General features: G+C 40.6%; 2 protein-coding genes across 3 annotated transcripts in view; both read right to left on the bottom strand.

The window, feature by feature from the left end:
- LOC118841388 (serpin A11-like) overlaps nt 1-10,349 on the bottom strand; it is a 21,463-nt gene extending 11,114 nt beyond the window's left edge. The window contains exons 1-2 of the mRNA XM_036748778.1: nt 10,245-10,349; nt 1-126 (exon numbers count right to left, since the gene is read on the bottom strand). The exon at nt 1-126 is cut by the window's left edge and continues 534 nt beyond it. Of these exons, the coding sequence (XP_036604673.1) occupies nt 1-109 (109 nt within the window). The 5' untranslated portion in view covers nt 110-126; nt 10,245-10,349. The remainder of the gene's footprint in view (nt 127-10,244) is intronic.
- A 9,747-nt stretch (nt 10,350-20,096) lies between these two features.
- Nucleotides 20,097-38,006, bottom strand: LOC118841389 (alpha-1-antiproteinase 2-like). 2 transcript variants are annotated; one of them, XM_036748779.1, is made up of 5 exons: nt 37,907-38,006; nt 30,203-30,841; nt 26,496-26,766; nt 22,270-22,417; nt 20,097-20,361 (listed from the first exon to the last, which is right to left on the bottom strand). In XM_036748779.1, exons 2-5 carry the CDS (start codon nt 30,837-30,839, stop codon nt 20,161-20,163), a joined length of 1,257 nt encoding a protein of 418 aa, XP_036604674.1. In that variant the 5' UTR covers nt 30,840-30,841; nt 37,907-38,006; the 3' UTR covers nt 20,097-20,160. The 2 variants fall into 2 exon arrangements, with proteins under 2 accessions (XP_036604674.1, XP_036604675.1); XM_036748780.1 differs by lacking the exon at nt 37,907-38,006 and adding an exon at nt 34,361-34,456.
- Between the last annotated feature and the right edge of the window lie 16,313 nt (nt 38,007-54,319).

Here is a 54,319-nt window from a genome sequence, read left to right on the forward strand (position 1 = left end):
CCTGTAAGTAGATCTCTGTCTTATTACTTCCCTCATAGCCAGGAAGAGGCTGACAGCGAACAACGGCCAGAATCCCAGCCACTAGTACCCACGTATGAGGAGTCTCCATATCCAAGGGTCCTAGTTCTGAAAATAATGGAGACCAATCGAGTCAATCATCCCTTCTTCTAAAACTTTCAGTGCCTCCCCCTTGCCTACACAATGAAACCCAAACTTCTAACCTGTAAGGCTCTCCACAGTCAGGCCTCAACCCACTTTCCACCCTCACTTTCTGCATTTTTATAATATGATCTTAGTTTGACGTTGCCAATATGGTCATATATTCACTCCTCTCAACATACCTTGCGTGTTTGCCATTCTTAAGGCTTTGCTCACACTGTTTTTCCTAACTGAAATGCTCTCCTGCCTCCCCTCCTTCTATCTATCCTTCAAGGCCCAGCTCTAGTCCTACTTGCCTCACAAAGCGCTCTGCGATCACCCTATCCAGAAACGCTCTCCCACTAGAGCCAAAGCTAACGGAACGCCTATAGCCTCTGTTCATGCCACTCAAATGGTACTGACCTGGCATATGTTGTTTTCTACTGCAGTCATTTATACACGTGTTATTTCTCCTATTAGGAGAGAGCGTGAAGACACGGCGCCTTTCAGGGTCCATGTAACCTTTGGCAAATCATAGCACCTCTCTGTTCAGCTTCAGTTTCCTCATCTGCAAAGTGCATGTTCTTTCTCCCTCCAGCCCATGCTAGTGTTCTTCAGCTTCCCTTCGTGTGCTGCTTTCTCCTCTTAGAACACAGAGACTGTCTTATTGTCGTTCGGTCATTTAGGTGGTGTCCAACTCTTTGTGACCCCGTTTGGAGTTTTCTTGGCCAAGATACTGAAGTGGTTTGTCATTTCCATCTCCAGGTAATTTTACAGATGAGCAAGCTGAGGCAAATAGGGTTAAGTGTCTTGCCCAGGGTCACACAGCTACTAAGTGTCTGAGGCCAGATTTGAACTTGGGAATATGAATCTTCCTGACTCTAGGCCTGGAGCTCTATCCCATGTACCATCTAGCTGCCGAGAGACTATCTTTCTTCCTTCCTTCCTTCCTCTCTCTCTCTCTCTCTCTCTCTCTCTCTCTCTCTCTCTCTCTCTCTCTCTCTCCCCTCTCCTCCCCCTGCTCCCCTCCTCCTCCTGCTCCTCCTCCTCCTCCTTCTTTTTCCTCTTCCTCTTCTTCTTCCTCTTCCTCTCTTCCTCCTCCTCTCCTCATAGGATTGTTGTGAAGAAAGTGCTATAGAAGTGGTTACAGATATGATCTTATGATGGTTCCTGTGTACCCTCCATGCCCCATTGAGTGCCTGAATTGCTAATTAATTTATGCACTTACGAAATGGGGCAGGCGTGCCTAGTTCTTTGCATACTCACTGGGAAAGACCATGATGGCAGTGGGGAAATGCAAGGAAGTGAGCCTGCAATCACAGTTTAATAGGGCACACGAAATAGGGGTAAGTGGCACAGAAAGTACAGAGATAAATAGTGCAAAAGGGAGTGGGGATACAGAGGCCAATAATATGGGGGATGGGATGGGATGGTGGAGGAAGGCAGGCAGCATGGGCTAGAGAATGGGGAGGGGGAAAGTCACAGAGAGTAGCTCATGTAACCATGGATTAAAGTTGGGAGTGCTCAGCAGCATGGACCCAGATGGAGATGGTAGAGTGCTGGGGTGGGGCAGGAGTTTGGAGCCTCATTTTGATAGGGTTTTGGTAGGAGACAGATCAACTCTTGCTTGTGCCACCTTGGGGTTAATTCATTAATATATCTAAATCACCTCAAAGCTGTCAGTAAAACTTTGAAATCCAAATCATCTCAAAATTATCAGCATCATTGGGTGTTCTGCTGGTCTTACTACAGATGGAACTTATCTGAGATTTACATATGACAGGACCAAAAGCCCTGAGAGCAAGACCTTGATGGCTTTCTTTGGTTTAACGTATAGTCTCAGGATGTAATTTTTGGTTACGTAGTTTGCAAATTGTGTGACTTTGTTCTTTCAGATGTTCTGTATGTGACTTCTAGGTTCCCCTTTGCAATTTTACTTCCTGCCACTATTACTTTATGCCGATTATTTATAAATGCACTATACTGATTAGAAGAGGGTCCTTAGGGCAGCCAGAACAAGACACAATTTTGACACAGTCTACCCCTTAGTCCCCTGACCACCACAACCATATACTACCATGTTTATGGAATAACCTAAACCAAATCACAGCAACCATGATAATCGCTATAACCTCAAAGGAGTCCTGCCTATTTGCCTAGACAATCCAAGAGAAAAGATCAGTGAAAACCATCACAGGCCCTGGTGAGAGTTCCTGATTTCTGTGATGATGATAACAGCAGTTCTTACTCTGTTTAGCATATGGTCTGTGATGAGGGCTATTTCTCCTGAGGGTTCAATCCACAAGAAACAGGAGTTTACAAAAACACAGACTCCTCCCTGGCTGGCTAAAAGGTAGTCAAAGGCCATCTGATAGTCCATCACTATAGCTCCCAAAGCATGTTGTCCTTCAACCAATTTGTCAAGTTCTCTGGGAGTGTCTTTAATTTGGTCCTTCAGTTGTTTTGCAATAGCCACCTGTTCATCCTTCAGCTTCCTATGAACCTTTTCTCCTACATTTGCCCAGGTTACAAGTCCAATGAGGACCCACAGGCCAATCAGGATATGTCCCATTGCTATCTGGTCATGGTGTAAAATTCCCAGGGGTTTGATGGGTGTTGTTGGGGTAACCTTGTAGAAGGTGAGGTCCATCCACATGGTGGGTAGGGTGCATGTCAAATTAAGCAAGAAAGGTATTGGAGTGTAGGTGTGGATAAGGTCCTGGGGAGCTGGTGATTCAAATGCCTACCATGTTCCTTCTGGAGCTGCCACTTGGATTGGGTTTATCCAGGTAATTGCTGTGGTGTTGAAGTCTTCTGACTCAGTCCGTATTTGACCTTTGGGGGCACATATATTCATGTGGAGCCATGCTATGGGGGCAGTACCTGAGCATTTTGAGGTACCCTCTGGTGTCATCAGGAATGTCACACAGAGTCTTGTGCTGTTGTGCTGAGATAGCCCATGGACAATGGCTGGCTGAAAACTGAAAGGTATTTTTCCTTCATCTGGTTGTGAAACTTTAGTGAGGTTAGGTGTGCAGGAGTCAGCTGTGGGGGTGAATCACCCTCCCCCAAATTCTGGAGGTTGTGGCATACCAGCACCCGATGAAGTTCTGTGCAGAAACAGTGGCGTTGGCCATTGCCTTATGGAGTTTGCTTTTTGATAAGTAGCCCCTATATCAGACCAGCCAGACCAGCAGTCCAGCCTTCTCAGGACATTATTGTAAGGCAAGTTCAGCAAAGTTTAAGGGATTGACACAGTTTGGGGTTTCACATAATCTGGCTAGCACTGTGGGATATTTGCTAAATTCTTCTAGGCATGCGAAGTGGCCAGGTAGGAGGAGGTACATGGGGCTGGGTGGTGCCCACATTGCACCTGGACAGAGTAAAGTGCTAACTGATTAAGTCAGCTCAGTTCAGGTAGAATAGGCTCAATGGGCCTCACGGAGTGTTCCCATTTTCCCAAGTCTAATATGACTAGAGAAATGGATGCGGCTATGGTTGCTCTTTTTAACCAGTGATTTGTATTCTGATTAGACAGAACTTCTTGCCAGCCGCCTTGGAGGATGGACCTATAGGTTTTGGTGGATCCTGGGGCCTGACCTTAGGTTCTAGTTGGTCCTTTGGCCCTATACCTGGAGGACTTCCAGATTGGTCGGGGCTTCCCAGATTGCTGGGTGGGGAAATGGAAATTTAGTGGACAAAAAGTTAATATGGATCAAAAGGATGATATACCAACCAAAAGAACTAATACAATTTTTGACTGTTTTAAGAGAGATGTAGCAACTAGAACTGAGGGCAGGGACTGTCTTTTGATTCTTTTTGTATCCCTAGTGCTTAGCACAGTGCCTGGAACGTGGTAGATGCTTAATACATGTTTATTGATTCATTGATTTACTGACTAGGTGACATTTCTCTCCCCTGATCGGACCATTTGTAGACTATTGTTTTCAGTACTAGGTGCTACATTTCACCCGTGAGTTGGTTTTTCTTCCCCCACATAAGTTGACAATCATGCTGGCAGTGTTACTACGAAGCCTTATATATGATGTAACAACACACCTATAAATACACATCTAACCAGCATGTATTGTTGCTCTCTACGAGGTCAAATGAGATAATAATTGCAAAGTTCTTAGCACAGTGCACATAGTAAGTGTTAACTACTACTATTACTACTACCACCACCACCACCAGCACCACCATTACCACCACTGCAAGGTTTGGCAGTTTAGAGTAGGAAGAGAAAATGAAAGGAAGAGATCCTCGTTCTTCTTACTCTTCTTATCCCAGTCCTACTCTACTCCCTTGCCAAGAATATGGGTTAGTTAAATTCTTTGCAGACCACAACTTTCTCCTCTCACTGAGGGTCTCAATAAGTGTGACTTTTTCTTGGTCTATTCCTCTATTCTGTCCTTCTCTGTATAGAACAGAAGCCTCCCTGAGATACTTAGTCTGAGCCATCTCAATCTGGCCAACCAATTGCACCATTAGCTTAGAGGTGCATGGTCCCAAGTCATGTGGTTTGTCTATTTTTGCTATATATTATAATAACAAAACTAAAACATTCTCATCTCAATCCACTCAGCTCCTAGCTCAGGAAGAAAATCCTAGCATTTTGGTCAGAAGAGCAAACCTCTGACCTATTCAGTCCTGAGTATACCAAGCTATTTACCAGTGTCTTCCATTTTTCTCACTCTACATATAAATAACAAATAGAGATGAGCCCTGAATCATGTCTGTCAGATATGGATCATATCTATCTAATTATGAGTATAGGAGACAGAAATCAGGAACTACAAACAGCTTAAAGAAGTAGAGAAATAAAATTGTGTGGAAAGCTCTTATGACAGACAGACATGGGGGAAGGAGTTAAGCCTTTACTATCCATTTATTGACCCCAAAGGACAATCCATACCAGCAGTGTCAGCCCTTTCTAGTCACACAGCTGTTCTTTCCTCCTTCCTTCCACCAAGTTCCCTATTTTATAGAGTGGAGGCTTGCCTGCTAGAGTTATACCTGAACTGCCCAGATTCTAGTCGCAGAGCTCACATCATGAAATGCCTATTGGAGGCTTAAAGGCTTCTCTCTCTCTTTCCTACAACCACTGTGATGTAGTCATCATCCTGGCAGCTATCACAAAACCAGCCCATGGATGCTTCCACTGCTGTACTCATCCTTGTCACCCCAGTGGTTGCTTCTGCAGCCATCTTTGAAACTTCATTCACTTCTAGCTGCTCTGGCTAATCAACCTCTCCTCCACTTTTCTTCTTAGATTATAATACAAGAGGTTTCGTTCAGACATATGGAACTTCTATCCTGTCATTCATTTATATCTGCCCCCTAAGTATCAGGTTAGAATCTATAAATATATGTATCATGTCTAATATCCATTAACTTTTAATATCCATGAAATAACTAATGAGCAGATGCTTTTTGTGATAATCCTTCTGTTTTCACCATAATGATTTATTTAACTATTTTTACAAGTTTTTTTTTTTTACTGGAAAACTTTTTATTCTGGGTGGAGTGGGATAGCTAGACACAGCTTAGACAATTCCAATTTTGTTGGCAACATCTAAAGCATCACAGTTTGGAGCAAGTTGGACATAGGCCTTCTCTCCATCAGGCCAGATCAGTGTGTTGACCTTGGCCACATCAATGTCATACAGCTTCTTTACCACCTGCTTGATGTGACGCTTGTTGGCCTTGGCATCCACAGTGAAGACTAAGGTGATGTTGTCCTCAATCTTCTTCATAGCAGACTCAGTGGTCAAGGGAAACTTAATGATGGCATAGTGATCAAACTTGTTTCTCCAAGGGGCACTTTTCTGAGGGTATTTGGGCTACCTTCGACATCTTAGTGTCTTGGGTCATTGAAAGGTGGGGGTTGTTCAGATCTTCTTTTTGTGGCTATGAACACCCTTCAACAGTGCCTTATTGGCCTTCAAGGCCGTGGACTTGGCTTCTGTCTTGGGGGAAATGATGGCTTCCTTCTTCACCTTCAGCGCCATCTTGAGGGAAAGGCACAAGTATGTTTTAAGTCACCAAAAATATGTCCAAAATGACCATCAGTCTTGAGAATAAAGGCACAAACAAAGGCAAAATTTATTGATTTCCCAGCCTATTTGATGTATCTATTGAAAAGGGCCAATAGTCAATAAATTAAGTGAAGAATAGAAGTGTCCATCCAGGCACCATTGGTCAGGGATGTCCTTTTCAAAAACCTTTAGCAGCTCCCTACTGAGTAAAGTTTACCTTGGTATTCAAAGTCCTCCATAATCTAGTGCCACTTCCCTTTTGTACATTCAGTTGCATCATTGACCTTTAAGTTGGTTCAGAAAACTCCAGTGCTATACTACTTATATGTGGCAGTCATTTGCTACCTCCCTTGAATTTTCTTTTCTGCTTGAGTTTCTAATGAATGAGCTTCTCTTTTTTGCTGGCTTTCTCACTAGAGGTAGAAAGGCAGGTGTCATTTTTGTGGACCTAATGTCTGGCCCTTTCAGCAGATGTATGCGTAAAACCGGCTAGAAAGAATTTCATCTTCAAATTGTGACAAAACTCTAGGCCCAGAATTACAGTTTCCATTAAGATCACTCTGAAGGACCTAGCTTTATTAAGTAACAAACGACTTCCTCTCCACACTGCTCCTTCTCAGTCTCCTTTGATGGGTATTCATCCACGCCGTGCCCACTCACTTTGAGTGTCTTCTGTGTCCTGGGCCTTTTTCTCCATCTATACTGTCTCTTGTTGATTTCATCCATCCTCATGGATTCAATCTCTACGCAGAAGATTCTCAGATCTATTTATCTAGCCTTAACTTTTCTCTTGATCTTCAGTCTCACATTTCCAACTAATTATTGGACATCTTAAACTGGATTTTCTATAGATACCTCAAACTCCTCATATAGACATACGTCAGAGATTTTGTGGTTTGGTTCCGACCATCACCATATAGCAAATATCACAATACAGTGAGCGACCTTAAGTTTTTGGTTTCCCATAATATATGTTTATGTTTATGTTTACACCATACTGCAGTCAATTAAGTGGATAATAGTATTATGTCTAAGAAAAACAATGTATGTACCTTAATTTAAAAATAATTTATTGACAAAATAAATGCTAATCATCATCAAGGAGTCATAATCTTTTTTGCTGGTGAAGGATTTTGCTTCTATGTTGATGCCTGCTGACCAATTAAGGTGATGCTTGCTGAAGGTGGGGTGACTATGGCACTTTCTAAATGTAAGATCACAATAAAGTTAGCCACATTGATTGAATTTTCCTTTCATTTGAACACTTAGGCACAATTTTAAGGTTATTAATTGGTCTAATTTCAATATTATTGTGTCTCAGGAAATAGGGAGGCCCAAGGAAAGGAAGAGCGATGGGAATGGGCATGAAGCAGTCAGACACACACAACATGTATTAAGTTTGCCATCGTATACGGGCGCAGTTTGTGGTATCCCGAACAATTACAATAGTAATACCAAAGATCATTAATCACAGATTACCATAACAGACATAATAATAATGGAAGAGTTTGAAATATTGTTAGAATTACCAAAATGTGACACAGAGACATGATGTGAGCACTCGCTGTTGCAAAATGGCGCAGAGAGATTTGCTCGATGCGAGGTGGCCACAGATCTTCATTTTGAAAAAAAAACCCTGAAATATCTGCAAAGCTCAACAAAGTGGAGCCCAATAAAACAAGATATGTCTGAACACAAAAATAAACTCAATGTTTTTCCCCCCAAACTCTCCTCTCTTCCGAACTCCCCTATTTCCTGTCAAAGTTACTACCATCCTTTCAGTCACATAGGCTCCTGACTCTTACCCCCCATATCCAATCTATCGCCAAGTATTGGTGATTGAACCATTACAGCATTTCTCACATATGTCCTCTTTTCTCCTCTGAGGTTACCACCTCCCTAGTGAAGGCCTTCATTACCTCCCATCTATACTATTGCAATAGTCTTCTGGTTGGCTTCCCTTTCTCAAGTCTCTCCCCACTCTGTTCTGTCCTTCACTCAGCTGATCTTCCTAAAGTTCAAGTCTAACCATGTCACTCCCCCCCCCCCCCGCCTAATTTAATGAACTCCAGTGGCTCCTTATTTCCTCTAAGACTAAATATAAAATTCTACATTTGGCTTTTAAATGCCCTTCATAAGCTGCCTGCTTCCTACTTTTCCAATCCCTTTGCTTCCCTCTCACACGCTCTACATTCCAGTGACCCTGCCCTCTTTGCTGTTCCTCATACACAACATGCCATCTCTCAAGCCCAAGCATTTTCACTGCTCTCCCTCATGCCTTGAAATCTCTCTTTCCTCATCTCTTGTCTCCTGGCTTCCCTGGCCTTCTCCAAGCCTCAGATAAAGTTTCACCTTCTCCAAGAAGCCTTTCCCAGTCCTACTCAATCACAATGCCTTCTCTTTGAAATTATCTTCAGTTTACTTATACGTATCTTGTTTGTACATAATTGTTTGCAGATAGTTGTTTGCATATTTTACTAAAACATACCAAATAAGTAAAAGCCATATATGAGTGAAAGGAAAATATTACCACGAAAGTGTACATAGACTCTATATGTTTGACTACTAGCCAGTATGAATTAAAATGACAATTTAAACATAAGTGAACTCTAATTTTTGGTACTCATTAACGAGGAATGATAAAAGCAATAACTGTCTTCAAGTTTATTTCAAATATTTCAGAGTTGACAGGAGATTAGACTTGTTTCCCTTGGCCCCAGAGGGTGGAAATAGGAATTACAGGGAGGAGTTGCAGAGAGGGCAGATTTACCCTCAATGTTAGGAAAACCTTCCTAAGAAATAGAACTACTATGAATTGGAAGGCACTGGCTTGGGAGGAAGTTGGTTGTCCCTCCTGGGGGATCTTCAAGTGAAGACTAGATTATCAGTTGTTGGGAAGGTTAGAAAGAGGCTTCTTGGTTGGACTGGATGGGATCTTAGGTCCCTATAAAATCTGAGTCTGCGATTCTTTGTTTCTGGCTCAGCTACGTGTCTACCGGTATGATTTTTAGATAGGTCGATTCATTTGTCTGCTCCTCAGTTTCCTTATTTCTAAAATGAAGGAGTTGGACTCATGCTTGAAGGTTCTTAAAGCCACCAAATTTGTGATGTCAAAGCTCCACGATCACATGGTTTATAGATCATAACAAGGAGCAGGGAGATCGCAATGTAGTGGATAAAAGCTGGCCTTGGATTCAGAATGGCTTGAGATTATGTCCTGCCTCTGACATAGACTGGCCTCGTGACCCTGAATGAGTTACTCAACCTTTCAATATCTAAGACAGTAAGCTGTAGAATTTTGCACAGATCCGCATTTATAAAAGAGTGCCCTTGCTGAGAAGCCGTCAACATTGACAAAATTACCAGTCCAGGGAAAAAGGAAAAATAGTCCAAAAAAATCTGGAAAAGGATTCAAAATGTCTTCAGAAAATAGTGGTTTTTCTAACTAGTCAATGGTAAACATAAGGTTCATCTTTCTTTGGCTGAAGTTTTATTTCATCTGACTCAATGCTCATTGATAAGGAATTTCTTAGGAAAAAAACCTAAAGAAAATGGAAAACTCCATTCATTAAAGAATACTTTGGCATGCCCAAGTATTTAAAACAAATTCTTTGAGAAGAATGGGATAAGAACTGGAGATGTGATTTCACTGACATAGGCAACTCCAAATGGGGAAAGTCTCTTTATTAATTCTAATTGGCACCTTCTCGCGATTTACAGTCTTACAGAGTTGTCTAGATTTCTGAGAGGTTAAGTGACTTGGCCAAGGTCACACAACCATTACGTGACTAGGGCAGCACTTGACACCAGATCTTTGTGGCTCTGAGGCTAGCTTTCTATTCATTATGCAACACTGCTTTTCAGAACAACACACTTTCCCCCCATTTCTAGCCCTAGTCCTAAATTGCAAGGAGTGGGTTAATTTTGCTTCCCACCCTCTCAGAGACTATTTTAAAAGCTATGGACCATGGTGAGAGATTTTCCCATTTCAGAATGTGAGAAAGAGAAATCAAGATAACACCACCCAGACATATTCATGCTAGGTTTCCAAGGTAAAGTTGTACTTACAGGACTATTCCAAAGAGTCTGCCCGGGCTTCAGCTCTGCATTTTCTTCTACTTGCTGAGAAAACAGCATTTGGAAATCAGAGTGAGCCCAGTCAATATTTGCCAGGTCATTTCCTGGAACCTGTTTTCAGTCAATGCTAACAACAAACAGAGAAATCTTTTCTAAAAAACAACACCCCTCCCCCCAAGCAAACACACATTCAAATGATGAACCAAAACCAGGAACAACTCTTCTCTTTTTTTCCCTATTCTTTATGTAGTAACATATGGGCAGCAACATTCTGGGGCAATGAAAGATAGGCTCTGTTCAGATTTGGCTCACAGAATGTTGTTATTCCATGTTTGTTCTAGTTCAGTGCTTTTAGAAAACTCAAAAGACCAGCTATAGTTTGAATTAGTTCACTGGAATGTTTTCAAAACCTTTCAGATGTTTTTCCTACCACGATTCTAGTCATTGCATAAATTGTTCTCCTGGTTCTGCTCACTCTGTATCAGTTTGTTTAAGAGAGTTATGGTTATGTGATCTTGGCCAAGTCACTTAACCTCTCAGAGATCTAGACAACTCTCTAAACTCCAGGGTTCTCTGATTCTGTTCCTTTCATCATTTTTATGCCACAATATTATTCCTTTATATTTATATGCCATAACTTGCTCATACAGTCCATTTGATGGGCCCTCATTTTGTAGTTTTTTGCTACAACAAAAAGTGCTGTTGTTAAAAATTTTGTTCATTTGGGCCCTTTCCTTTTGTCTTTGACTTTGAGTTTATACCTGTTGGGGCTGCTAGGTGGATAAAGCGCCAAGCCTGGAGTCGGAAACACCTGATTTCAAATGCAGTCTAAGACATGTGTTAGCTGTGTGACCATGGACAAAATCACTTAACCCCGTTTGCCTCAGTTCCTCATCTGTAAAATGAGCTGGAGAAGGAAATGGCAAACCACTCCAGTATCTTTGTCAAGAAAACTCCATTGGGGTTCAGGTATAGCTGAAAATAACTGAACAAAAGAAATTGACTCACTACCCTATTCACCACAGTGACTTTCCCAGAACTTTTCATTCTTCTTCAAACCTTGAATGACTTCCCCTCTCTCCACCCTCTCAGTTGAGAATCTTGCCTTATATTTCTCTGAAAAATTGAAATCATTCACATAAGAGCCCTCTCTTCTCCCTTACTCCACATCCTATATTACTCAGATACCTTCCTCCACTGTCTCCTCCTTCATCCCGTCTTTCATGAAAAGGTGGTCCTTCTTGCCAAGGCAAGTGCCTCTACATCAGTAATTGATCCCTTTCCATGCTGTCTTCTCTAGCATATTGCCTTCCTATTATCCCTAATCTCTCACTTGTCTTCAATCTCTCCCTGTTTCCTGGTTGCTTCCCTACTCACAAACATGCCTGTATTTCTCCCATCCTTAAAAAATTGCTATCACAGGATCCATTCTGTCCCACTAGCTATTTTCCTTTATCTCTCCTACTTTTGTGGCTAAACTCCTTGAGAAGGCTGTCTCTAGTCAATGTCTATACTTCCTTTCCTATCACTCTCTTCATAACTTTCTTAGATTCTCAGATTTACTTATCTAGCTCCAACTTCTTTCCTAATCTCCAAACTTGCATCTCCAACTGCCTATTGGACATCTTGAACTGGAAGTTCCATAGACATTTGTTATCTTTCCCCTGAAGTCCACCCCTGTTCCAGACTCCCCTATTTCTATTGAGACCGTCATTCTCCTAGTTAGCCAGGCTTGCAACCAAGGTGTAATTCTTGACTCCTCATTCTTTCTCATCCCTCCCCCCAACCCATATCCAATCCCTACCTCCATCTGGTACAGGCCTTCGTCATCTCATCCCTAGACTACTGTAGGGACCTTCTGACTGGTCTTCCTGTTCCATTTCTCTTCTCATTCCAGTCCGTCTTCACTCAGCTGTCAAAGTGAGCTTTCCCTATTTAATAAATAGGTTTCCCTATTTCAATAAATTCTAGTGGTCTCTACAATCTCCAGTACCAAATGTAAAATCTTCCATTTGGCATTCAAAACCCTTCACAATCTGACTTCTTTATACTTTTCAGGTCTTTTAACACCTTACTCACCTCTTATAGCTCTCCCTCACTTAAATACAGTTCACTTGCATGGCATGGCATCACCTCCCTGATGTCATGGTCCTCTTCAAGAATGAGGAACAAACACCAATAACACCTCTATGAACTCTGTGATCAAGTGACATTGGCCTCCTGGCTGTTCCTCAAATAAGATACTCTGTCTCCCAACTCTGGCCATTTTCTTTGGCCATTTCCAATACCTGGAATGCTCTTTTTGCTTGTTTCTGCCTCCTGATACGATGGCTTCTGTAAAGTCCCAGCTAAAATCCCTCCTTCTACAAGGAGCCTGTTCCAGTGCCCCTTAATGCCAGTGCCCTGTCTCTCTTGATTTTCACTAATTTATGTTGTCTGTATCTTGTTTGTACATAGTAGTTTACATGTTGTCTTTCCCATTGGACTGGGAGTTTTTTGGGAGCAAGGTCTGTCTTCTGCCTTCTTAGCACAGTGCCTAGGACACAGTAAGTACTTAAATGCTTGTTGACTAAGTGTCTGAGAGTAACCTTTTCTGTATCTAGTGTTATAATCATGTGATTTTAAATATGACCTGTCATATTTATAGTTCCTATAGTTTTATTGATTCTCTTCTTTCTTTTCATTTTTTTTCCTTTTTTTTGGTATCAGTAGCACTACCATCAACGTTCCCCTCCATAACATCTCTTCTCTTTCAAAAAGACGCTCTTTCATATAACGACAATATTCAAGCAAAACAAATTCACTTATTAGTCATGGCTGGAAAATGTAGGTATCCTTCTGTACCTCTAGTCTATGACTTCTAGGCCAGGAAGGGGCAAAAATACTTTAGCATTAGTCTTTTGAAGTCATAATCGGTCATTACTTTTATCAGAGCTTTTAAGTCTTTCAGAATTGTTTTCCTTTACATTATTATAGTCATATAAATTATTCCCCTTTTTCTACTAACTTCACTCTGCATAAATTCATACATGTATCCTTCTATAATTTAATATTGCTCAATAATACTTTATTGTGTTCAAATATCTTGATTTGTTTAGTTTTTCCCTAATTAATATTTAATAATGACATTTTTTGCTGTGACAAAAAGTGTATTTTTAAATATCTTGGTTCACATGGGCTTATTTCCCTCTGTCTTTAATCTCTTCGGTTTAATGTAGTTTCAAAATTCTTTCCAGAATAGTAGGAAAAATTCCAGTGCATTAGTGTGACAATTCTTCCACAGCCCCGCCAACAATTGCCATTTTTTTTCACATTTCTCAATCTGATGGGTGTTAGGTAGAACTAGAGAGAAATTTGTGTTTCTCTTTCTATTAGTGATTTGTATAATTTAAACAATCTGGTTTCTGATGGCTTGTATATTTTGTTTTGAGGAATACCTGTCGATGTCTTTTAAGTATTTAGCTACTAAGGAATGGTTCTTGCTCTTACATATTTGAATCAGTTCCTATCAGTAGATTTTAGATAACAGATTTTTATTAGATAAATTAGATACAAGCATTTTTTCACTATTAACTATTTTCTTTCTAATTCTTATTGTGTGGATTTTATTTGTGAAAAAACTTTTCAGCTTTATGCAATTAAAATTATTCATTTTATCTTTTATGATTATACTATTTCTAATTTGGTAAAGAACTCAAATTCTGAAATGTACCCTCCCTTCTCTACCAGTTTGTTTATTGTATGCCCTTTCTGCATCTACTAAGGTGATCATATGGTTTCGGATATTTTGATTTTTAATATCATTATCTTGATTGTTTTCCTAATATTGAACCATCTTTGCATCCCTGGTATATATTCCAATTGGTCATAATGAATGTCTTGCATAAATCACTGCAGTTTGATAGGATTTTATTTAAAATTTGAGAGTCAATATTAATTAATGATATTGGTCTATAGTTTTCCTCTTGTATTTTATCTTTCCTTGATTTAGATATTAGGACTATATCTGTGTGATAAAAGAATTCTAGGAGGGTGCCCTCTTTTTTAATTTTTGAGAATAACTTGTGAAGTATCCATACTATTTTTAGAATTTTACAGAATTTTCTTGTGACTCCATTAGGATCAGATATTTTTTCCTATGGTAGTTTCCTTGTAGCTAGGTCAATTTCCTTTTTTTTGGATTGGGTTATTTCAGATAATCTATCTGGTTTTCTGATAGATTGGGTATTTTATATTTTTGAAGGTATTCTATTTCATTTGTGTTCTCAGTTTTGTTAGCATATAACTACATATAATGTGTTTTAATTATTTCTTTCATTTCTTCTGGGTTTGTTATGAATTCACCTTGTTTGCTTTCTATATTTGATTTGATTTTCTGTCATTTTTAATCAGATTAGCTAAAGGTTTACCAATTTCATTAGTCTTTCCAAAGAACTAGCTTTTAGTTTTATCATTTCTGTGATTTTATTGTTTTCAATTTTTCTTCTTTTTTAAAAAAATTCTCTTTTATGCTTTCCTTTTTGGTTTATTTGTCAGCCTTCTAATTTTTAAAATGTGTACTCAGTTCATTAATCCTTTATTTCTCTATTTTGTTAACATATGTTTAGAGGGATATGATCCCTGCCCCCTCCAAGGACTGCTTTATCTGAATCCCAGAAATTTTTGTAGGTTTTTTCTAATTCTTATTTTTCTTTCATATAATAATTAGTTGTCACTATGATTTGTCCTTTAACATACTCACTATTTAGGATTTCATTGTTAGGTATCCAAGTTCACTTACCTTGGTGGTGTACTTTCCAGAGATGTACATGTTGATATTGAGGCTGACGCACCCATTGCCAGAGCCAGCTCAGTGTTTGGGAGGCTCCAAAGGAAAGTATGGGAGAGAAGAGGTATTAGACTGACTACCAAACTGAAGGTCTACAGGACTGTGGGGCTGACTTCATTGTTGTATGGCTGTGAAACCTGGACAATCTACTAGCGCCCTGCCAGGAAACTGGATCGCTTCCGTTTGAATTGTCTTAGGAAGATTCTGAAGATCACCTGGCAGGATGAGGTACCAGTTACTGAGATCTCTACTTGAACTAAACGGCCAAGCATTCAAAGTCTGTTTCAGACAGCACAACTCCGATGGGCTGGCCATGTTGTTCGAATGCAAAATGTATGCTTGCCCATAAGACTGTTTTATGGAGAACTCACACAGGGCAAGCATTCACATGGTGGTCAGAAGAAGCGATACAAGGACACTCTCAAGATCTCTCTTAAGAACTTTGGAATTGCTTGTGTGACATGGGAGACACCAGCACAAGACTGCTCAGGATGGCATGCCCACGTCAGAGAAGGTTCTGTGCTCTATGAGCAAAGCAAAATTGAAACAGCTCAAAGGAAAAGCAAGATGCACAAGTTTGGAGTGTCCACTCCAAATGTTCACATAGACTATTTGTGCCCGACCTGTGGTAGAGCATTCCGAGCTCGTATTGGTCTGATCAGCCGCAGTCGGACACATTGAAACTTGACTCTAGCATGATGATGCCATTTTGGTCCTCTTAGAGAATGAAGGACAACAACCACAACAACAATCCATTTAGGTTTGTGTCCTTTTGGTTTTGATCCTTGAAGTAATGTTTGCTTTTACTGTGCTATGATCCAATAAAGAATTTATCAACTCTTTCTAACATTTTACATTTTTTAGCCTTGTTTTATTTTTAAACTTTTTTTCCTGCAGGTGAGCTATGAATTCTTTCAATTGATATACATTTTTCTATGTTTGGAAATCCTGGGTAGTTCTCTTTTATTATTATTATTTGCATTTTTGTATTCTGGGTTTTTTGTCTTCTTCTGGGACACCCCTATAATCCTTAGTTATTTATGCACCATCTTTGAGATTGGTCTGTTTTACCTGGATAATGAGCATGCTATCTTTCAACGTTAGTGTTTTTTGCTTCTCTTCTTCTAGGTTGTCCTTCACTTCTGTACATTTGCATTCCCAGTCTCTTGTTCTCTCTTTCGTTTCTTTGGTGAGACTTTCCATTATTGCAGGTTCCAGTTTTTCTATTCTGCATGTTATTTTGCTGTTCAGGCCATAAATTCCGCTTTCATGATTCTTATTTTTCTCGTAACACTCTCAGAAACAGCTTGTTGCAGTTCAGGGTTCTCCTCAAATTCCACAGGGTACTCTGTCTCATCAAGCATTGGATAGTTTTCCTTTGTTCTGCAGTATTTATTCATAGATGCCTGAACTAGTTTGCTAGATCCGGAGACCCTTTTCTGCTGTTAATGTTTTCCCTGTTGATTTATCTATTTATGTTCAAGGTTTTTGAGATTTCTTCTTCCTGAGATCTTTGGTAATTTTAGTCCCCCACCCCCCAACCCCTTATTTAAACTTATTCCTTACTTTCTGACTTTCTGATTTGCTTCTCTCTCACAGTTGTTTCCCTGGTGGATAGATGTCAAAGCACTTCAGCCTTCACCACGCTAGATAATTAATAGTTCACCAGACTAGATCTCTGCCCCAAGTAACTTTTGGGGGGACAAGAAGGATGTCAGCTAGATGCAGAACTCTTTCACTCTGGCTTAGTGGAGTGCTGCACTGTTTCTCTGGTTTCTGCCCCCCAATCTACAGTGTCCCGTTCTTTCTTGTCCCATCTTATCCTGTTCTGTCAGGGAGCTTTTGTGCCTCCTTTCCCATTTGGCCAATTCTACTGTTTAAGGAATTTTTTTCTTCAGTGAATTTTTGTGCCCCTTTTTCCATTTGGCCCATTCTGCTCTGAATTCCTTAAATTCTCCTTATGGCTTTTTGGAACTCTTTTACCATTTGGCCTAGTCTGTTTTGCAAGGTGTTATTTTCTTCAGTATTTTTTTGTGTCTCCTTTACCAAGTTGTTGACTCTTTTTTCATAATTTTCTTTCATCACTCTCATTTCTTGCACTTGATTTTCAAAATCTTTTTTGAGCTCTTCTATGGCCTGAGACCAATTCATATTTTTCTTGGAGGGTTTGGATATAGGAGCTTTGACTTTGCTATCTTGCTCTGATTGTGTGTTTTGTTCTTCCTTGTCACCATAGTAACTTCCTATGGTAAGAATATTTTCTGGTATTTGCTCATTTTCCCAGCCTATGTCTTGACTTTTAACTCTCTGTTAAAATAGGGCTCTGCTTCCAGGGTAGAGGGCACACTGTCCCAAGCTTCAGGGGTTTTGTGCAGCTGTTTTCAGAGATACTATAGGGACCTGTAAATTTTCAGTTCTTCCAAGGTGGTATGATCTAAGGAGAGGTGTGTTTACTCCTCTGCTGGTGTGTGAGTGACCACAAACACTCTTTTCTGCCCTGGAACTGTGAGGAGGGTCCCTGCTCCACCGTGACACAAGCTCTCATGCTCTAGTGCTCCTCCTCGCCCTGGGACTGCCACCCAGGACTTCAACCCTGAGCCTGGTATGGGCAAAGCGACAGGGTCCTGCCTCAGTGCTAGCAAAGAGACTCCTGTAATCTCCTTCTAATCCATTGTTCAACCCCCTTGCTGTCTGTGGGCTGAGAGCTCTGGAAGCCCCCACTGCTGCTGATTCAGCAGCTCCCAAGGTCTGCTCCTGATTTGCTGGGGCCAGGTCTGTTCTGGGGTGGCCTGCACTGGGCTGTGCTCCACTCTCACTCTGGTGTGACAGGTCTTTCCTGCTGACCATCTTTGGCTGGAAAATTATTTCACGCATTCTTTTATGGGTTCTGCTGCTCCAGGAATTGCTTGATAGTGTTATTTAAAAGTGTTCAGAAGGGTTTTGGGAAGAGCTCAGGTGAGTTGCTGCCTTTTCTCTGCCATCTTGGCTCCATCCCCAGGAGCATTCTTTGTGCCTCCTGCTTTTCAATCTCCAAAGCCTGGACTATAGACCAAATAATACTTCATTGTTCCAAACTGCAAAGTCCCCACTCTTCCCCAATCCCCCCAAAACTTTGGGGTTTGGATTCCCTTATTTTCAAGCCCAAGTCTCTTTAGTTGTCTGGTATAGATCAGTGATTTGAGAAAAAGGCATATTTAAGTCTGGAGGGTAAGGCGATTTTCTCTATTACCTGCTTAGGAGCCTTTCTAGCCTTTTCATATTGGGGTCCAGACCATCCCAAATCCTCAGGAGCCCTTTGGGCGCTTCCTGAGCTGGGCGTGGGTAAGAGCCTTTTTCTTTGTCATCTTTTCAGAACCTTATGCTAACTCCTATTTCAAGCGTCTAGAGGCATTCGAGTTTGTATCTCTCTGCAGCAGGGGCTCAGTGGCCCAATGGGCTTTTACCAACAATGACAGCAATAGCTCACATTTCTATAATGTCTTTCCCATAAATTCTCTGCACGATGGGTAGTAAGGACATTATTATCCTCATAGCAAATGAGCAGTATGTGTCCGAGCTCAGGCTTAAACCCATATCATGGCTGTTTTTCAAGTTGATGACTTCTCATACTACACTATGGACTCCCAAAATGTGGCTATAAAACCCAATGGTGCAGATACCAATCCATACCAGCTTGTCTTCCCTTTATGTCTTACAAATCTGCCATGGGGACCAGGTTGGGAGGATACAGCCAGCATTCCTTCTGACCTTTGGACATTGCCCTTTGGAACACTATCCATCAGATATCCATCCCTTGTTTTTTCTTTTTTTTCTTTTGGGAGGGGGCAAGGCAGGGCAATTGGGGTTAAGTGACTTGCCCAACGTCACACAGCTAGTAAGTGTGTCAAGTGTCTGAGGCCGGATTTGAACTAAGGTCCTCCTGACTGCAGGGCTGGTGCTCTACTCACTGCACCGCCCAGCTGCCCTCCTTGTTTTTCTTATGTGAACTTTTCTCCTCCTATCTCCCTGCCTTTTCCAGATTGCTCCCCATGCCTGAAATGTAATCTCTCCTTGCCTGTATCTTATAGAGCCTTCATTTCTTTTAAGGTGCTTCTCAAATGCCATCTCCTATTTCCTCCACGCCCTTGACTACTAGTATATCCCCTGATGCCTTGTATTTATTTTCTGTGTATTTTTATATACTTAAACGTGCACGTGCTGTCTCCTGTGGCTTGTAACTTTCTTGAGGAAGGGATCACGTGTATATGTGTATGTGCATCTGTATCCTCATATACAAATGAAATATTTATAAAGCTCCTGACACAGTGTCCAGCACATAAATGTTTTTCATTATAATAATAATCAACGTGAAAGATTTAGCTACTCTGCTCAAAACAATCTTGTCGTTCAGTCATTTTTCAGTAGCGTTGGACTCCCCGTGGCCCCATTTGGGGGTGTTCTTAGCAGAGATACTGGAGTGGTTTGCTGTTTTCTTCTCTAGAGCATTACCGAGGAAGAAGCTGGGGCAAACAGAGTTGCGTGACTTGCCCAGGGTTTCATAGCTAGTAAGTGTCTCACGCAGTATTTGAACTCAGGAAGAGTTCTATCCACTTGCCCCCTAGCCACCTGTGACCAATACAACGATCCGTGACAGTTCCAAAGGACGCATGATGGAAAATGCTATCCATCTTGAGAGAGAGAACTGATGAACTCTGAATGTAGATTGAAGCATTTTTTTAAACTTTATTTTTCTTGTTTTTTAAATTTTTTGCAACGTGGCTAATGTGGAAAGGTGTTTTATATGACTTCATGTGTATAACAGATGGGAGGGAAAGGGTGTGGAGAGGAGAGAATTTGAAACTGAAAATAAAAAAAATAAAATACAAAAAGAAGGGGAGTTAAAAAAACAAACAAACATTTCTCCTCCCCTCCTCCAGCGTCTGACGCACAGTAGATATTTAGGAAATGCTTTTTGATTGATTAGTTGAAGATCCTTTGTGGAAACTGTTACAAATGCTAAACTCAGCACACTCACCTTGGCTTATAGTCATTTTTATTTATTGCAACAGTAGCTTCTGAGTCACAGCTAACCGTGGTCCATCAGTATTTGGCTGTGGGGTCGACAATCTTCCCTACAAATAAGTGCTGGTGAATGTTTGTATCCATAATGGATACAAAGAAGGGCCTGTCGAACTTGATGGTGACAGGGGGAGCTGCTATATTGCGCTGGATTTCTATGTCTGTGATGGCGGCTGCCACAGTGCCATTTTCGCTCACCTCAAGGACCGCCTTGTGTAACACCTGGTAGAGTAAAGGTACACGTTGTCACTCTGGGTAACCATTAACCTGGCATAGCTGAAAGTAAGCCTCTGACAGAGTACCAGGGCTAGCATTATACGAGGGCAGAATAAGATAGAGTCAGTTTACTAGGGATTTCCAGAACATGGGGTAAGTCCTCATCAGCTTGTTCCCAAACACTTGAAATTCATAGGAGGTGTAACTAGAAGGGACCCAAAGGGACCTGACCTAGGTCTCTTATGGTACAGATGTGGACACAGAAACCCAGAAAGGGAAAAGTCACTTTTATAAGGCCACTCAGGTGATAAGTCCCAGAGCCAGTATTTGAACAAAACCATTCATTCAACAACTAGATGGTAGAGTAAATAGAGGGCTGGGCCTGGAGTCAGGAAGACTCGTCTTCCTGAATTCAAATCTGGCCTCAGATACTTGCTAGCTATGTGTCCCTGGGCAAATCACTTAAGTCTTTTTGCCTCAGTTTCATCTTCATCTATAAGATGATCTGGAGAGGGAAATGGTAAACCACTCCCATATCTTTGTCAAGAAAACCCGAAACGGGATGAAGAGTCAGACATGACTGAAACGACTGAACAACAAAAATTCATTTCACCGTTGAAGATGTAGTTTGAAAATGGAAATCTTCTTGGGATTAATTCTAGTTGGATTTAAGCAATGACTAGGGATTAGGGTAAGGAAAGAGAGTCCTGGAGACCTCCTGCTGGAGGAACCGAAGAGAAGGGAAACAAACCCATTGTAGGAAAGCTAAGATCACAACAGACAACTTTTTTTATTTCATTGTATGGGGAGGTCTGTTCCTAAAGATCATTTCTAAGAAACAAGTGGTAAAAAGAAAAAGAGAGAAGCAAGGGCTTGCACTATGGAATCTAATGAAGTTTAGAAATCACGGAGTTCCGTTTTCTCCTTTTGCTTACGTGAACGCTTAGGGCCAGAGAGATGCAGCCTGCCCAAGGTAATCTGGAACTAGGCGTAGAGGTTGTATAAAGCATTTGCTTTCTTCAGGCTAGATTTGACAAGCGAACCCCGCTACAATACACACTGTGAACTGTCTCTACACGGGTTCCTCACCTGGGGTCTTTGAACTTGTTTTTTAAAGATGTTTTGATAACTCTATTTCAATATAATTACTTTCCTTTGCAATCCAATGCATTTATTTTATGCATTTTATTTTATGTGTATTAATTAAAACATTATTCTGAGGAGACCATAGACTTCACCAGAGTGAGTACAAAGATACAAATGATACAAAAAGGTGGATAATGATCTAGAAGCTTTAATCCTTTCCTCCTGCACATGCATCTTGATTTAATACTCCCCTCGTTGTCATTTTCAATCATTTCAGTTACGTCCGACTCTTTGTGACCCCATTTGGATTTTTCTTGGCAAAGGTACCAGAGTGATTTGTCGTTTCCTTCTCCAGCTCATTTTACAGAGGAGGAAACTGAGGCAGGATTAAGTGATTTGGTTCTAGGTCACACAACTAGCAGGTGTCTGAGGTGAGATTTGAACTCACAAAGATGAGTCTTCCTGACTCTATCTACTGCGTCACCTAGCTGCTCTTCTCAGATGATAGACATGCACAAGTGTGTCTTGGTGATGATAGCCATTCCCAAGCCTATATTTGATATTTTCTAGCTTTGGGGGACCTTCCAGAGCTTGTGTTCCCCTGGCATAACCTTTTAGAACTTAGGGTCATCTACATGACCCAAACTGGTACCAGAAGAAAAATTTAAAGGAGTTGTGATAGAATGCTATCCACACATCCGATCCATTGCCAAGTCCTATTATGGATGTAAGTTCTATTTCTGCATTTTAAACTTTTAAATAAGTTGACCTATTTCAGTGCGGTTAGAGCATCCCTCAGAAATATGTCCACAGAGCTGACTCACTTACCTTGGAAACTTGTAGTTTGGATTGCGTGGAGATGCCTGTGAGGTCTGCTTTGTCAGTGAACACGTCTCTTATGCCAATTTTGGGAAGCAGTTGTTCAAGGTCATAACTGGTGGAGACTGAGATCCTAGGCAGATAAATACTCACCTTCCTGTTGGAAAAGAGACCCAAAAGGAGCTCAGGTTTGCCACTGTACTTGCCAATTGCTAAATGATTTGGCTCCCCAAACCAATGGATTCAATGGACCTTTCTGTTGTTCTGACTGACCTTTGTGACCTCATTTGGGGTTTTCTTTGACACTGGAGGGGGTTTGCTATTTTCTTCTCTAGCTCATTTGACAGACAAAGAAACTGAGACAAACAGGGTTAGGTGACTTGCCCAGGGTCACACAGCTAGTAAGTATCTGAGGCTGGATTTAAACTCAAGAAGATGAATCTTCCTTACTCCAAGCCCAGAGCTCTCTCCATTGTGCCACCTAGCTGCCCATACAATGACCTAACAGCTTAAGCCAATATTGCTTATAGCCTACAGCTGCCCCAGAAAGAGAGGCATAGAAAGCCAAAATCCTTTCTGTAGCAAGCATGGTCAAATGCTATATTGTCTTCAGTCCTGAGTCAAGGTAGGGAAAGATCTGTATGCCTGCCTGAGCAGAGCTAGGAAATATGTAAGCCTGGGCTACCATGATTATGGGCAGCTAGGTGGCACAATGGATAAAGCACTGGGTCTGGAGTTGGGACAGACCTGAGTTCGAATCTGGTTTCAGACAATTACTAGTTGTGTGACCCTGAGCAAGTCACTTAACCTTGTTTGCATCAGTTTCTTCATCTGTAAAATGAGCTGGAGAAGGAAAGGGTAAAGCACTCCAGTATCTTTGCCAAGAAAACCCCAAATGGGGTCACAAAGAGTCAGAAATGACTGAACAACAACACCAAGATTATAAGCTCCTTGCAGATGGGGACTTCATTTTCTACTCCTCCCTCAAAACATCACAGAATGTCAGAACTAAAAGGGACCTGAGAAGTCATATTACTCCAACCTGTACCGAACTGAAATCCTCTCTAATCCTCTTGATAGGTCCTCCCCAACAAGTGGTAGAACTATTATAGGGCTTAACTGGTGTGTGTGTGTGTGTGTGTGTGTGTGTGTGTGTATAATTGGTGAACTTGTTTAAAATACATTTTGAAAACTGTATTTCAATAGAATTGCTTTTCTTGCTAGTTCAATGTATTTTATTTTAGGCATTTAAAAACATTATTCTGACATCCTATTCATAGGCTTCACCAAACTGCCAAAAGGGTCCAGGAATTGCAAAAAGAAAAAAAAAAGAAAAGGGTTAAGAACCCATGCTCTATGGGGTGTCCACTTGCCTGGGTTATTGTAGCATGAATCCTATTCAGAACTTAATTGGGCTAGATGCCCTTTGAGGCCCTTCCAGTTCTGAGATCCTGTAATTAGTTGGTCTCTATGAGTTTCTCCTTGAAGACTTCCTGTGGTGGGGGAGGAGGGCACTGTCTCTTGGAGCAGCTTTTTGGACAGATCTATTTGTTAGGAAATTTGAGCCCAAACCTGACTGCCAGAGCTTTGCTGGTTATACAGTAACATCCTAGAGTCGCTTTTTGATTGACTAGAGGCATCTACATTAAATCCCAGTTAAGCCCCTTACAGAAATAAAAAGTGCTCCTGGCGACACTGTCTCAGTCATAGAATATTTTTAAATTGAGGCCTTTTAAATTCTAGCAAATTTGAAATTTCCCCTTTTTCATATGGACGAATAATAGCTTCTATTCCTATAGTGCTTTAAGCTTTGCAAACCTTAGGAAGAGCAAGTATGATCCCATTTTAGACATATTGAAAAGGCACCAAGAAGCTAAGGGATTGGTCTAATGTCACACTGCTGGAAATGTAAATGAGGGGTTTAATCTCAGAACCTCTGATTTTTTCCCACAATGCCACATTGCCTCTCATTAAAACCTGCTTTACTCAGCTGCCCACACTCCATGGGAGGTGCTGCAGCACAGGTGAAGGATCTCTGGATTTGGAGTCAGAGGTCTTGGGTTTGAATCTTGGCTATGCCACTCACTACCTATACCTGACTTTGGGAAAGTCTCTTCTCCATTGGTCTCAGTTTCTCCTTATGTAAAACAGGGAATTGAAAGATATTACCTTTAATCTCATTCTGTTCTCCATATATTTCAGACAAAATAAAACCATTAGTTGCTTGTGACGTTGTTGGTTGTGGATTCCTTTCATAAAGGCAGCTAAATTTTAATCTAGTAGAAAGAGCTAAGGCAAGAGAAGATTTGTGTTCAAGAACCAGATCTTTCAGTAAGCACGTGGCTGTGCGACCTCTGGCAAGTGACTTCACCTCTTGACCTTGGTTCTTACCTATCAAGTGAGGATATTACTCTGTCTACTTCATAGATCGGGTGCGAAGAGGTTACAATAGCTGCCCTTCATGCTGTAATCTAAGGTTTTCACAATGCTGTGTGTACACGACCTCGTGGGATTCTCACTGGAAGGGTGGATGGATGGATATTCCGCCCATTTGACAAGTGAGAAAACTAAAACTAAGATGTAAGTGACTTGCCCAAAGCTGTACCAACCGTAAGTGCTAGAAGTAGAATTTGAATCCAGGTCCCTCCTAACTCCAAATCCACCTATTTTTCCTTTTTGAAACCCCTGCATATAGTTTAAAATCTGATACAAATTCAAATGTTCACCATTATAGCTCCCTAAGGAAAAAAAACCATAAGACCCAAAGGCGTACGGTGGATATGAGGAGTCTGTGGCGTATTATTTATGATGGTGGCATCTCATTGAGGGTATGTGTAGCTGGGAAAGTGAGTGAATCAGTCAAACGGCAAGAGTAAGGAATAACAAGTGGGAAACCTAAGGGTTGCACTGTTTTACCCAAAGTGTTCAAAGAATAGCAGGAAAGGCCTCTAGTGGGTTGCTGGATCCTCTATGGGGGATCTGCAGAAAGATACGGCTAGGACTTGTGTGGGATGAGAAAGAATGGATGATTTGGGTCTGTAGCAGTGAGAGGAGGGCTGACACCCATGGTATCAGTCAGAGCACAGGATTCTGAGGCACACCTGTGTTTAAGTCCTGACTTTGATACTTAGAAGCTGTGGGTCCCCAGGCAAGTCAGTTCTCTGCTCTGGGACATTATCTCTTCTAGTCTGATAAGGATTGTTGTGAGAATCAAATGGGTAATGCCTATAAAGCTGGAAATCCTCACTCTACTCTACACCATTCTCTACTCCAATTCCTTATCCTTGTTTTATCACATTAATCACACCTTGACAAACCCTAACCTTGGATTACACCCACTATCTACCATTTTCACTCCTCAACATGCTGTTGAATAGCGTTAGAGAAAAATCACCTTCTGATTGGGTCCACTACATGTTTATGTTCCATAATCTTAACAGGGCTCTCACTGCAGTAAGGCAATACTTTTGTGCTCCACAATGGCTATATCCAACCTTTTCATCTCTCCTCTGAACTTCCCTCAGTACCCAGCCCCCAGTGCTCTAAGCTGAGGTCCATATCTCATACTTCACCGAAAAAACTGAAGCCATTTGACAAGAGTTCCCTCTTCTTCCCTCCTCTTCCTCATCTTGAATCACTCCTCCTCTGTTATGTCGTCCTTCACCTCTATTTCACATGAAGAGGTGGCCCCTCTGCTTGCCCAGGAAAACCCTTTTACTTGCACAAGTGATCCCATTTCAACACGCCTTCTTCAGAAGATTGCTCCCTCTATTATCTTAACTTTTTCACTAATCCTTAATCTCTTCCTATGTATTGGCTGCTTCCCTGCTGCCTTCAAGCATGTCTATGTCTCCTCCACCCTTAAAAAACATCACTTGGTCTCACCACCCCTGCTGGCTATTGCCTACGGCTCTTCTTCCCTGGCTTCCATTTTGTCAAGACTCAGTTGACATCCCCTCTTCTGGAAGAGTACCTTAGGGGTTCCCTCTTCTCTTCTAACTGCTAGAGTTTTCCCTCTTGGATTACCTCCCATTTATACTATGGATATCTCACGTATACTTGGTTTATGTTTTCTCTACCATTAAAATGTGAGGGCAGGGACTGGGATTTTTTCTCTTTCTTTGTATCCTTAGTATCTAGCACAGCGTTTGGCATGAAATAAACACTTAGCAACTTAACTTATGACTTGTCTGATTGATTATAGCTGTTAGCTATTAGCAGTCTTATGACCATACCTTTTTTCCACAAATCTAGAATGTGATATTCCTTTCTTAGCGATTATAGCTTCCAGCGCCTGCTCTAATTTGCCTTCATCCGGGAGAACTAAAATCAACCAGGCGTTTCCCTCGTAGGGCAGGACGACCATTGAAGAGAACAGCTCATCGTCACGATGGTAGTACAGTTTTTCCCTTTTCACCATCATCGGCACTTGTACCGTTGTGTTCTCATCCACATAAAAGTCCTGCGGTTCAGTGAGGGTGACATTAAAAGCAGTCTCCCAGTTTCCTGCAGAAAGGACACAGAACAAATAATCAGGTAACCTTACGAAGTGGGAATGTTGGGTGCAGGAGTACCTAGTTAGTATGCAACTGAGTTCAAAGAATACATTTTTATTAAGTGCCTAATGTTCCCTGGAAGACCAGCCTAAAGAGAATCCTGTGTTAGGCCCTGCAGGAGATGAAAACACCTCATGGAGATTACAGTCTAATAGACAGGACCCACAGAGATAACTACATGCAAAATACATCTCAATAAGAGCATAGAAGAAGTGCCATTAAAACACTCTTTGAGGTCCCTAATTTTTTGCTGTGTAGATCAAAGAAAGCTCCCTGGAAGTGGTGGCATTTGAGCTGGGTCTTAAAAAAGGTGTAGAATTTTCATGAGCAGAGATGTGGGGGAGGCCTTCCAGACTGAGAAGATGGAATGAGCAAAAGAAGGCAGGAAGTATGTAAGTGATTCATTTTGGTTAGAGTTTAAGGGAGAGTGAAATGAGGTCATGAAGGCAGGCTGGAGCAAGATGTGTTCGATGTGATCGATGAGGGACAACTTCTGCTTTCTTGCCAAACTGCTTTTTCCCTTTCCGATTGACCGGTTGTGTTTGCTTGTCTGTTCTATATCTATTACTTTGAGTTGGGATCTCATTAACCTACCGTAAACCATACTGGCCTGAAGAAATACATTTTATTTAATGTTTGTAAGTAGGGAAAAATTAAGGGGGCATTCCTTATTCTAACAAGATGACCATTTGAATGGTGGCTTGGAGTGGGCTGAAGGGAGAACCAAGTCTCTTATGTTGAGGTAATGTGATTAATGCTCAATTAGAACTTAGCCAATGGATATGGGCTTTTCTATTGGGTAACTTCACAGGTCTCCATATTCCTAGATGATAAGTGGTACTTGCCTATAGAGAGAGGCAGAGATGAGGGATAGAAGATCAACGACGCTCTTATAACCATAGAGAACATAGCATTGACTCAGTATCTCTGTCCTGGTTGGGCATGCGCAAAACCACTAGGGTGAGTTTGCGACTCCCCATTGAATAGCTATCAGTGCCACCTGGTGGTTAAACCTCTAGTATAAAATATGCTCTTTACCTTGGAATAGAAATAAGGCTCTCTGTAAACTTTCTCCTACTCACTTTTCAAGCATTATTTAATATTGTTTCCTTTCAACACTCTATGCTAACCAAATTGAGTTTCTAGCTTTCCCTCAAACTCGATATTCCAACTTCTGCCTCCATGCCCCATGCCTAGAATTCATTCCTGTGTCACCTTTACTTCTTAGACTTTTAGCTTCTCCCAGTCTCCACTTCAGGTACCACCTCCAGTGGGAAACTTTTTCTCATCCTTTATTGCTTTCTCCTTCAAATAGCTCATTTCTTATTTGTTTATGTGTCATACCTCTTGTCGGAATATAAGCTCCTTGAGAACAGAGCTTGTTTTTCAAAATTGTCTTTATATGTCTAGCAATGATTCCCGTGTCCTGTATATAACATGTCCTGAACATACATGTTCACTGGATTGAACTGATGACTGAGTGATAACAGAATTAAATTTGAATAGGCCTTTCTTTGATAAATAAAATACTTCTGTAGGCCCAGATCCCATGCAGACTTGGTGCCTCCATAAAGGACAGTCCTATGACTCTGTAGGAAGTCGTACAGAGAGATGTGACTCTTGGTTGGCTGAGATTTGATTGAGAGAGAAGAGAAAATGGAGAGGATGCCAGGTACAGATTTTGACTGGTGAATAGCAGACCCTCAGAGGCCACATTTACATGGGGGAAAGTCAGCACCTTAATATTTCTCTTGATTCCTAGAGCTTTCACCCCCCAGAGACTGGTAAATGTGGACTCACTGGGTAAGATTGTTCTTACTCTCCTGAAATGTTATCTAACTCATGGCTCATAAAGCCTCTTCACTCAAATATTCTATTGCCTAATCTATATGGCTTCCTTGATCACCATTTTACCTACTTACTTTGACAAATAAGTTTTTTTGGTACTCAGGATTGTGGTTTGTGTAATAGGTATATGGTGGTATGGCTCAGCTGCATGATATTAGATTGACAGTTACCCTCCAGGTGCAGAGTGGGGCTTCTCTCTCTCTCTCTCTCTCTGTTTCTCTCTGTCTCTATCTGTCTCTGTTTCTCTCTGTCTCTCTGTCTCTATCTGTCTCTCTGTCTGTCTGTCTGTCTCTCTGTCTTTCTCTCTCTCTCTCTGTCTCTCTGCCTCTCTCTCTCTCTCTCTCTGTCTCTCTGCCTCTCTCTCTCTCTGTCTCTCTCTCTCTCTCTGTCTCTCTGTCTCTCTGTCTCTCTCTCTGTCTCTCTCTGTCTCTCTCTCTGTCTCTCTGTCTCTATCTGTCTCTGTCTGTCTGTCTGTTTTTCTCTGTCTCTCTCTGTCTCTCTGCCTCTCTCTCTCTCTCTCTCTGTCTCTCTCTGTCTCTGTCTCTGTCTCTCTCTCTGTCTCCTGCCACTTCCTGTTTCTACCCGAGTAGCAGAGGCAGGCACGAGAGGAAAACAATTAGTTTGAGCGTGGAAAGTAGCTTTTCTCCTGAATCCCCTAAAAGAATCATTCCTCTAAACCTCAGATAACTGATGTATGTATAACAAATAGATAAAACTCCACAGCCCGTGTCCCTCTTGAAAATAGGAGACGGAGGCAGGGATCACTCAACTATGGCCATTCTCCTACTCCCCACAAAGGTACGACTCTAGTCTTCCTGGAGCTATGGGATGGATAATTTCTATACCTACTTTTATATATCCACGTGACAGGTAGGCTGCCAAGTCTTTGTTACAGCTAGAAAGAAAATCTCCCCAAGCCCCAACAAATCACAAAGATCAGTGACTTCATTTTGCGAAGAGACTTTTCAGCTTTACAAAGGCATTCACTCTAAGTTACCTTTAAATAGTGAGCTTTACTCACATAACGTGAATATATCCATCAGAATGTAGAATTACAGGATTTAGAACTGGAAAGGACCTTGAAAATGTGGCCTCATTTTACTAAGGAGAAGCCTGAGTCCCATAAAGGGAAAGTGATTTGCCCATAGTCGCTGCTGGTAGTATGCAGCATTGCCAGCATTTGAGCCCAGATCCTCTGTCTTCAAACTCAGGACTGTTTCAACCATATCATGCTGTAGCTCCTGAATAAAGGAAAAGTTATCAGACAGCCAGAGAAACTTAAGTTAAAGCATTGGCCATTAGAGTCAATCTGGAAAAAAATTTTAAATTAAAAATGATTAAAATAGTTGATCTGAAATTAAACACATTAACTCTTACAGATAGCATAGCTTAAAAGGAAAATTTGATTTATAATCATTTGATTTATATGGAATTTTCAAGAGCAGAGCTATATTAGATAAATCGAGATACAGGTGAAATCAGAATTGGGAACACAAAGGAGATGCTGATGCATACAAGATACATACAAGAAATCTTACCCTTGAAAAAAATGTGGTTTATCAGAATCATCACTGTGGTGGGGTCTAGATGCTTGATTAACTCTGGAATTTTTCCATGTGTTTTCTTATCTACATAATCATTAATCTGCTTCTTAGCACCTTGAGAATCTTTGAAGTTTGCGGCAAACACTTCTGCTCCATACAAGTTCTTGGCATCATCTAAGAAGCTTTGGAGTGGTTCCAGCTGATCATCAATAAAAAGGCCGTTGCCACTTTCCAGCTGCACTTTGCCCTCCGTAGTGTTCAGTAGGTGAGCAAGACCTTGGAAACCTTGGTGGATCTCCCTTTCCTGAAGCTCTGTGAGATTAAAACCTAGGCCCTCCAACAGATTAGTTAGGGTGGCCGTTTTGGTCCCCAGGGAGAGCATGGCGAAGGCAGTGGCGATGCTCACGGGAGAGAAGAAGACATTCTTCTGAGGATTTTCAGAAACCAGCAGCTTTAACAATCTTCCAGCAAATTCTGAATTGGCCAGACTTATTTTGTGGTAGGCCTGTTCATGGTTCGCCTGAGGACTCTGTTCTTCAGCATCAGATTGCTCTTGGCAGAAAACAGCTTTTGGAATCCAGGCCGCTAGCAGGAGCAGGTAGAGTGGCAGCTGCATTTTCCTTAGGAACATTTCTAAAATAAGTTGAAAGAGATAATAACATTATGGTGATGGTTAAAATGTCTGGCTTATGTAACATGGAGGTCTGTGACTGAATTCTGCACAATGTAAATGCATCATCTTGTGGATTTACTGGCCAAGACCGAGTGCTAAAAAAAGGAGAAATTACATCTGAAATAGTTAATTCTTAAGAGAAGAGATGGAGGCAGAGATCTGCTTAGGGTGGAGTGGTTGTGGCTTTGTCCCTGACACCAGTGTCTGAGGGGGCAGGGCTCCCTCCCTGTCAGAGTCTGGAGTCATGTTTTGCCATCTCATACCCTTAGGGAATTGGGGTGGAGGGGCTTCCTGAGGGGGTTGAGAGTGTGTGTTGGTAAGTATTAAACAAGCAGCTCTGTAAAAAAAAAAAAAAAAATATATATATATATATATATATATATATACAGCTCATACTCTAAAATTTAAACTGCATTATTAATATTTTCTCTACCAATTTCTTAAGACTGGACAATCGACAAAATAATAAACCAACCTTTTGATTTGTAGCATTTACTAATTTCCAAGGTTTAAAAGCTCACATTGAAAGCCTGTATGAGATAGCTCAGTAAATCCTTGGGAACCAGAATCACCTGTAGTGAATGTTGGGGCAGGAAAGAACAGGGACAGATATGGAGGACATTGTGTCCTCCAGATGCCAGGAAATAGGGGCTGGGATGTTCTGGGGGAGGTAGAAAGATCAGGTGCTGCACAAACAGAGGCCTTTTTTGTTGTCGTTCAGCTATGTCTGACTCCTCATGACCCCTTTTTGGGGTTTTTTGGCAAGGACATTAGAGTGGTTTGCCATTTCCCTTTCCAGCTCATTTTACAGATAAGAAAACTGAGGCAAACAAGGTTAAGTGACTTGCTCAGGGTCACATAGCTAGTAAGTGTCTAAGGCTGGATTTGAATTGAGGTCTTCTGACTCCAGGTCGGGTAGTCTGTCTACTGTGCTACCTAGCTGCCCCCAAACAGAAGCCTGGACAGGGTCTGATGGCCCAGAGATCGCAGGAAGTGACCGTGGCAGTCATAGAGTTTATATATTCTTATATATTTCATATATATATATATACACATATATACCATATATATATAGACATAGATATAGATTTACTTCATTATGTAGTTCAGAAAGCAGGCTTGCACAAGTGAAGTCAGTTATCTAAGGTCACACAGGCAGTAAGCAGTAAGAGACAAAGCCAGGGTCTGTAGGCACATCCCTTGACTCCAAATCCAGGCCCTGTTGCCATCCGTACCAGTTCAGGGACCAACACTGGGCTGGAGACCCCTCTCTTCATCTCAATGAGCCTGTGGAGGCAGGGGGAGGGCCCACCTCGAAGCACAGGAGAGTATGGGGAGAGGGGGAAGAATTCAAGAAGAAAGGCCTGGGGAAGGAGACGGTATCTTAGGCCACATCTTTCTCTGGAAGCCAGGGACCTTCTTTCCTTCAGAGTTTTGTGCTACCAAGCTTCTCAAACTTTCCCATAGGCTAGAACCTGTAGCAAAAAGAGGTTGTTATGGGGCAGCTAGGTGGCACAGTGAGTACGGCACTGGCCCTGGAGTCAGGAGGACCTGAGTTCAAATCCAGCCTCAGACACTTGACACACTTACTAGCTGTGTGACCTTGGGCAAGTCACTTAACCCCAATTGCCCTGCCTTCCTCCCTCAAAAAGGAAAAAAAAGAAAGAGGTTGTTGTTCAGTCATTTAGTTGTGTCTGACTCTTTGTGACCCCGTGGACTTGCCCATGGGGTTTTCGTGGCAAAGGTACTCGAGTGGTTTGCCATTGGCTTCTTCTGCATGTCCCCATTTTACAGATAAGAAACTGACTCGCCCAGGGTCACACAGCTAGTAAGCGTCTGAGGCCGAATTTGAACTCAGATCTTCCTGACCTCAGGCCCAGTGCTTTATCCACTGCATCGCCTAGCTGCACCTGGTAGAGAGAGTGCTGGCCTAGAATGAGGATGGAAGGAAAAGGAATACACATTTATATAGCGCCTACTAGATGCACCTGGTGGAGAGAGTACTGGCCTAGAATGAGGGTGGAAGGGAAAGGAATAAACATTTATATAGCACCTACTGGTTGCACCTGGTAGAGAGAGTGCTGGCCTAGAATGAGGGTGGAAGGGAAAGGAATACACATTTATATAGCACCTACTGGTTGCACCTGGTAGAGAGAATGCTGGCCTAGAATGAGGATGGAAGGGAAAGGAATAAACATTTATATAGCGCCTACTAGATGCACCTGGTGGAGAGAGTACTGCCCTAGAATGAGGGTGGAAGGGAAAGGAATACACATTTATATAGTGCCTACTGGATGCACCTGGTAGAGAGAGTGCTGGCCTAGAATGAGGATGGAAGGGAAAGGAATACACATTTATGTAGCGCCTACTGGATGCCAGGCACAGAGCGAAGGGCTTTACAGATATCTCATTTAATCCTCACAACAGCCCTGCGAGGTGGGTGTTGGGTCCTCCTGACTCCAGGCTCAGCGCTCTGTAGACTGGCCGCCTAGCTGCCTCAGTGGATGGAGAACAATGTGGTGAGCTGAAGGGGTTTCACAGAGTCTATTTCAGGGGAGACCAGAGTGTTTGAGAAGAGATCATCGCGTCTCTTGAAGTAACTAAGTCCCAGAAGAGAGGATGAATTAGAGCGGAAGACTGTGGAGGCCATGCTGATCTTGAAAGGGGGCTGGTTGACAGCAGCTCCTAGGGTTGTTGTAAAGAGAGGTTGGTGAGGGAGAAAAGTAGAGGGAAAATCTGGAACTGGCAGTGAGGAATAAGTAGTGTTCCTCCTTCTCCTTCTTGTCCTGACCCAGTGAATCGGGAGACCTGAGAGGAAGAACACGGAATTCCAGAGAGAGTGACCAGGGTGCGGTGTCCTTCAGGTGGAGTCAGGCTGGATCTGGCCCATCTGGTGACAACAGCCAATTGTTAAATTTGAAGCGTGAGAATTTATCCTGCAGAAATCAGCAAATGCTAGTAATTAGGGATTGGTTTGGGATTGTTATTGACCACCTAACCATAAGAAAGAGATGGAGAAAATTCTAATAATTCAAGTTAAACTTAAAAGTGTGTCCTAAGTACATTTTTTTTTTCAGAGAGCTGGTTGTTAAACACTTACTAGCATGCTCCTGGATCCAAGTTGCTATAAGTGCTAGAAGGTGTATCCTATGAGGTCACGGCCTGGGATAAAGGAAATTTTGCTCACAGTCGAACAAGGCTTCCAGAAGTACTATGAAAGGGGAAGGAACAGCTGGGTAGGACTGAGGTGGATAGGGATGAAGGATTAGGGTCTGGTAGCATGGGAAGGGAACATTTGCTTGGGCAGCCTGAGACACCAAATCGTAGGGACTCAGAATGAGAACAGAGTTTACGAATCACAAGAGAGGGGATTTTCTCAGAGCTCTCTTTCTGCCTCAACTGCCCCAGGTGCCAGAATTCCTGGTTAAAACTTTGGATAGAGGTCAGGGGTGAGGGTTAAAATTAAGCAAAATTGTTACCTTGCTCTCAGGAAGGCTTATCTTTTATCCTGTCCATTATACTCCAGAGTGCACTGACTCCTTCCTTGTTTTTTCTCATTCATGTTTATTTGTAATCTGCTCTCGGAGGATTCTCATTCATTGAGGTTCAAATAAATAACTTGTGTGACTCCAAGTGAAATTTTAATGAACAAGGATGAAAATCCACGCTAAAGAGAAGAACCTCTAAAAATGGAATTGCAAGTGCTTCACTTGGTGATGTCTAAGGTGCCTCCCAGCTCTACCAGTCTATGATTCTATCCTCGGGCAAAATGTGGTCAATGTTTAACCAGCAAAAGAAAGAAGGTGGTGTCATTATCCATAGAAATAAAAAGGGGGATGGTTCTCCCTTTTAGAATTTGGCACCCCAAATTTGGTGTGGGACAAAAAATAAAACAAACAAAAAACTACTGCCATTGATAGTATGGATGCCACATATGTGCATATGCCCTAAAGTCAAAGGTGTCATATCCCTTTGTGTAATGCTGGTCAAAATTAACTTGGAGATAGCCCAAGATCATTCTGGAATCATTCCAGTTAGCCACAGAAGTCAGAAATAGGTGAGTGCTTAAAGTCCCATTAGGGAGGAAGGAGGAGACTGTTCTGTGGAGAATAGTGAAGGCTCTCACTGTCTAATGGGATCTTATTGTCTACACATAACCCAGAGTATTTGAACTGGAAGGGTCCCTAGAATGCCTTTAGTCCAGCCTTATCATCTTTTAGAGGAGAAACCTGTGTTTTAGGGAGATAAAATAACTTGCCCAAGTTTGTAAAAAGAGTTATTGAATGAGCTGGAACTAGAACTGACCAGTCCAAGGATTTTCCTCCAGAATTGTTTTTTGGAAAGGATCCTCAAAAGAAAACGACCAACCAACCAACATAGACAAGGAAATTAAAGCTCATAAGGTTACTTTATTGTCTAAAGTTACTCCAACAGTTATTTTAATCTTTGATTATGGCTCCAAATGAAAATAATATAATTAGAGTTAGAAGGCACCCAAGAAAGGGTCCGTCTAGCCCAGGTCTTCTTCACCTGAGGTCTTTATAGTTGTTTAAAAAAAAGCAAAAACAAAAATAAACTTTGATAACTGTGTTCCAATAGAATTAACTTTCTTTGTATCTTATGTATTTTACTTTATGCATTTAAATATATTATTCTGAGAAGGGGCCTATAGTTTTCACCAGAAAATTAATATTTGCAAAGGGGTCTATGACCCAAAAAAGGTTAAAAAGCCCTGATGTAGACCAACCCTTATTCAAATCATACAGCCTGTTACAATGTCCTTGATGAGTGATCATCCATTTTCTGCTTAAAAAAGTTCATTAAAGAAGAACTCACTATTTCCCAAGGCCTGCTGTTTCATTTAGGGGCTTCCTGTATATAAACTTACCTTAATACTGAGTTGAAATTTTCCTTCACATAAAAGTGGAGGGGACCAACATGTTTCCTTCCCTTGTATGTCTTTTGGGACTAGGCCTAAGTTTGGAAGTCTTGTTCCCCAAGAAAGAACTTACTGGCACTGGATATAACATGAAATTTTCAGGTATGGCAGGTATTAGCAATGGATGGCACATGATGAAGGAGACAACGTCTTCTTGTCACTCACCCACTCCTCTATCATCTGATGTTTTTCTCTCCCTCCACTTCTTTTTCACATTTTTCTCTCTGTTTTTTCCTTGTATTCTCTTGCTTCCTTTTCTTCCTTTTTTTTTTTTGCCCCTGTGTTCCCCTCCCTTGACACTTATGTTAATTTGTACTATCCACAGACTTTACTTGGTCTCCAAAAGCAATCACTAGCCTCTGGTATATGACAGCCAGTGGTGTGTTTTCATAACCCAAAGGACATTTCTCTTCTTCTTTATTACTGTCTCAAGATCTTGGAATGGTAACACCCATTCTGGGTCCAAACCAGAGATGCCATTCCTATTTTTCATAGACCTAGAAAGTTAGTTCCAATCTCAAGTGGCCCCTTTGGTTTACACTAAACCAAGATTGCTTTAGCTCAAGCCTGATGTCTCAAAGGTCTTTTGGAACCTCCTCAGACCAGATTTGAGCCACCTCAAATCACTTCATGTTATCTAAGGGCTTCCAGGGGAGCCATGGATTGAAACCCACTTGCTGGAATACCCTAAAATATTATTTTCTTCATTAATATAGATCGGCCAAGGTTGGGGAACTCTTTCTACCAAGTTTCACCACGACATTGTATACATCCATAAATCAGACATGGCGGCTTGGTCAGCTTTTTCTGGTGCTATGACTTTGGGTACTGACCTATGAACCCAATACCCTGGGTTGTTCTAGTGTTGTCATTTGTGAAGAGAGGAATCTGGGTTGAGTTGAAGGAATCCATTAGTTCAGAGTGGTTCAGTGAGCTTGACTCCATGGTACCTCCAATGGTTCTGAGCACTGTTTGTATGCCTAAGATACCAGGTTATCACCTGGTAATAAGAGAAGTGAGACTTCTCCCTGTCTTGGTGAGATTAAAAATAGGCTCTAATTGCACCTAGACATCGTTTGGAGTGCTTTATTGCTAGCAAAATGATTTACAAATATTCTTTCATTTTACCTCACTACAATCCTGGGAGGTGGGTGTTGGCCTCTCCATTTTGCATATGAGGAAACTGAGACAGACAGAGGTTACATGACTTGCCCAAGGTCATACCGCAAGTAAGTGTTGGAGACTGCATTTGAACTCAGGTCTTCCTGACCCTGGATCCAGCACATTATCCATTGGGCTACTTAACCTAGACACTTTTCCTTTCTTTTGGCCTCTTTCATTTCTTGCCCTAAATTGCTCAACCTACCTTCCAGGTCAGAAGATCAAAAGAGATGAGGTTTGTAAGTCACTTTGCAAACCACAAAGTCATATATAAACCTCAGATCTATTGTCATTATTTTTATTCCAGAAGATTTATTTCCATAGGTCTCATGGAGCCTTTCCCCTTGTGTCTGTGCTTTGAGGTCACCTCCTCCCTTGTCTAGTTTCCCCTAATATTTTTCCCTTTAGCACCAACCTACAACTTTTGGCCTTCCTCTTCCAAGTCTTTGCCGCAACTGAAAAGGAGGGTGTAATTTTAATTCTTAGGTTTCCTCTAACTGAATCATGAGGCTATTTGTCAAATAAAATGTGACTCCTGTCCCAAATTCTGCTTCTATAATGTGTTATTTTTGCTAATGAAATGAGATTTAGAGCCATTCCAAAAAGAATTGTTTTATATTCATTTTGTTGAAACTGTTTTTTTGACTGTTGAAATTTTTCTTTAATCAGTCTGCCCTTTCCTTTAATATTTCTGACAGAAATAGAATAACTTATTCTTTCACACCACTTTTATGAGAAAGTTCAAATAAATGCAGGAGAATTTCAAAGGTCTCTATTGCCACCCCTCCCCCTTTTCTGAAAATGCAATCACCAATGTTTCAGATTAACGCCCAGAAGTCACCAAAACCATCCATGTCCTTAGCAATCACAGAAGTCAAAAGCTGAATATTCCTGAGTTAAAAAACGTAAAAAAAGAATGACTTACAGCAGATTCCAAAGGAGCTTCCTGTTCTTACCAGTGCTAATCTGCCAGTCCCTTACTTGTGCTGTCGAATAGTATTATGAAACAGATTGAACCAGAGTTAATATTAACTCAAGCAGTACAGCATGATGCTGTAGCAGGCAAAAGTAAATCCTGGGCCTTTACTTGCTTACGTGTAATCAACAGCAAAGATAAAAACCAGCTAAAATCTAGAGTTGGGGAGAAGAATTAGCCAAGTCACACATTTTGTTTGTATTTGTATTGTGAGGCATAATCATGTAGTGGGAGAATGGACTGGAAAGGAGGTTAGGTGGGGAAACCGAGTCCCAGAGAGGATTAAGTTATATTCCCAAGGTCATGGAAGGAATAAATAGCAGAGACAGATGTCCAGCCCAAGTCTTCTGATTCTAACATCAGTATTCTTCACTGTGCCACACTGTTTCTATAAAGTTAAATAAGACTTTGGGGCAGTGGTTCTTCACTTGGGCTATGTGAACTGGTTTTAAAAAATATTGTCATAACTGTGCTTCAGTATAATTGGTTCCCTTTATAATCTTATGTATTTAAAAAAACTCTTCTGAGAAGGGCTCTGTAGGCTTCATAAGGTTGCCAAAGAGGACCATGGTATAAAAAGTGGTTAAGAATTCATGTTTTCTACCTTGATATCCAGCCACAAAGGAAAGGATAGCTCTTGCTATGAAATTCTGTCAGTCGGTCATTTTTCACTTGTATCCGACTCTTCATGACCCCATTTGGGGTTTTCTTGGCAAAGATACTGGAGTGGTTTGCTATTTCTGTTTCCAGCTTATTTTACAGATGAGGAAACTGAGGCAAACAGGGTTAAGTGACTTGCCCAGGGTCATGCAGCTAGTAAGTGCCTGAGGCTAGATTTGGACTCAGGAAGATGAGTCTTCCTGACTTCAGGTGTGGTACTCTATCAGTGGTGCTGCCTAACTGAGGAAGGGGAGAGAACTGGAAGAGGGGGGAAGTTACCAGCACCATCTGTTCAGTACTGTATTTACTTTGCTTTTCTACTTTCTTTGACTGTAGTTCTTCTGAATTCACAGTGGATGGCACTCTCTCTCTCTTTACGGCAATCTCCTCTGTCTTACTCTGAGTTCTTCTTGCTTTTCATGGCTGGTTGTGTTCCAGTAAGGTCACCCCTTAGTTGAAGGTGGGGAAAGCTCTAAGAGTTCTTTTGTCTCAGAATATGATTTGGAGGATGAAGATAGGAAACTGAATTTTGAAGAGCTTATGACCTGGCTTCTAGTCCTATCTTCACTACTTGTTAAGCTATATAATAGTGAGCAAATTACTTCCCTTCCCTTGATTTTAGTTTCTTGATTTGTATAATAAGAAGTTTGAACTAGATTAATTATAAGATCCCTTTCAGTTCAAAGTTTTATAATTTTATAACTCATCCGAGGTCACATAGCTGAAGTAGTGGCTACTACCACAAAGGGGCTGAGGTAGAACAGAAACCCTAAACATAAATCCAAGGCTACTTTGATTTCACTATGCTGATTTCCTAGTGTCTGTAATTCCTAATAACATAATCCACAATGAATGCTGGAATAATCATCTCACTTTTCTTCTTGGCCTGTCTGCAAGGATAAAGTTACATTTACTTTATTTTTTTTTAATTTATTTAATATATTTAGTTTTCAGCATTGATTTTCACAAAAGTTTGAATTACAAATTTTTTCCCCATTTCTACCCTCCCCCCACTCCAAGATGGTGTATATTCTGGTTGCCCCGTTCCCCAGTCAGCCCTCCCGTCTGTTACCCCGCTCCCCTCCCATCCCTCTTTCCCTTCTTCTCTTGTAGGGCAAGATAAATTTCTATGCCCCATTGCCTGTGTATCTTATTTCCTAGTTGCATGCAAAAACTTTTTTTTGCTGTTGTTGTTTTTGAATGTTTGTTTTTAAAAACTTTGAGTTCTAAATTCTCTCCCCTCTTCCCTCCCCACCCACCCTCCCTAAGAAGGCAAGCAATTCAACATAGGCCACATGCGTATCATTATGTAAAACCCTTCTACAATACTCATGTTGTGAAAGATTAACTATATTTTGCTCCTTCCTAACCTATCCCCCTTTATTGAATTTTCTCCCTTGACCCTGTCCCTTTTTGAAAGTGTTTGTTTTTGATTACCTCCTCCCCCATCTGCCCTCCCCTCCATCATCCCCCCTCTTTTATCTTCTTCCTCCTCCTTTCCTGTGGGGTAAGACACCCAATTGAGTAGGTATGGTATTCCCTCCTCAGGTCAAATCCAATGAGAGCAAGATTTACTCATTCCCCCTCACCTGCCCCCTCTTCCCTTCCTACAGAACCACTTTTTCTTGCCACCTTTATGTGAGATAATTTACCCCATTCTATCTCTCCCTTTCTCCCTCTCTCAATATATTCCTCTCTTATCCCTTAAATTGATTTTATTTTTTTTAGATATCATCCCTTCATATTCAACTCACCCTGTGCCCTTTATGTGTGTGTGTGTGTGTGTGTGTGTGTGTATATGTATATATACATATATATACCTACATATATACATACATAGACACACACATATGTATATATATGTATGTATATATATATATATATATATATGTATATTCCTTTCAGCTACTATGATATTGAGGTCTCATGAATCATACACATCATCTTTCTATGTAGGAATGTAAACAAAACAGTTCAACTTTAGTAAGTCCCTTATGATTTCTCTTTCTTGTTTACCTTTTCATGCTTCTCTTGATTGTTGTGTTTGAAAGTCAAATTTTCTATTCAGCTCTGGTCTTTTCACAGAGAAAGCTTGAAAGTCCTCTATTTTATTGAAAATCCATATTTTGCCTTGGAGCATGATACTCAGTTTTGCTGGGTAGGTGATTCTTGGTTTTAATCCTAGCTCCATTGACCTCCAGAATATCGTATTCCAAGCCCTTTGGTCCCTTAATGTGGAAGCTGCCAGATCCTGTGTTATCCTGGTTGTGTTTCCACAGTTCTCAAATTGTTTCTTTCTGGCTGCTTGCAGTATTTTCTCCTTGATCTGGGAGCTCTGGAATTTGGTGACAATATTCCTAGGAGTTTTCTTCTTGGGATCTATTTGAGGAGGCGATCGGTGGATTCTTTCGATTTCTATTTTACCCACTGGCTCTAGAATATCAGGGCAATTCTCATTGATAATTTCTTGAAAGAAGATATCTAGGCTCTTTTTTTGATCATGCTTTTCAGGTAGTCCAATAATTTTTAAATTATCTCTCCTGGATCTATTTTCTAGGTCAGTGGTTTTTCCAATGAGATATTTGACATTGTCTTCCATTTTTTCATTCCTTTGGTTCTGTTTTATAATATCTAGATTTCTCATAAAGTCACTAGCTTCCACTTGCTCCAACCTAATTTTTAAGGTAGTTTTTTCTTCAGTGGTCTTTTGGACCTCCTTTTCCATTTGACTAATTCTGCCTTTCAAGGCATTCTTCTCCTCATTGGCTTTTTGGAGCTCTTTTGCCATTTGAGTTAGTCTATTTTTTAACGTGTTGTTTTCTTCAATATTTTTTTTTCAGTATTTTTTTGGGTCTCCTTTAGCAAGTCATTGACTTGTTTTACATGGTTTTCTTGCACCATTCTCATTTCTTGTCCCAATTTTTCCTCTACTTCTCTAACTTGCTTTTCCAACTCCTTTTTGAGCTCTTCCAGGGCTTGAAACCAGTTCATGTTTTTCTTGGAGGCTTTTGGTGTAGGCTTTTGCACTTTTTTGACTTCTTCAGGCCATATGTTTTGGTCTTCTTTGTCACCAAAGAAAGATTCCAAAGTCTGAGACTGCATCTGGGTGCATTTTTGCTGCCTGGCCATGTTCCCAGCCAACTTACTTGACTGTTGAGTTTTTCTTCGGGGTATGACTGCTTGTAGAGCAAAGAGTACTTTGTTCCAAGCTTGAGGGAATGTGCTGTTGATTTCAGAGCTATTTCCATAAAGCCAGCTCTTCCACCCCAGCACTCCTCCTTTCTCAAGAACCACCAATCCGGACCTGATGCAAATCTTCAGCAGGCTCTTCACTCCTGCTCTGATCTGCCACTTAATTCCTCCCACCAGGTGGGCCTGGGGTTGGAAGTAACTGCAGCTGTAGTTAGCTGGACCTCCCCCGCTGCCTCTGGGGCAGTGGCTGAACCATGAACTCTGTCCCCCGCAGCTTTTCCCACTAACCTTCTCTGTTGTCTTTGGTGTTTGTGGGTTGAGAAGTCTGGTAACTGCCACAGCTCACTGATTCAGGTTGCTAGGGCCTGTTCTGCCTGGCTCCTGGTCTGGCTGGTCCTGCTGCCTCCCATGCTGAGCTCCGCTCCCCTCCACTCCACATGTGATAGACCTCATCCAGTGACCATCCAGACTGTCCTGGGCTGGATCCCTGCTTCCCTCTGCTATTTTGTGGGTTCTGCAGTTCTAGAATTTGTTCAGAGCCTTTTTTTTATAGGTTTTTGGAGGGACGTGGTGGGCAGCTCATGCAAGTCCCTGCTTTCCAGCTGCCGTCTTGACTCCACCCCCAGAAGTCCAAGTTACATTTACATTAAAGGCATTGGATAGCAGAGTATTTTCCTCTCCAGTGGTGGAATGTTGTTATACTATTTGGTGGAATCATTGTGGAGGAAGGATGACCACTTACTAATTATGTGATGCTGGGATAAATAACTTCCAGTTTTGGGACTTCACTTTCCTCATCTGAAAATATGAGAGAATTGGAGTAGATGATTTGAAGGTTCTATCTAACTAAAATATTCTGTTTTCTAAGGACAGGAATTTGCAGAGCACAGACAAATAGGCAGTGAACAGACTTCTGCCTGTCTTGCACCACTTTAGAAACACTGAAAACTGATAAAAACAGCAGAAGGACATAAAAGATAGAGACTCTAGTCAGACATCTCTCTCACCCCCAGGTGAACAGAGTCCAAAACTAACATAAAGCACAAAGTCAAGAAGTAAACTTGGAAAATGAGCAAACCAAAAAAGAACCTGGCTATAAAAAATCTAATATAGTGACAGGGACACTCAAGAAAACCCCCCACAAAAGACAATGATTCAAAAACATCTAAAAGCAAAACCTCAAAGAATTATGTAGATTGGATACTAGCACAACAAGAATTCTAGGAGAATTAAAAAAAGAGATAAAAAGAGCAAATAATTATTTTAAAATTAAACAATAATGGTAGAGGAAAAATTGGGAAAAGAAATGAGAGCCAAGCAAGAAAATTATAAAAAGAAAATTAACAGTTTGGTAAAAGAGGTACAAAAATACTGAAGAAAATAATTCCTTAAAATCAAAATTAGCTAAATAGTAAAAGAGGTACAAAATATAATTGAATAAAGTAATTTTTGAAAAATTAGAATGAGCCAAGTAGAAGCTAATACAACATCAAGAAACAATAAAGCAAAGTCAAAGGAATGAAAAAAGGAAGAAAATGTGAAATATCTCATAGGAAAAACAACTGATCAAAAAAATTAGGGAGAGATAATTTAAGAGTCATTGGACTAACTGAAAGTCATGAATAAAAAAGAACCAAGACATCATCTTTCAAGAAATTATAAAGGAAAACTGCCTTAGAGCCAGAGGGCAAAGTTAAAATTAAAAGAACTCACTGGTAGTTTCCTGAAAAAAAGAATCCTAAAACAATAACTCTCAGGAACATTATAATGAAAATCTAGCATTCCTGGGTCAAAAAGAAGATACTGCAAGCATCCAGAAAGAAAATAATTCAAATACCATGGAGCTACAGTTGGAATCACACATGATTTAGCAACTACCACTATAAAGGAGTGAAGGACTTGGAATACGATATTCTGGAAGGCAAAGGGGCTAAGATTACAATCAAGAATAACCTACCTAGCCAAACTCAGTATAATTCTATAGGGAGGAAAATGGATATTTAATGAAATAGAAGACTTTCAAGCACTCTTGATGAAAAGACCAGAGCTGAATAGAAATTTTGACATTCAAACACAAGACTCAAGAGAAACATAGAAAGATAAACAAGAGTGAAGAATCATAAGGAATTAGATAAGGTTAGACTGTCTAAATGAAAATGTACTGTATACTACAACAATATTGTAAGATGCTCAGATGTGAATGACTTAGCTATTCTTAGTAATACAATGATGCAAGACAACTTTGAAAGACTTATGATGAAAAATGCTATCCATCCCCAGAGAAAGAACTGAAAGTGTCTGAATTCAGATTGAAGCAGTTTTTTAACTTTATTTTTCTTGAGTTTTTTTTGCCTATGTTTTCTTTCACAGCATGACTATTATGGATATGTTTTGCATGAGTACACATGTATAAACTATATCAAATTACTTGACTTCTCAATGAGGGGGGTAGGGAGGGAGGAAGGGAGAGAATTTGGAACTCAAAGTTTTAAAAATGTGTGTCAAAATTATTTTTACATGTATTTGGGGAAAAATAAAATACTAAATAAAAAAGAAAAAAGAAATAATAAAATAAGGAGCAGGTTTCAAAAAACCAATAAAATAGATTAACTATTAACTCATATGACTTTAAAAAAAGAAGAAAGCCACATCACCAATATGAAAGGTGAAACGGTGAATTCACAACCAATGGAGATGAAATAAAAGCAATTATTAGGAGCTGTTTTACCCAATTATATGACAATAAAACTGACAATCTAAATGAAATAGACCAATGTTTACAAAAATAGAAATTGCCCAGATTAATAGAACAGAAAATATAATACTTAAGTAACTCTCTGAGAAAAAATTGAATAAGTCATAAATGAGTTCAGTAAGAGAAAAAGTCCCAGGACCAGATGGATTTATGAGTAAATACCATCACAAATTCTATACTCCAAAGAGATGAGAGAAAAAGGAAAAAGACCCATGGGTACAAAAATGTTTATAACAGCTCTGATTGTGTTGGCAAATAATTGGAAACTGAGGAGGCTGTCCATTAATTGGGAATGGTTGAACACATTATGATATATGAATGTGATGGAGTACTACTGTGCTGCAAGAAATGATGAAGGACATAGTTTCGGAAATATCTGCAAAAACTTGTATGAATTGATGTAAAAAGAAGTGAACAGACTCAGAAGAATGCTTTATACAGTAACAGCAATATTGTAAATACAATCAACCGTGAAAGACTTAGTAACTTTGATCAATACAATTAGCCACCACAATACCACCTTTAGGTGCTATCCACCTGTAGGTAGAGAACTGATAGACTTAAGAGTACAGATTGAAGCATCCCTCCCCCCAACATTTCTTTCTTTTCTTGTCTTTTTTCTCTTGCTTTCTTTTCCTGGACGTGGCTAATGCAGAAACTTGTTTTGCATGGTACACATATTTTTAATGGGTTTTGTATTTCTTGCCTTCTCGGTGGATGGGTGAGAGAGCAAAGAGAAAATTTGGAACTGAAAATAAAATTGAATAAGAAAAAAAGATAGGGAAAAATAGCCCTAGCAGCTGGAGTCTTTGGACTTATCAAACACTAGGTTACTGGGCTCATTTACTCCTGTATATTGCACACCCAGTTTTCATTTATTACATTTAAACCTTAACCAGAACCAAATTGTTTTGATGACTACAGCTTGGTAGTATAGTTTGAGATTTGATACTTCTGGGCAGTTGATTTTCTTGATATTTTTGACCTTTTGTTTCCTTCAAATGAATTTTGTTATTTTTTCCCCTATCTCTATATAATAACTTTTTGATAGTTTGATTGGCAGCTCAAACCCAGGCTCAGGTCTGCCTAGATAGGGTCTATGCTTTAGGTGCCATCTGCTCATGGTCACTTGGAGAGATACTATGTGCTCACAGCCTCATGGAAGCCATGGCTGAGGTGAGCAGCCTCTCAGCTGCAAGAGGGTAGGCTACTGACAAAGGCATGGATGTATAGTGGAAGAGAGTTGGCTAGCATTAGAGACAAGCATCAGCAAAACCCTGGGGAATCTTTATAAGCCTGGATAATTGGGATTATATTTAGAGAGGTGCCTGAACTTGCTCTCCTGTGAAAGCTGAATGAATTGCCTTAAGGGGTTTATCCACTGACCTCTCCTGAATAACATAATAACTACCCAGTGGGTAGCAGAGGGACAGGCTGCACTATTAGAATGGCCTTATGCAGCATCAAATGAACCTAAATCGCTGGGGGGAATTTCCCAGTTGATCCAGACAAACAGTGGTCCGCTCTCAGAGAAGCAATTCTTTTCCTGATACAAGAGGCAGTCAGTTCATGGCTTTATCATAACCTGAATAGAGAGGCTTCCCCTGATGATATGATTATAATCTGGGACATGGTTGATGCATTAGTAACTGTAGGGTCACCTAAATGGGCCACTTTACTTTTCCTCTTTTTACATCCAAAAGTCCCTGTCTAGCAGAGAGTTTCCTTTTTTAAGGATCAGAGGAGGGAAGAGAGGTAGCGATGTTTTGTTAACAGATAAGAGACAGATTGGGGTAAAATGTGGGGCACCTTTAAGAGAAAACCCTAGGAGTGGGAAGTCAGGAAACAGGGATAGAAGAAAGAGACTTTCCTCAAAAGCTCCCTCCAGAAAGTTTATGTGATTGTAGCTTCTAGGTTATGAAGAATCCTGAAGAAGAATCCATCAGGCCTCTAAAACCAAAAATGTTGAAAGATGCAGGGTAGTCTCCAAGGCAGTCTTGATACAGGGAAACCCTAAAGAAGGTGAACCAGCTGGTTCAGGGGGGAATGGATTAAATGGGAAGATTGGGATGAGGATGACCCAGGGGAAGGTAGGCAGGTGTCAACCCTCAGTGTTTGGTCTAAAAAGAGACAAACAGAGTTAGGCCATATATGTACTGTTCATTTTCTCTACATACTAGTGGAATCATACATGAATGGGAACTCAATTGAAATGAGCTCAAAAAGGGTTAGTCGAAGGAGATTGTATACCCATAGAGTAAGGGTGTATTCCTTCCTCCCTTCTCCCTGACTCAGATGTCTGTGTCTTTTGTTAGCCAAAATTATAGTTTCCATGGAACAAGAGAATACCCCCCAGGATGTCTGGTTTCCATCAGTCATAAACAAGGGAATGTCATAAAACCAGAGAGTGTCATAACAAGATAAGAGAAATGCCATTAATCAAGATAGTGTCTGGTTAGAGGTGCCTGGTCTTTATCAGTCATAAACAGGAGAATGCTCCTGGTCAGCTTCATCCAGTCTTGGGGTAGCTGCCACAGCAGGAGAACTTTGGTATCAGGAAAGGGTTGGTGGGTATGTTAACACTGAGTGAGCCAGAGTATCCTTTTCTAATAGGCTAGCCCAGGATTTTGGCCTTCTTCAGGTGATGAGGGATTTAAGTGGGTACCATATCCCCTCCTTTTGGTCAAAGGTGTACTGAAGGTGCCACCTGCAGACCAAGGAAGGTATGGGAAAAACTTAATTTTCCTCAGGGACTAGGAAGAGGAGTTTTAGCAGCCCTTTGCAACAAAACCAAAAGCAAGTAAAGAAGGAAACCAAAAGGAAGCCTGAGGTAGGGGGAATAATGAGCATAGGAAAAGAAAATAATACAGCCAGAGCAAAACAAAATCAAAGCTAGGGCAGCCAAGAGACATGGGCAAATGGCACATGGCATATAAAGATCTAGAAAGGGGGGCTCAAGTAGGAAGAGAACCCTTCCTCTCGCAGGCTTAGTCCAGATACTTAGGGGAGCCATCTGTCTCAGATGTTGACCTCTTCAGGCCCTTACAAAACCAAAGGGCAAGGCCTCCAATAGGTTCAGGTGTACATTTGGAGCAGGGGATGTCTTTGGACAATTTAGGAGTCCACACTCATAAGTTGGCAGCTGTAGGGGCAATCAGAAAGACCTGGTCAGGGCTCTTAGAAGACATATGGGTTGACAATTGAAAGAAAACTCCTTGTATCAATTTTTGGATCAGAGTTTCTGGTCACCATAACATAGATAGAGATGATCCAGTTTCCAGCCACACAGGGCTAGGTTTGAACAATACAATACAATATGATATGATATGATACGATACGATACGATATGATGCAATCCAATCCAATACAGTACAGCACAATACTGTACACTACAACACAAGTTTTTCTCACAATTACCATAATTGCATAATTACATTAAGTCAGGTGCAGATTAAACTACTTAGAAAGCTCATAATTGACTAATTTTGAGAAGGGAGATTTACATTGCACTGAGGTAATCGAGAAAACTTAAACCATGCAAAGCAATAAATCATTATCACCAATGTTAACTAACATCACTTCTCCTTGTATCCCAGTAAGCCATTCTCAATGTCCATTTAATCAGCACCTTTTGAGTCCAGATGTCTCATGTAGTTATGTGGTCCCTAGATATCTCTTCTTGGACAATAGACTTTATTCTCAGAACAGCTATAAAAGGGGGTTCTGTCCTTTTCTGGTTCCAAATCTAGAGGTTCCTAGATAATTCTGACTTTGTATAATTTAGTACAGTCACTTAAATTTGGTTCTCCAATCTTGAAACTTCGGAGAATTTCTGTTCATATACTATTTGCTGTTTCTATCCTTACCTAAATCCTGTACCTTATATAAGAATCCTTTTTTTAAAAAAAAACTTTGAAGGTTCAACCATAAAATGAGCTCTTATACCTTTTAAAACTACCAGACAGATACTTAAATAATGGGAAAATAATTTCACTTTCTTTACCATTATCCATACAATTTACATGTAAAAATCCATTTTTGAGATATTTTTACCAAAACATGCTCAAGCCTGAATTTCGATGATAGATAAATTTTGAGAGTCAATCATATACATCTGTATATAGCTCTTAGAGAAAACAGTTTAATCCTGTTGCTTTTTTTAAAAAAAAGTACTATTCCATTTAATTAGAAGACTATCACATTACGGCTTTTTTCACCAACGCAATATTCACAGTGCCCACAATGACTATGAATGTGCTGGCATAGTTCTGAATTGCAAAATATAACAGACTCTCTATATGGAAGACAGAACTGAAACATTTATTCAAACACCAGAAAGCCAAGTCCCAACACCAGAAAACCAAATCCATCACAACAACAAAGAAATCCATACACAGTAACAAGGCAGGGGCCCCCACCATTCCCAAGCTCCCCCCTGCTAGGCCTTTCCCAGAAACAAAAACTCACAGCTAGCTGCTCTTTCTCCCTCAGCTCTAACTACTCTGACCAACTTTCTCTGCTCCACTCCACCCTTTCTGTTCCACCCTTCCTGAAAGCTCCACCCTTCCTGTTCCACCTGTTCAGCAAGCTCCTCCCACCGCAGGGTTCATGTGACTTAGACTTCCATGTGGCTTAAGCAGGTCACATGGGCCTATTAATGGATGAGAAAGATCTTTAAATTAAGCAAAAATACATTAACAATGTATTTGGCCCCAAGATCTTTCTTATCTATTATATAGATCAGTCAGGGCTGTCCAACCTTAGGTTTTTATTGAAACAATAGACAATACATTTTGATTTGCCATTTTAGTGAGAGCTTCATAGTGGCTTGGCTTCATTTACTAAAGCATTTATGTAAATTTCTATGCTTGTAGGTGGGCTGCATAAATTGCACTGCAGGCCACGTGAGGCCCGTGGGCCCCATTTTGGACAGCCCTGACCTAGGTCAATAGAGCAATTGGTGTTAACATAACTTCACAACAATATAGCAGGGATAACACAAAATAAAGACATAAAACAATATCATTCTCCCCTTGAATGAATGTGGCCCCAAATCTTGGGGTAAGGGGTGTCTTCCATAGCTACTTCCTGCTGAAATTGAACGTAGAGCTGTCCCTGCCCCAAGAGATCTCATTCGAGAGGTCAGTTCTTTAGCTGGCATCCAGAGCTTGGTCAACCCCGGGTCCAGGGTTGACACATCACAGTCATGGATAGAGGGTGACATCCAGCTTAAGCCATCAGGCATCTGCAGGTGGAGGGTACTAAGCCTACAGGAAACAAATCTAGCAAACAAGTTTAACAGATAAAAAGCCAAAAAGAAACAAGGAGACAATAACCAGAAGCAGGGTAGACACAAGGTCAGTCGTGCTTCTGGAGTCCATGAACCCACTATCATAGCCTCATTCACGGTAGAATATATGAGTTAAGGGTACAACTTGGTAATCATATTCACCCGAATAAACAACAGTTATGATATCATCTTTCCCATGTACTATAATTTCCACAGCTTTTAGAACATCGGCTGGCTTCTGTTTTACCCATACTTTAGCTCCCAATTTTATTCCATAAGTAGAACCAAACCCTTCAGTTCCTCTGATAGTTATTTCAGAAAGAAGGTCAGTTTTCACAAGAGGTATTGTTTCACAAAAAATAATAATCACTTGAACTATTCTATCATTTTTACAAAACTGTATAGGTTCTTCACCCAAATTTTGGAATGTCCTTAGTAATTAGAATCTATCACTCCAGCCAATACATATATTCCTCAAGCTGCTAATCCTGATTTAGGGTAATATCCCTCCAAAATGATTCTTAGGGATTCTCATACATATTGCAGTAGAGATTTTTCTTATTTTTTTCTATCCAACCAGAAGTCCTTTAAACAATGTAAATCATATCCTGCTGAACTAGGTGTTCCTGGATATGGTACTGGGACATTTTGCCTCACAGTCCAATACTCAATATTTTGGATCTTAAGTGTTTGATGTTTTCTAATTTGCAGATTTGGGGTCATCATTCTGGCTAGAGGCGTACTTCCTACCAATGGTCTATTATTCGAAGTACATAAAGCAGTGAACAAATTATCCTTCCAACGTTGATAGGAATTATTAGAACTTAGCTTCCTTAACTGTTCTTTCAATAATCCATTCATTCTTTCAATTAACACAGAAGCTTGTGGATAATATGGAATATGATATATCCATTCTATATTGTTTAATATACAATATCTCTTCATTTCATTACCTTTGAATTGTGAGCCATTGTCACTTGGAATCTATATTGGGGTTCCATAATATAGACATGGTATTTAGAGTTTTACAGGTGTTTTTCTGGGTCACATTCTTATAAGGACAAGCCTGAATAGGTGTCAACACAAGTATATGTAAATTTGCATCCTTTATCTTGGGGTAAGGGTCCAGTATAATCTATTTGCCAAATTTAGGCTGGAACTTTTCCTCTTGCTATCTCTCCAGTTAGTACCCAAGGAACATTTCGTTCCTTTTCCAATTGACATATATAACATTCTTCTGCTACTTGTTTTAACAACAAATGAGAGATATTGACATCTCCATCTTGTGCCCACTGGTGTGGGGCCTGGACCCCTAAATGGCCAGCTGTTTGATGGACCCATTTTGCTAGTACCAGATCATCAACTGGTGTCAGAGTAGGGACAATATGTTGAGTAGCAATCTTTGCTAGTGGATCAGCATGTGCATTGTACTCACATTCTGGTGTGGAGGGGGCACGTGAACATCTACATGAAAAACTGACAAATTAGTAACCAAAGACATGTCCCATATATCTTCCCGTAATTCTTTGCCCCAGACTTGTTTGCCATGAATTTAGCTAACCCATTAGCTACTGCTCATGAATCAGTGAATATATGACACTGTCCTCCTTGTTCTGTTTTAATAGCTTGATGTACTGCCATAAGTTCAGCATATTGACTACTTCCACCTGTCCCAGTACTTTCCAAAGTCCACCTAGTACATGGGTTACAGGCTACCTCTTTCCAATGTCTTTTGTGGCCCAAATATTTTGCTGTCCCATCAGTTAACCATGCATGTTTCTTTTGTTATTCAGTTAATCCATCATATCCCTCATTCCATTTTACCAAGGACTGTTCCAACTGTTGCTTTGGTTTGGGGGTGTATCATTTCCCTCAGTATCTATGTTTGCTATAGATTCATGTAGAGCAGAAACTCCACTTTTGCCTGTTTTAGATCTATCTTGAATATTTCATTTCTATTTAATTATGCTAGCCTCTTGTGCATGTCCAATTCTGTGAGAAGCTGGCGTACTCATTGCCTATATTATAATTGGGATTCCAGGCCTTAATATTACTTCATGGCCCAGAGTCAGTTGTTCAGGCCTACTAAAGCCCAATATGCAGGTAACAACTGCTTTTCAAAAGGTGTATATTGAACTCCAGATGGAGTTTTCTAGACCAAAATCCTAAGGGTACATTTCAGCTTTGTTGTTTTTGCTATAAACTCCATTTTGCATATTCATCCTGTACAGTCACTTGTAATTCCACTGGGCCACTTTGCATAGGCCATAAATCTAGGGCCAATTGTATAGCAGCCTTGGCTTCCTCTAAAACTTTACTCTGCTCAAGTACCCAATCAAATTAATATTTTTCCTAGTAACTTTATATAAGGGTTTCAAAATCTGTCCTAGATGTGGAATGCGATGCCTCCAATATTCAAATAATCCTATAAACTTTTGGGCCTCATTCTTATTGGTAGGGATAGGAAAATCCTAAATTTTTTTTGTTGGACTTGAAGGAGAACCTCTCACAGCCCCTTATTCCATTGTATACCCCCAAATTTTGCAGTTTGAGCTGGCCCTTGAATCTTTGTAGGGTTAATTTCCCACATTTTGCTTTTCATATGCTCAATTAAAAAGCCTCAAACTCTTCTCCACTTCTTTTACATTTTTTCCCTGCATCATAATATCATCTATGTAGTGGGTAAGCTGTACACCAGCTAGCTCTAATTCGTCCAAATGTTCAGCTGCAATCCTATGACAAATAGCGGGGTTATGCAGACATCCTTGTGGCAAGCAGGTGTAAGTATATGGTCAGCCCTGCCACGTGAAAGCAAACCGGTCCCGTTGTTTAGAATCTATTGGGATAGTAAAGAAAGCATTGGCCAAATCAATAACTGCATACAGAGTCCCATCATATTTCTGGATCCTTTCTATTACAGTAACACTATCTGGGACAGCAGCATACAAGGGACGAGTTGCCGTATTCAATTGTCTATAATCCAGTCATTTTCCACATCCCATCTGACTTTTGTACTGGCCAGACAGGATTATTCCATCAAGTGTTTCTAGGGACTAATACTCCTGCCTCAACATATTCCTTTATAGTATTGGTAGTTTCATCTTGCCCACCTGGTACATGATACTGCTTTAATTACTTCATAAAGTTCAGGTAAAGTGATTGGGTCTGTTTTTATTTTTCCCACTAAAACTGTATTAATTCCTATCTTCCTTACAGCACATTGGTATCTCCCCTCAGGTAAATTTAAAATCATACCTCTCAATGTATCTATTCCAAAGATGTATTCAGGAATTGGTACAATTACCATGGTGTATTCTTTCTTAGGTAATTGTCCAATTTTATTTATTAGTTTGACTTGTCTGGCTGATATCTCAGCACCTCCCAATCCTGTGATGGTAATAGGAGTTCCATGTCTAAACTTCTCAGGGTTTCTAGATATAAGGAAGGTCTCTGTCCCAGTATCTATTAATGCCCTAGTTACAATATTTGATCCATTTTTCCAATAGATGGTCAAATTGATATGAGGTCTGCAATCCCATCTGTGTATTTTTTAAATCTGAGCTGGGGCTTGGCCAATTTCCTATTCTCCCTGACGTTGTGACAAACTTGGATACAAGGATTCAGGAAGATCTGTAGGGGCAGTTCTTACTTCCCCATTCCTTCTAATATTAAGCCCCCTTTCTCAGCACATTTTGTAAAGTTCACTAGTTGGAATGCCATCTATTCTTCCAAAATCTACCCTTGCTCTCAATAGAGCAGTAAACAATTCTTTTCTTGTTAATCTATTCTGATTTTGAATTTGCTGGCTATTTATTCTTCTCTCTCAAGAAAATTTATCTTTTCCCTGGTCCCCTAAGTCACTTAACTGTGAAACCTTATCTAGTGCCTTCAAAAGAGAGTGTCGTATCTCCCCAATTAGTAGAGTCAGAACTAGGTGCTTATAAGCAGGAGGAGCCAGCTTCACTATTGTATTTCTACAAGAAAATGCTAACAGGGTATTATAATAAACCTCAGCATTTCAGGTCATAATTGCTGTCTTCATTACCTCCTCCTTTAACTTTCTCATACAGTCCCTAAGGCTAATACCAGGGTCTGTCTCCACTAGGTCACACAGAGTCAGTAGCATATTGTCTATTGCATCCTTCTGCAGCTAAAGCTAACAGATTGGTCATATTGTTACCTCCTAGCATATGGTGATCCTTAAAAGATTGCTGTACAAAAGGATTCTGACTAATACCTATGAATTTCATGCAGTCCACTATCCCTAGGTAGTTAGTTATATCCCTAGATAGATTGTTATCTATTCCTACTCCTCCGGCCTCTTCATCACTGATTTTCAACATCCAAGATATTAATGATTCTCCCATCCTTTGGGTGAATTGACTCAAAATATCTGTGACCTACTGTTATGTAAAATCCCCAGTTATCTCCCTGAACATTGGGCTTCCCCTCTGGTTCTCCTCCC

Source organism: Trichosurus vulpecula, chromosome 3, assembly GCF_011100635.1.
Source record: "Trichosurus vulpecula isolate mTriVul1 chromosome 3, mTriVul1.pri, whole genome shotgun sequence".
Taxonomy (NCBI): Eukaryota; Metazoa; Chordata; class Mammalia; order Diprotodontia; family Phalangeridae; genus Trichosurus; species Trichosurus vulpecula.

Coding starts and splice junctions, on each gene's coding strand:
- LOC118841389 (XM_036748779.1), bottom strand. CDS start 30,839: ATGTTCCTAAGGAAAATGCAGCTGCCACTCTACCTGCTCCTGCTAGCG. Junction 26,767..30,202: donor AAACCACATTTTTTTCAAGG/GTAAGATTTCTT, acceptor TCCTTTCTGCAG/GAAACTGGGAGACTGCTTTT. Junction 20,362..22,269: donor CCAAACTACAAGTTTCCAAG/GTAAGTGAGTCA, acceptor TTACTCTACCAG/GTGTTACACAAGGCGGTCCT.